Source organism: Triticum aestivum, chromosome 7A (assembly GCF_018294505.1).
Source record: "Triticum aestivum cultivar Chinese Spring chromosome 7A, IWGSC CS RefSeq v2.1, whole genome shotgun sequence".
Classification (NCBI taxonomy): domain Eukaryota; kingdom Viridiplantae; phylum Streptophyta; class Magnoliopsida; order Poales; family Poaceae; genus Triticum; species Triticum aestivum.
Genome location: NC_057812.1, coordinates 190317441 through 190389529, shown reverse-complemented (window position 1 = coordinate 190389529; position 72089 = coordinate 190317441). Strand labels below are relative to the sequence as shown.

The window sequence follows — 72089 nt, the reverse complement described above, 5'->3', positions numbered from 1 at the left end:
ATGGTGCGTACCATGATGTCTCTTATCGAATTACCACTATCGTTCATGGGTTAGGCATTAGAGACAACCACATTCACTTTAAATAGGGCACCACGTAATTCCGTTGAGACGACACCGTTTGAATTATGGTTTAGAGAAACCTAAGTTGTCGTTTCTTAAAAGTTTGGGGCTGCGATGCTTATATGAAAAAGTTTCAGGTTGATAAGCTCGAACCCAAAGCGGATAAAATGCATCTTCATAGGAAACCCAAAACAGTTGGGTATACCTCCTAATTCAGATCTGAAAGCAATATGGATTGTTTCTAGAATCGGGTCCTTTCTCAAGGAAAAGTTTCTCTCGAAAGAATTGAGTGGGAGGATGGTGGAAACTTGATGAGGTTATTGAACCGTCTCTTCAACTAGTGTGTGGCAGGGCACAGGAAGTTGTTCCTGTGGCACCTACACCAATTGAAGTGGAAGCTTATGATATTGATCATGAAACTTCGGATCAAGTCACTACCAAACCTCGTGGGATGACAAGGATGCGTACTACTTCAGAGTGGTACGTAATCCTGTCTTGGAAGTCATGTTGCTGGACAACAATGAACCTACGAGCTATGGAGAAGCGATGGTGGGCCCGGATTCCGATAAATGGCTTGAGGCCATAAAATCCGAGAGAGGATCCATGTATGAGTACAGATGGATTTCAAAAGGAAGACAGACAATGATGGTAAATGTCACCATTAAGAAAGCTCGACTTGTCGTTAAGATGTTTTCCGACAAGTTCAAGGAGTCGACTACGATGAGATTTTCTCACTCGTAGGGATGCTTAAAGTTCGTCGGAATCATGTTAGCATTAGCTGCATTTATGAAATCTGGCAGATGGATGTCAAGACAAGTTTCCTTACCAGTTTTCGTAAGGAAAGGTTGTATGCAATACAATCAGAAAAGTTTTGTCGATCCTAAGGATGCTAAAAGGTATGCTAGCTCCAGCGATCCTTCTAAGGACTGGAGTAAGCATCTCGGAGTTGGAATGTACGCTTTGATGAGATGATCAAAGACTTTGGATTTATACAAAGTTTATGAGAAACTTGTATTTCCAAAGAAGTGAGTGGGAGCACTATAGAATTTCTGATGAGTATATGTTGTTGACATATATGTTGATCAGAAATGATGTAGAATTTCTAGAAAGCATATAGGGTTATTTGAAAGGTGTTTTTCAATGGAAAGCCTGGATTAAGCTACTTGAACATTGAGCATCAAGATCTATAAGGATAGATCAAAATGCTTAATAATACTTTCAAATGAGCACATACCTTGACATGATCTTGAAGGTGTTCAAGATGGATCAGTCAAAGAAGAAGTTCTTGCCTGAATTGTAAGGTACGAAGTTAAGACTTAAAGCTCGACCACGGCAGAATAGAGAGAAAGGACGAAGGTCGTCCCCTATGCTTGAGACGTGGGCTCTTCAGTATGCCATGCTGTGTACCGCACCTGAAGTGTGCCTTGCCATGAGTTAGTCAAGGGGTACAAGAGTGATCCAAGAATGGATCATAGGACAGCGGTCAAAGTTATCCTTAGTAACTAGTGGACTAAGGAATTTTCTCGATTATGGAGGTGGTAAAAGAGTTCGTCGTAAAGGTTACGTCGATGCAAGCTTAACACCTATCCGGATAGCTCTGAGTAGAGATACCGGATACGTATAATGGAGCAATAATTTATGATAGCTCCAAGTAGAACAGTTGTTTGGAATAGCTCCAAATAGAGCGTGGTAGCTGCATCTAGGAGATGACATAGAGATTTGTAAAGCACACACGGATCTGAAAGGTTCAGACCCGTTGACTAAAACCTCTCTCACAAGCAACATGATCAAACATAAAACTCATTGAGTGTTAATCACATAGTGATGTGAACTAGACTACTGACTCTAGTAAACTCTTGGGTATTAGTCACATGGCGATGTGACCTGTGAGTGTTAATCACATGACAATGTGAACTAGATTATTGACTCTAGTGCAAGTGGGAGACTGTTGGAAATATGCCCTAGAGGCAATAATAAAAGTATTATTATTATATTTCCTTGTTCATGATAATTGTCTTTTATTCATGCTATAACTGTATTATCCGGAAATCGTAATACACGTGTGAATACATAGACCACAATATGTCCCTAGTGAGCCTCTAGTTGACTAGCTCGTTGTGATCAACAGATAGTCATGGTTTCCTGGCTATGGACATTGGATGTCGTTGATAACGGGATCACATCATTAGGAGAATGATGTGATGGACAAGACCCAATCCTAAGACTAGCACAAAGATCGTGTAGTTCGTTTGCTAGAACTTTGCCAATGTCAAGTATCTCTTCCTTTGACCATGAGATCGTGTAACTCCTGGATACCGTAGGAGTGCTTTGGGTGTATCAAACGTCACAACGTAACTGGGTGACTATAAAGGTGCACTACAGGTATCTCCGAAAGTATCTATTGTTTTATGCGGATCGAGACTGGGATTTGTCACTCCGTGTAAACGGAGAGGTATCTCTGGGCCCACTCGGTAGGACATCATCATTTGCGCAAATGTGACCAAGGAGTTGATCACGGGATGATGTGTTACGGAACGAGTAAAGAGACTTGCCGGTAACGAGATTGAACAAGGTATCGGTATACCGACGATCGAATCTCGGGCAAGTAAAATACCGCTAGACAAAGGGAATTGTATACGGGATCGATTGAGTCCTTGACATCGTGGTTCATCCGATGAGATCATCGTGGAACATGTGGGAGCCAACATGGGTATCCAGATCCCGCTGTTGGTTATTGACCGGAGAACGTCTCGGTCATGTCTGCATGTCTCCCGAACCCGTAGGGTCTACACACTTAAGGTTCGATGACGCTAGGGTTATAAAGGAAGCTTGTATGTGGTTACCGAATGTTGTTCGGAGTCCCGGATGAGATCCCGGACGTCACGAGGAGTTCCGGAATGGTCCGGAGGTAAAGATTTATATATAGGAAGTCCTGTTTCGGCCATCGGGACAAGTTTCGGGGTCATCGGTATTGTACCGGGACCACCGGAAGGGTCCCGGGGGCCCACCGGGTGGGGCCACCTGCCCCGGGGGGCCACATGGGCTGTAGGGGGTGCGCCTTGGCCTACATGGGCCAAGGGCACCAGCCCCAAGAGGCCCATGCGCAAGGAAACTTGGAGAGGGAAGAGTCCTAAAGGGGGAAGGCACCTCCGAGGTGCCTTGGGGAGGATGGACTCCTCCCCCCCTCTTAGCCGCACCCCTTCCTTGGAGGAGGGGGCAAGGCTGCGCCTCCCCCCTCTCCCCTGCCCCTATATATAGTGGAGGGGAGGGAGGGCATCCATACCTGAGCCCTTGGCGCCTCCCTCCCTCCCGTGACACCTCCTCCTCTCCCGTAGGTGCTTGGCGAAGCCCTGCAGGATTGCCACGCTCCTCCACCACCACCACGCCGTTGTGCTGCTGTTGGATGGAGTCTTCCTCAACCTCTCCCTCTCCCCTTGCTGGATCAAGGCGTGGGAGACGTCACCGGGCTGTACGTGTGTTGAACGCGGAGGTGCCGTCCGTTCGGCACTAGGATCATCGGTGATCTGAATCACGACGAGTACGACTCCATCAACCCCGTTCACTTGAACGCTTCCGCTTAGCGATCTACAAGGGTATGTAGATGCACTCTCCCTCCTACTCATTGCTGGTCTCTCCATAGATAGATCTTGGTGTTTCGTAGGAAAATTTTTGAATTTCTGCTACGTTCCCCAACACTTGGGCCACTGGAGGCTGGGCCTAGGAGGTTGCGGGAGACCTTAGAGGAGGCCAGCCTGGGTCGGGTCAGAGAGGCCCAGTTGGGCTAGCTCTCCCCTCTCCATCTTATTTTCTTTAACAGAAAACAAGAGAAGAAAAAAAAGAGGGGGTTAGGGAACGAAGTTGGACTCGCGGATAAATTCCCGGACTCACAAAAATGAGTTTGACCCAAGAAAAATAGAAATGGCAAGATAGAAAGATACAAATTCAAACTCATTTGAATTTAATTCAAATGGGTTTGAACTAGGACTTGGTTATAGAAGTGTCCAAAAATGTTGAGGTTTTTGGTGGAACTCCGGAAAGTGAAGAAAGAATATATGGCAAGGTTTGAGGAGCAACTCGAAGCAGAAAAGACTTGAGAGTTTTAAATTGCAAGTGTGTATGCGGTAAATCCAAATAATTGGAATATTTACTATAGCTCTCTAAATATCGAGAGGATATGTTGTAAAGAGAATCACCATGTGAATTCCCTCGGTTTAAATGGATCAAAGATCCATGCCATTTATTTAGTAGAGTTGCAAAAGAATTATGAGATGATGGCATGATGACATGATGCAATGCAAAAATAAAAGGGCAGGCACAAAAGAAACACACGGCGAACCCGGAACATATGGAAGTCTTCTAGAGCAACGGTCTCGGGGCGTCACAGGTAGTTAGGGTTACGGTTGAGGGGGTTATGGAGGGGCGGCTGGGCCTGTTTTAGTTAGGTGGGCCAAATGGCCCAGTAGGTTAGGTCCTCCGTTTTCTTTTCCTGTTATTGTTTTGTTTTATTTTTACCTTTTCTTTTCTGCTTTCTTTTATTTATTTAATAATTTATAGTTTTACAAAAAGTAAAACCCGTACCTAAAATAGAGTTACAGTTCCATCTACTTTCATAGAAGTTTTACCCCTGATCAAAATAGTTTAGCATTTTATAATATTCAAAAGGCATTTATTTAATAGTTTTACCTATTGTTTTAATCACTTAAGTGCATTTAAACCTTTTATAAAAATGTGGTTTCTCCACAATAATTACCTATGCATTATTTGTCACAACCCGAACAATTTAGTTTTAATATTTGAAAACTTTTGTTGTTTGCTTGATTTTGGATTTGAATTATAATCGGTTTCTAACTAACGCGAGATTAGCAATAGTAACCGAGGTGATGTGGCGACATTAACATGGGATTACTGTAGCCTAATTATCCGGGCGTCACAATTCTCCTCCACTACAAGAAATCTCGTCCCGAGATTTAAGAGGGGAGTAAGGGGGAAGAACAGGTTACGAAATTCTAACATTCTTCTCGGTCTTAGTTGCTCTTCTCGAAGAGGTCGATCCATTACGTTGATGTCTTCATTTCTCTGCTTAAGGTCATCATGATGAAGTCGGCATCCTTTCTTCGGGAACTCCATCATACTTACAAAAGAATAAAGGTTGGGCATTCTGGGAGAACGAACCTTTGTAAGGTTGTCTATCTGGTAGATAACATCGGGGAAGGTGGAGGAAAGTAACTCTCGAATTGAAAATTAATAAAAATATCGAGAGCAAAGTATGAAGGTAGCATGAGAAGTTTCGAGCGGGCATGCAATCGTTCGTTGCGTGAAACGGAGTGTGAAAAGGGGTTCAAAGCAACAAGAATAAGTATTGCGTCTGGTACCAGAATAGGTCACTAGGAAGGTGGCTCGTGAATTACATACGAGGCCACGTGCGAGGAATAATTATGGAAACAGGGGGTGTACAGGAGAGTCAGGTTTCGATCCTGTGGAACTGTGGGTTATGGACCCACCATGTGGGTTAAAAGTAGAAAGGGCGGTGATATTTTGCACAGTCATGATAATAAGGCATGTCAGAGGATAGTTTGTTAGTTACGTCAGCAACAACGTCGATACCAAGGGCGAGGGACGAAGAGAACCATTTCCCTGCTAGTAGAACGAGGCGGGCCAATAGGCAAAGTTCTCGTCCATCGGTGGTTACTGGAATGTCATCAACCGTAGTAACAGGTTCTTACTGACAGAGTTGTACACCGAGGTGCTTACAAAAGCAGTGACTTATTGCTGCTTAGATCATATAAACCTCAAGAAGGTTAAACAAAACAATGGAAAGGAAAATACAATTATCAGATTAAACAGAACAATGGAAAGGGAAATGTGTTTAAACACATATTCCAGGGGTATATCTTTCCCAAGGACAAGCAGAGCATGATATCCATGACATGATAGAAAGCAGAAAACCCTTTAGGTAAGGGGAGAGAAATTTCATGACATTACCCATACAACAGTGTTTGGATAATTGATAAAGAGAATTTAGCATTGTGCTTCAAATGCTCTTATTGAAAATCGGAGTACACAAACATGCTTCGGGATAGCATTGACATGGTCTTCAAGCAAAGATCGGACTTTGGATACACAAAGGATCCATCAGGATACACTTATTAAATAAGGCATTCAATTTCCTCATGGAAAAAAGATTAACCTTGTTAAAAAGGAAACTATAACACTAGGTCCTTTGGTCAGGTGTGCTAGGCATGACATCACCTTACCGGGGCATATAGGGACCAATGTTATAACTCTTGAAAATATGTTCCAACCATCATATCTGACCGAGATTCGGATCTGGTTGGTGTCAAGATACCTTAGACTCAGGATGCCCAAGAAGAAAGGTGAAACACAGATTGTTGAGGTGAGATTGTAAGATTCTCGGGAATTAAACCATGGAAGCGAGTTCCGAAACAAAAGTTCATCATTAAATCAAGGAGAGGTGAAGAGGTGACTGATTGACTCAGCGACAATCCATTAACATTCCCAAAAAGGATGGATTTCCACAACTATGTGAACAAGGAGATAACATTAGCCAGATCAAATGACTTAATGATGTATGCTGGAGGAAAACATACACATTAAACATGGGTTGAAAGGTGCACCCAAAATATGGGCTAGGTTGCACGCCCAACGTCGGAATGGCGATTGAGCAACCAACACACCAAATTGGAATTATTGTCCAATAACTCTGAAGCAATAGGGTTGCTAGAGATATTAAATTTGCACAACAGAGTTCACTCAACACGGGGACCAAGAAAAGAATGGTGATGGTGAGAAGCATCACTGTATCACGAATTCTTAAGAGGTGGTGTAATTCTCACAACATTGATGACATAAGAGATGGTAATGTTCCAAGATAAAGAAGAACAATTGCTGGATAGCAAGGAACTCAAGGTATAACACCAAACACGAACAAGCTTGTGTTGGTGGGAAAGCAATAAAGTGGTCGATGATAGTAAAATTCATCGAGGGCAAGGATGGTATTTCTAATCATGAATTCAATTGATATCCTAGAAGATCTCAGAATACTGATGAGGATCACGACACATTTGTTGAGAGATTTCATGAAGATGTAATCGATCACGATGACATCAAGTCAAAGGAATGATGAAGCGCAAGGTATTGGAACCACGGGTAAGACACAAACTCAAAATCAAGCTTGATGTTCAAGGCGAAACAATAGGACGAGGAAAATCGACGTAAGCTTAGCTCACCATTGAAAGTTATGCTTCGGGAATAATCACCAAGTAGCATAGTTAAAATTACCACGATAATGATGTAGCCAATCAGGCTGGAAATGACGTGATGGAGTATTGAACTTCTCAACAACAAAGTACTAGGGGTACTGAATCAAAGTGTTGATTCGATTCACTAATCGGTGTTCTCTGTTGACGATAACCCAGAACCTAGGGGAAATCTGAGGTCGGTGAGAAGCAATACTAGATGAAGACTCGCAGGAAGCAACACAGTTCTCGAGATACCAGAGGTTAATACTCGAGGAAGATCAAAATAGAGGTTGCGAAGATGTATCGTTCAACAGAAGACAAGTGCTTTAACTTGTCTGAGAAATGGAATCAAGAAGAAAATGTGGTCGGGACCACGATTGCAAAGGATCAGTATGTAGATACCAGATGATATCATATCAAGGAAATAGTTATTATTACAAGAAGCTTCTATGATAGGATCTATATCGTGTCCATGGGCATGAACACAAGTTCAAGGTCGACTCCCATTTCTTCAATGTATATCCTTCCATTCACCTCTCACTTTTCAAAAATGACATTAGTTGTTTAAAGTTTTACCTGGTGCAATACCAAATAAGTATGACCCGTGAAATCTTTCGGGTTCACACAGATTAAGGAAGGCATAGGTTCAACCCATCGGGGCATCTTAGGAACATATACCACAAACTTCAGAGTAATTAATACAAGCTCGAAAGTAGAGCATGGTTTAGAAAGCAGGGGATACAATTTACCAAAGGCATTATGTATCCAAGGACATGCTCACAAGGTTATCGAATAAGAAGGACAGTGTCGGATACAATCCAACAAAGGATCTGATAGTCCATAACGGAGCTAATGTGAGCATCGGCACACAACCAGAGGAAGAAACAATGCAAAGGCATTGGTTTATAGAAACAACTGACTAATTCAAAGCTCAAATGTAAAGGTATTATGATTTCCGATTCAAGGGATCAGAAGCAAACGCTCTGATTAAGGATGGTTAAGCTGAATAGACTTAGGGGTACAATCGACAATAATTTGATTGGTCGAAATCCGGCTCATGTTGAAAATGACGTCTGAGCCAGAAGGAGGAATTCTAGGAGCTGATTGAGGATTGCGAGCATTCACGTCATATCGAATCAAGGGACTCAAAATGATAATGACAAAGGATGCCAATAACATTACCATACTTATGGGATTAACCATAATGCAAGCAAGTAAGAATTTCAAGAGCAATAGGCTGCTGAGGACTTTCGGAAGATCGAATGGTATTTCAAAGACTTATGTGAAATACAAGAATCAACTGGGATGAGCGGATACTCAGTAAGCGTGAGAAATTGTCCGTAGAGGTATTCAGGTGGCAAAGAACTGCAAGGCAGTGGCACGAAGTATTCTCGGAACAATAGAGAATTTTCAGGGTATCTTGTAATAACAAGATCAACTGGGAATAAAACTAAGAACCACAGGTGTATGTATTTATCCATGGGGATATATCGATGGTGGGGAATTTCAAAAGCGACGGGCACAAAGTCTCAAGAGGACATCATAGAGTAACTTTGGAATCTTCTGGTGCAGTAGGCGATCATCTATAAAAGGGGCTCTCCGGGTGAATGTGTCACATCCCTAGTTCTGGTATGATCTAGGCTTGCTTTGTGCATCATGTTTAAGTTTCAAATGAAATTGAAATGGGGAATGTTTCAAACCCTAGCACCAAAGCAAATTCAAATAGATTCAAATTACAAATGGAATTTCAATGAACCCAAAATGCTCTTCAAAAATGTTCATGGTCTTTGGAAAATGTTGGAAACAACAACCAGAGGTGATGCACATTTTTGCTAAACATTTTGGATTTTTGAATGAACCCATATGTATTTGAATTGGAGTTGTTTAAATAATATAAATATTTTAAAGGCTCCAAAAAATGTTGGAAATTGGTGAGGGCCTCTCGTATATTATAACTAGTGGTCACAAGGAATCTCAACATTTTTAGAATTGTGTTAGTATTTATTTTAAGACAAAAACAAATGTCAGAAATAGAAAAGAAAACAAAAAATGGGAAAACTTACCTGGGCCACTTCCTGTGCGGCCCAGCTGGCCCTGCCAGTCGTCGTCTCCACCGCGCCAAGAGGACGCCGAGCACGCGCTCGCCGCACACGGCCACGCGCCCGACCACCTCCTGCCTCCCTGCTTGCTCCGCGACCCCCTGCAGCGTCGCCACGCACCCCCCAGGCCTCTCTCCCTCTCCCTCGCCCTCATCCTCTCCTCTGTCACCCTCTCCCACGACAGCCGAAGCACTGCCGTCGCCGCAGCTCACCGCCGACACGCTCCCCGCCGTCCCCTTGCCCCTCCATCGTGTCCACGCGCTCCGCCGCTGTGGGCTACGCCTCCTCGTCGAGACACGTGGCGCCAGACGCCCTGGAATGCCGTCATCGCCATCGTCTTCCACCTCGGGCTCCGCCATCCACCACCGTCGATTCGCCGTCACCAGGTCTCCCCCGAGCCCGCTTTGCTGCTTTCGTGACCGCTGTGAGCTCTCCTCCGTTTCCCCTCCTTCCCCACACTCTTTTTTGTGTTGTAGCCCTGCTAACCATCGAACCCGCAAGCGCCAGCCGCCGGCCATGTCGTCGTCGTGGCCAGGGCCACCGCAGCTTGCAACCGAGCTCGCCATTGCACTCAGTGCACTCTGGCGAGTCGAGCGGACCCGCTCGCAGCTCCTGTTGTGCCCCGCAACACCCCGCGCGCACCTGGCCGAACTCCGGCCGCCGCACTCGTCGTCGCCGGTGCCATTCCGGCCACTCCCCGACCGCGCCACCACCACGGTTGGATGCGGACGAGCGTCCGCATCCCGTAGGTGTGCTCCGCGCGCCAAACGGTGCTCTGTAGGTGATTTCCGCAGCGGACCGCCACGTCTGGACTCGCCGGCGGCTAAACACAGGCGACCGCTGACCCGTTGACCGGCGTGGGTTGACCCCACTGCCCAGTTTGACCTCCCCCTCTCTCTATCACTGACTTGCGGGCCCCGCCTGACTAATTACTCCAGTTAGCACTAATTAACTAGTTAGGTTAGTTATTTCAGTCACTGACTAGTGGGCCCTGCCCAGTTAGTTAGGACTAACTAAGTTAGTTAGTTGACTGGGTCACTGACCAGTGGGACCCACTGGTCAGGTTTGACCTGGTCAGCCCCGTTTGACTTGCTGACGTCATACCACTGTCATGCTGATGCAGTTATTCATTTTCTGGTATTAAAATAAATTAGGAAAATCCAAAAAATGATATAAACTTCTAAAATTCATAGAAATTCAACCGTAGCTCAGAATGAAATAATTTATATATGAAAAAATATGAGAAAAATGCAAGGAATCCATTTATGCCAGTTCCATGCATGAAAAACCAACTTATACATGATGTATAAGTGAAAACATAATATGGGCATTTTAAATGCTTCATTTTGAATTGCATTTGAATCTTTGATTCAAATGGGCTTCAACCAACTTGGTAGCATCTTGCATTAGCCCAAACACTAGCATTTGCATATGTCATGTTCATGCATCATATTGTTGCATTTGTTTGTGTATTGATTGCCGGCACCATTTCTTCTCGATAGGTTCCACTCCGGAAGGTGTTCCCGATACCTGTCAGAGGAGCAGTGCCCCTTCGTTGATCTATTAGGCAAGCAACCCCCTTGAGCATTTCGATAAATCCCACTCTCTCGCTCCTGCTCCTTATACTGCATTAGGACAACAACAATTCAACTGCTACTTTTCTGCTGCGGTAGTTGAACCCATTCCTCTGCATGACCTGTCATTGCCACAGTAAATAGTTGAAACCCACTAGCATGAGTAGCAGTTGCTTGAGCCTTGATGTGCCTACTCATCCATGCTTGTTTTCTTTATGCCAGCTATGCTTAGAGTTGTGTCAGGTCTGATTCATCGGGAATGAATCAGAGTGGTGAACAAGTCCTACTGATAAAGGCTAAGTGTGTGAACACGTTTTGGTAAAGGTAGCGATGAGAGGCCATGTAGGAGTACATGGTGGGTTGTCTCATTGGAACCGTCCCTAAGCACTGAATTCTGTGTATGTTATCCAAGTCCAGTTACTACCACACATTGGGTTCCGGTTATCCGGCCCCTCTCGGCTTATTAATCTACTTAATCTCTGTCCAGGAGTTGCAACTAGTTTCTGGCGTTTGTAGGTAGTGCTAGTTGTCTACCAGGTGGTGTACGACGGGACGGTCTTGGGACAGACTAGGCACCGTGGCACGGTGTACCAAGTGGCACCCGGATGGTGGGCTTGGGAACCCTGCACACATCATTTGGGGCCGTACTGGAGACTTCGGCCGGAACTCCTTGTGGATGGAACTCGAATAGGCGATAAACCTGGACGAGAGACTTGTGTGGTTAGTCAGGTCGTGGCCGACACCCTCGCCCGGCTTCCGCTTGAAGGTTGCCGAGGTACATGACGTGTACAGGGCGATAAGTGGCGAGAGCGTGTGTAAAGAAGTACACCCCTGCAGGGTTAACATTATCTATTCGAATAGCCGTTTTCCTCGGATATGGAAACTTGGAGGAATTATGTAGTACATAGACAACTTGAAGTGGATACTCTAAAATATGCAAGATAAGCGTGAGTGCTATAGATGGCCTTCTCGTAGGGAGACGGGAACGGATCCATAGTGGAGTTTTGATATGGTGAATATGTGGACTCGTGTGCGTCTTCTCACCTCAAAGAAGTTTCTGATACTCGTAGTATAGGTTAGCCACTAAGTCAAAGTTGGCTTGCTCCTGTTAACACTCCACCCCCCCCCCTTTGTTGATAATGTTGCATATGTAGATAATTCTGATGTAAGACTTGTTGAGTACCTTCGTACTCATGTTTGCTTATTTATGTTTTGCAGTTGGTTACACTAGTGACTTCGACGAGTAGCTTGTATCCCAGCTACGATCTTGTACCCTTGGGAGGGTCTTGTAGATAGCCAGGCTTCTCAGCCTTTTTCTTTTGTAGTTGTCTGTACTCAGACATGTAATGCTTTCGTTGCTTGTATGCTCTGAATGATGGGTCATGAGACCCCTGTTTGAATTGAATGCTCTGTGACTCTTCTGGGCCTTTATCCATATGAGTTTGAGTTATGTTGTGATGCCATGTTGTACATCACATACTTGCATGTTATGTGTACATGTGACGTGTATTGTTATGTGTGGGATCCGACAATCTAGTTGTTTATCCTTGGTAGTCTCTCTTATGGGGAAATGTAGTCTAGTGCTTCCACTGAGCCTTGGTAGTCCGCTACAGCCCGATTTACCGGAGTCCTGCTAGCCTAGCACTACTGCTCTGAAACACTTAGACTAGCCGGCATGTGATTCACTTCGTTCCTGTGTCTATCCCTTCGAGGAAATGTCACGCAGAGACATCCGGAGTCCTGTTAGCCTGCTACAGCCCGGGTTCCCGGAGTCCTGTTAGCCCAGTTGCTACAGCCCGGATTCATACGCTGTTGACCGACATGCTCGAGGTTGATTCATATATGCCTGTCCTTGTAAGTTAGTGCCACTTCGGGTTCACGACTAGTCATGTCGGTCCGTGTTCTCTGTCATATGGATGCTAGCGACACTATCATATACATGAGCCAAAAGGCGCAAACGGTCCCGGGCCAGGTAAGGTGGCACCCATGGGGATACCGTGCGTGAGGCCGCAAAGTGATATGATGTGTTACATGCTAGATCGGTGTGACTTAGGATCGGGGTCCCGACAGAATGTGATCACGATATCCTAATGTCAGAGTTAGTAAATTCGTTTAACCCGAGTAGAAGATAGTTCAAAGTCCCGGAGTAAAGATCGAGGAGTAAAAGATTCTAATACCACCCAATGGCGACGTGGGCCCGTAAGACACACAACCATGTTAGTAAAAGTTTTGCAATGTCTAGACTCGACTTCGGCCAAAGAGTGTGAATGAGGGATTCCTACAGGAAGTCGGCTCTGATACCAACTTGTGACGCCCCCAATTTGATCGTACATTAATCATACACGCAAACGTGTACGATCAAGATCAGGGACTCACCGGAAGATATCACAACACAACTCTACAAATAAAATAAGTCATACAAGCATCATATTACAAGCCAGGGGCCTCGAGGGCTCGAATACAAGAGCTCGATCATAGACGAGTCAGCGGAAGCAACAATATCTGAGTACAGACATAAGTAAACAAATTTGCCTTAAGAAGGCTAGCACAAACTGGGATACATATCGAATTAGGCATGGGCCTCCTGCCTGGGATCCTCCTAAACTACTCCTGGCCGTCGTCAGCGGCCTGCATGTAGTAGTAGGCACCTCCAGTGTAGTAGGAGTCATCATCGACGGTGGTGTCTGGCTCCTAGGCTCCATCGTCTAGTCGCAACAATCGGGTATAGGAAGGGGGAAAAGGGGGAGCAAAGCAACCGTGAGTACTCATCCAAAGTACTCGCAAGCAAGGAACTACACTACATAGATATGCATTGGTATCAAATGGAGAGGGGGTAACATATGTGGACTGAACTGCAGAATGCCAGAATAAGAGGGGGGTAGCTAGTCCTATCGAAGACTACGCTTCTGGTAACCTCCATCTTGCAGCAGAAGAAGAGAGTAGATGGTAAGTTCACCAAGTAACATCGCATAGCATAATCCTAACCGATGATCCTCCCCTCGTCGCCCTGTGAGAGAGCGATCACCGGTTGTATCTGGCACTTGGAAGCGTGTGTTTTATTAAGTATTCGGTTCTAGTTGTCATAAGGTCAAGGTACAACTCCAAGTCGTCATGTTACCGAAGATCACGGCTATTCGAATAGATTAACTTCCCTGCAGGGGTGCACCACATTTCCCAACACACTCGATCCCCTTTTTTCGGACACACTTTTCTGGGTCATGCCCGGCCTCGGAAGATCAGCATGTCGCAACCCTACCTAGGCACAATAGAGAGGTCAGCACGCCGGCCTAAATCCTATGGCGCAGGGGTCTGGGCCCTTCGCCCATTTCACACCTGCACGTTGCGTACGCGACCGGTGAGCAGACCTAGCCTCCCTTATACAAGAGCAGGCGTTCCAGTCCAACCCGGCGCGCGCCGCTCAGTCGCTGACGTCATGAAGGCTTCGGCTGATACCACGACGTCGAGTGCCCATAACTGTTCCTGCGTAGTTGGTTAGTGCATATAGGCCAGTAGCCAGACTCAGATCAAATACCCAGATCTCATTAAGCGTGTTATTTTGAAGTAACCGTGAACGCCGACCAGGGCCAGGCCCACCTCTCACCTAGGTGGTCTCTGCCTGCCCTGTCGCTCTGCCTCAAAGTAACAGTTAGGGGCCGTCGGGAACCCAGGCTCACCACTACCTGGGTGGAACCACCTGCCCCTTCAGCCCCCAACATCGAAATCACTTGCGGGTACTCAACGAGTCGACCCGACTTTAGTCACAGTATGTAATATGTATAAAGTATATAGTATATACCCGTGATCAACACCCGATGTGATCACGGCCCGATAGTATAGCATGGCAGACTGACAAGAATATAGGGCCACTGATGATAAACTAGCATCCTATACCAAGCATTTAGGATTGCAGGTAAGGTATCAACAACTGTAACAACAATGACAGGCTATGCATCAGAATAGGATTAACGGAAAGCGGTAACATGCTACACTACTCTAATGCAAGCAGTAGAGAAGAATATGCGATATCTGGTGATCAAGGGGGAGGGCTTGCCTGGTTGCTCTGGCAAGAGAGAGGGGTCGTCAACACCGTAGTCGTACTGGGTAGCAGCGGCGTCGATCTCGGTGTCTAGCGAGAGAAGAGGGGGAAGAAACAATAAATATTAAGCAAACATATGCGCGATGATGCATGACATGTCAAGTAACGGTGCTAGGGGTGCCCTAACGTGGTTAGAGGTGATACCGGTGAAGGGGGGAAACATCCGGGAAAATATCCCCGATGTTTCGCGTTTTCGGACAGATGAATCGGAGGGGGAAAGTTGCGTGTTCGTTATGCTAGGTATGCGTGGCGGACGAATGGGCTGCGTATCCGGATTCGTCTCGTCATTCTGAGCAACTTTCATGTACAAAGTTTTTCCATCCGAGCTACGGTTTATTTTATATTAATTTTAAAAGTTTTAATTTAATTTTAGCATTTATTTAATTATTTTAATCCAACATTATCCAGAACGGTGCACGCTGACGTCAGCATGACGTCAGTAGTCAACGTTGACCGTTGACCTGGTCAAACTGACATGTGGGTCCCACTATCATACACTATACTTAGTTTAATTAGTTATTTGGTTAATCTAATTATGTTTAATTAGTTTAATTAATTGTTTAGTTTAATTAATCAAGATTAATTAAGCTAATTAATTAATGTTATTTATTATTTCTTTTTGTTGTAAACGTTCTGGGGGCGTGGGGCCCCCATGTCATAGGCTCCAGGGGCCAACCGGGCGGGTTTGCTAGCGAGCGCGGGCGTGGGCGCCTGTTTGCGTGCACCCCGGCACCCAGAGGGGCGCCGGCCGGGGTAGGGCGAGGCCGGGCCGAGGCACCAGAGGCAGTGGGCATCCGCCGGCGAAGCTGCAGGTGGGCAGGCCAGGGGGAGTGCAAGGCCGGCGCGTGGGTGCACGGCCGGGAGGTCGGCCATGGCCCGGCGCACCAGGGGATCGGGGAGAGCGCGTGCCGGAGCGAACCACCAGCGCGCCCATGGCGAGCGGTTGCAGGCGGCAGTGGCGGGTGATGGGGAGCAGTGAGGAGGAGGGGCGCGACCATGGAAGGGATGGCGCGCGCGAGCGCTTGAGCGCAGCCGGCGCAGCGAGCTGCAAGCTGTGGGGAGGTGCGGGCGAGCGCTCTGGACGGCGGTTGCAGCAACGGGGAGGTGATTGGCCGGAGCGGGGAGGGCACGGCCCGGGGCGGAGGCCTCAGCAGCGAGCGAAGGCGCGGGGGCCGGCGGGGATGCGGGCCGCGGTAAGCGAGCAGGGACAAGGGGCGCGCGTGCGAAGGAAAGAAGAGGAGAGGGTGAGCTCATGGGGCCGTAGGGATTTAGGCAGCGGGGCGTGGGGTGGACGATGAGGACGAGGCGACGACGAAAAGGACATCGAGGCAGCGACGTGGTCGACGATGAGGTGGCCGTGGCGGAGGCGTTCCGCGCGGCGTCGAGGCGGCGAGGATGGTCGACGGGGTCGGGGTGCCATGGGAAGGTTCGTTTCCCCGACCCCCCCGATCTGGATCGGGGATGGGTAGAGAGACGTGGGGATTGTGGGGAGGAGGAGTGGGGCGACTGGTAGTTAGGGTTACGGTTGAGGGGGTTATGGAGGGGCGGTTGCGCCTGTTTTAGTTAGGTGGGCCAAATGGCCCAGTAGGTTAGGTCCTCCGTTTTCTTTTCCTGTTATTGTTTTGTTTTATTTTTACTTTTTCTTTTCTGCTTTCTTTTATTTATTTAATAATTTTAATTTATAGTTTTATAAAAAGTAAAACTCATACCTAAAATAGAGTTACAATTCCATCTACTTTCACAGAAGTTTTACCCCTGATCAAAACAGTTTAGCATTTTATAATATTCAAAAGGCATTTATTTAATAGTTTTACCTACTGTTTTAATCACTTAAGTGCATTTAAACCTTTTATAAAAATGTGTTTTCTCCACAATAATTACCTATGTATTATTTGTCACAACCCGAACAATTTAGTTTTAATATTTGAAAACTTTTGTTGTTTGCTTGATTTTGGATTTGAATTAGAATTGGTTTCTAACTAACGCGAGATTAGCAATAGTAATCGAGGTGACGTGGCGACATTAACGTGGGATTACTGTAGCCTAATTATCCGGGCATCACTGTAGAAGACAGGAAAACCATCAACAAAGGCAACACGCAAATCAAAGAGGCAACATAACAAACATATATGGAAGTGAACCTAAAAGACACATGGAAATAGAATCCACCAAACCCATACCAAACACTCTTCTCAATCAGTGACACGAGCCATACAACCTTGAACAGGCCGAACACAAACGACAATGACATAAAAGCAAGGCAGGACCAAGCCATACCAACCCCAAATCAATGATATGAGCTATACAATCATGAACAGGGCTAAACATAAACAACAATGAACTAAACAACCCTCAGTAAGGCTCAACATAAACAACAATGAATTCAAACAAGGCAGGACCAAGTCATATTAACCCAGCCAGACCACACTGCCCAACATGCTTCTCCATTTTTCAGAAGGCCATTGGACGAATCCAGACACAGCAGGTTGATCCACATGGGACACATTGCAGCAGACAAACCCAAAAGGCACATGCCAGCATGAACCTATGCCTAGACAAACCCAAAAGGCAAATGCCAACATGCATCCATGGCTTCCTAAACACAACCCCACATACAAAACAACAAACTCTTTAGTTATCTAGCTAGACGTGGCCAAATCCATGGACATGAAACAAACAAAAATCCCATACAGAGAAACTAACCAAGGGACCCAGCAAAGCTAAAGATAAGTAAATCTAAAGCAGATCTTCCCCCAACCCCCTAATAAGTAAAAGGGCAGGTACCTGACAAAATTCGAAAGGAAACAAAAGTTGGTAGAAAACCACCAACAAACAAATCCTATGAACCCAGACAAAGCCAAGCACCTAATGGAGTGGTAAAAACAAACATCCATTCACCAGGAACCTATCCAGAGTAGCAAGATCCAAAAAAGCTGTAAAAGACACACACCTGTCACCTATCACCAAGCAAACAAGACAAAAGCAAGAACAACTAAAATCCACTCAGAGACAAGGACATGCGCTGGTTTGCCACAACAGCACAAGAATACCATGATCTGTCACCGTGCACACCTACCCTAACGCCAGGCATACCACAACAAGCAAAACAGCACACGAACACACCCGACCGACAGGCGTACCACAACGAGCCAACCAGCACACGCACACATGTGCACACGAGTCAAACAAGACACAAAAAGGCCTATCAACAAAGAGAAAGGGAAAGTGCAATGGACCTGCAGATCCTTGGAGCAAGACGCGAAGGCCAACACGCACGCGAGGACGAGCAGGTTCGCTGACCAAGCAGGAGCAACTACAAAGAACATAGCAGCCGTCAGAAACGTCAAAAGCCCATCTTGGCTGAAGAAGACCACATGGGTCGGGACAAAAACAAAATTTACCGCAGATCGAAGAACGGTGCAACGGATCCAGGCCCAGCGAAGAGGAGAACAACGGATCTGCAACCAACACACACCCCAGATCCCAAACTGGTCACACATGATAGATCGAGCAGAGAAAAGAGGAGATAACCGAGAGGAGAACCACCTTAACCGGCATCACCGCAGCGCGCCACCATCGGAGCCCATCGGCGACCAACCCTAGCGACGACTCGCAGACCAGATCGTAGGAGCACGGAGAGGAGTTAGCACCGAGTCGAAACGAAACAAAACGAGGACAGGAGGAGAAGAGGCAGGCGACGACGCAGGATAAGGGAGACGACCCACCCACCACGCCCCACGTCACCGAACAGTGCCGAACCGCTCGAACGAATCACAAACGGCCAACTCGACCGGCGGGGCACACCCTGTACCTGCCGACGAACGACGGTCGAGCACGTCGACGAGCCCCCTCCCCCCCTCCCCCCGCGGCTCCCTCCCCCCGACGCGTGAAGCGCCCGCACCCACCCACACCCAAACATGCACCCAGAGAGAGGAGAGCCACCCACGTTGGCGCTTCTGGTCCCACCTGTAAACGAGAGGGGCGAACGGGAGGAGCACGACACCGCGTCTCTCCCCCCCCCGACGCGTGAGGCGCCCGCACCCACCCACACCCAAACATGCACCCAGCGAGAGGAGAGGCACCCATGTTGGCGCTTCTGGTCCCACCTGTAAACGAGAGGGGCGAACGGGAGGAGCACCACACCGAATCATAATTGGAGCCAACGAACGGACAGGATCACGATGCGTCAGCTTGGACCCACAGATCGGACGGTCAGCATTCAGATCGATCTGGGAAGCCTCCTATTCCGGCACAAATCAAGAATTGAGATGTATGGTTGATTTGTTCTATCAGAACTTTAATGAATATCGGCCGGTTTGCATGAGTTTCTTGCAGTTAGTTCAAATGCGGGTTGAAATGTATGTGAACAACGTTGAAGCGGCCTCCCACATTTGTGTCCATGGACTGCCCCCGTTCGTGGATAGATGCGGAAGGATGCTCTTTCATCATTTTAAGAAAAATGCAAAATTTGTAAAGTTTGTCATAAATAAGTTTGACGACAAACCTCCCCAACTATACGTATATGACTAGTTGTAATGGAAGTATTATAGTTAGTATCATGCATGCCATAGGCAATTTTGATGAGGTGTCATAAAATTAAATGAAAAAAGAAAAGGTTGAGTATCATATCATGATACCGTATCATAATAAATGCTACACTGTTACTCCATATCATAACTTTAGAGTATATATCATGCATGACAATAAATAAAATACTACATATACTAATATACTCCCTCGTTTCTAAATATAAGTCCTTTTAAAGATTTTAATATGAACTATGTATGGATGTATATAGACGTAGTTTAGAGTGTATATTCATTCATTTTGCTTCGTATGCAGTTCATATTATAGAATCTTTTAAAAGATTTATATTCAGGAACCCTTGCATTAATGATGTAGTATCAGTATTATACGCATGATATGTAGTATATATATACTCCCATTACAACCAACGATACTAGCTTTTGCAAAAGTCCAAATTGTATAAAAACATGCACATGCCTTTATTGCGTGATGTGACCGTTCGTATAGCCCCGCTGCAGCGTGCGAGAGTCCCGGGCTAATGAATGAATTTTTTCCTAACTAAAGTCACATAGCTTCGGAGCGACTGATATGTAGGTCCGCCAACAGGCTGGTCTACATGTCAGCCAGGCGACTGAACGCCCCAGACGGAGAGATAAGTCCCGTGCAGCCACGCGTCCTGCATGCGGTTTCTGTTGGATCCTTTGCGCTATGCTCGCACCCTTCCCCACCATATCCCGCTCCCCAGTGTCGTCGGCTGCGGTTCCTCCCCACCTCCTTCTGCGCTACGTGCTCTGCGCTCGGAATCCAGAATGGGAGGCCTCCCTGTAGCTTGTGGGTACGATCCGGTTCATCTCGATTCATCCGCCGGGCTGTTTCTCTCGATCTATTCCAGTACCACTGTTCTTGGTCGCTTTTTTTCCCGGAGTTCGTGGCCGTTTCTTTTCCGGGGGTCGTTTCTTAGCGTCTAAGCGAAGTCAAATGCGGCGATTTTAGTTCTTGGCGACCAATGTGGGTGGCGGTTCCTCCTGATCTGTACCAGTACCACCTTCTCGAGCACTGTTCTTGGTCGTTTTTTTGCGGTCTTGGTCGTTTCTTGGGGTCTTTGCGAAGTCAAACTGCGGCGATTTTGGTTGTTAGCGGCTGCCTTCTGTCCAAGCGTGTTATTAGTCAGATCTGTTCTAATTTTTGATGGTTTTCTTCGAAGAAGACGCTTATCTTGGCGGGATCATCTTGCGAAGTCTGGATATTTCTTCTCGAAACGTGTTCTGGGATTCCTAGGGCCTGTTCTCGCACTTTCTGCTATTTTTTATCTTGCAAAATATTACTAGATGTGAATGGATTTTTTAGTAACCGCTAAGGGGCTTACGGTTCGTTTCATCTCTCGTATAAAGTTTAGAACAGAATTTCCTGACTTCACAGTTCAGGATGACTGGATCCTCTGACTTGGAGGAGGCAGTGCCCCCTCTGTGTAAAACGGGGAAGGGAAGTCAGAGGAACAGGATCCCTGTGGATAACTGCTGTTCATAAATCATCGTATTAGATTGCAGTTTAGGAAAATCAAGCGAAGGGAAGTCAGAGGAACAGGATTCACTGTATATTTATTACTGTTCATAGATCCCTGTAGATAACTGCTGTTCATAAATCATCGTATTAGATTGCAGTTTAGGAAAATCAAGCGAAGGGAAGTCAGGGGGTACTGTAGCTTCCCTCCCTTTGTTAGAGGATCTGGATCCTCACTGGAGGGGAAAACCCCCTGGATTCTGATGCGTCAGGAAAAAGAAACTGCCATGCTCTTTCTCCGGCCAAGGGATTACCATGTGAATAATCAACTCTTGGACCATATGAATGCTGGCGCTTCTCGGAGTGGGGTTAAAGGGATTACCCCTTCGGTAGTTTGTGATTTCCCTAAACAAAAGAGAAAAGCAAAACAGGGACTCGTCTTGACTGCCTGTGCTGATTGGTCACGCAATCGACAATGGAGCTTCATCTTCGGCGAGCAGATTGATGTTGCCGCCTGACGCCTGTTGCCTGCCAATACCATAAATATTAGTTTCCCCACGATGATGCCAGAGCTCGTCCATCTCATTATTCTTGCTGTGTCGGAGCCAATCACCATGAGTGTGTGCTTGTGCTCGCCGATCCCCGTTGATGAGACGGACAGCTTCAGCGGGTTCGCTCAGCTTGATTCACTAGGAATGGATCGCGCCATGTGGTCAACTGTTCATCAATGTGGTCAACTGCGTCAGCGGCCATGTGGTCAACTGCTCGTCAATGTCAGCGTATTCTTCTGCGTCTCAGCGAAACGGGATGGCATGGAGCCATGGAGGGCAGCTGCGGACGCAACAAGAGCGGCGGCACGAGGTGGGGTGGAGTGATGGAGCCCATGCCCAGAGTTGGCGTTGGAGGGAGCGAGAGACACGCGAGAATTTGTCCACGAGTCGGGAGGCGTTTATTTCTGGCTCGGGGATATGAGAGGGACCGGGCCAAATTTCTCCTCTCCCCTGATCCGATTCTAACCAAATACACAGGCAGATAACCCTGATGCAAGTTTCCATGGGTGGGAGCTACCCATGGATTTGCTAGGGTCCTGCCCTTTCCCCTGAACACCAAACAATCCCTTACTGGTTTCCACAGTTCCCCAGCATTCATATGGCCCAAGAGTTGATCATTCATTTTCTACTATACTCAGATCTGTCCTCACTCCTTACCGTTTTAATAAAAAGATGGTTTCCTTCCTTTTCTGGTTTGTGGTTTGCTTTGCATTGGTATTATGTTCTAAGGTTAATTTGTGACTTATCATTGATTTACTTCTGTGTTTCCAGTGACTCCAGTGAGACTCAGATTTGTCTCTGCTAGAATCTTGCAATGACAATTTTTGACGACGATGATGATGCGGAGCCACAACTGAAGGTCGTTGACAACTACTATTTTGTGAAAGCCAAGAACGAGTTTGTTTGTTTCAGCACCTTGCCCCTTAAGTTTGATGAAAATGATAAAGTCTCCGGGAAGGGTATCTACTTGCGTCGATATTCCACAGATGGCGCCCCTGCGGTATACAAGCAGGTTGTAGCTTGGACAGTAGCACTTAACCGTGAGCAGCCAAAGATCTCAGTGCTTTCAAGTGAGGGCTATTGGATAGAATTGGATCTATTGAAACCACGAAAAATCTATTGGAAGTTTGCTCGATCAGCATTAACGACAGTTCAAATGCTCCACTTTGTCAAAAGGCAACCCAGAAAACCGATGATAAGTCTTTCTGTTCACCTTCGTGAAGTATTCAGGTATTTTGTCCACATAAATTTTTTTCTTGGCTAACGCTAGCTATGGGCTCATAAGTTTTGCATTTTGGATGCTCATTTGTAGTAAATTTGAAACGGAAGAGATGGAGAATGCTTTAGGGAAACACCATCACATAATCAAGCGATGTGCAGAGAGGGATCCTGCTTTAATGAGGTCAAAGGTGTGGATATCAAACTTTCCTGTATCGAATGTAGTTGTTCAGTTTGTAAACTCTGTTGAGCTCGCTCTATTTTCATATGATTCCTTTTTTTGACACCACACTTTGTCGAGCTGAGCTCTAAACTACTCGAACTTTGGCAAGCTAGTATTACTTGGACTTACTATTTTTGTATGTTTAAAATATTTGTCAAGCTAAGTTCTAAGTCCTCTTGAGCCGTTGTTGCTGATTTAATGGTCAGCAATAAAAAAGACATTTTTCTATAAACAACTGGATGTACTCTTTGGAAAGATAGTCACATTCTAATTGTCAATTTTGCCTCATGCTCCGTTCCCGCTTGTGTTTCTGGCTCCTGAGGTTCTCGGCTCTAGTGAGTTGTGTGATGATTTAAGTTGTTGATGTTTCTGTAGAACAGTAGAAGAAAGCTACACTTAGGTGTATATCTTGTTTCTGTAGAACAGTAGAAGAAAGCCCATTGGGCCCATGTAGCTGCATGTATATCTTCTTCAAAGGAATAGAGAAGAAGTGATTTTGCCAATTCCAGTTTTGTTAACATGGTAACAGAGCTATGCCATCTCCACCGTAGACCTAGGTTCCCGTACGTCGCGGTCGCCGGCGAGTTGCTGGCAGCCGTCCCCATCGCGTTCGTGCGAGTCCAGGTCTGACTCGGGTGAGTCAGAGTGTGCAGCAACGCCATCCTCTGCCGCCCCAGCTGCGCTATTCCAGGTCAGACTTGGGCGTCGCCGCTGCCATCATCCGTCACCCCAGCCACGCGAGTCCAGGCCGAGCTCTGCCGCCGCAGCAATTTGTTGCTGTCTGCTTTCTAGTCATTGTGCTGCAGCTGGTATCATCTGAATTATACTCTTAAACATCCCCCTTCAAACTCAGGGATGGTCAGAAATACAAGCCTTTGTCAAGAAAAAACTTAGCGAGCAATGCAAGATGTGGCCATACTGAGGAGGGTTACTATTTCTCTCAGCATCGCTACACTCAAGATTTGGTTTCCCGCTCAGCTCTTTCTGATACGCGCACTGCTCCTACCCCAATGGAGCTCCACTTGCAGTTGCGTCCTAGTGATGAAATTCGCCTTGAGGATCCTTCTCACTATCGTCATCTTGTGGGCAGTCTTGGCTATCTCACTGTGACAAGACCTGACATTGTACACGCTGTCCACATTTTGGGTCAGTTTGTCAGTGCTCCTACCTCAATTCATTAGTCACTTCATGTGCTTTGATACTTGAGGGGGACATCTTCTTGTCAGTTGTTCTATGCTTGCTCCAATCAGCTCCAATCTTCTTGTCAGTTGTTCTATGCTTGCTCCAATCAGCTCCAGCTTCATGCCTACTCTGACTCCACTTGGGCGAGTGATCCTGTTGATCGTTGCAATGTCACCGGCTACTGTCTCTTTCTTGGCACTTCTCTCATTGCAAACAGACTGCAGTTTCCCATTCCACTGCTGAGGCTGAACTTTGATCCCTAGACACTACCACATCAGAGATTGTTTGGCTTCGTTGGCTCCTTGCTGATCTTGGTGTGTCATGTAATGCTATGAAGCACCCATACAGTGACACTGATACGTGGATATGGGTACGGGGATACAGGATACGACAATTTCTAGGAACAACAATACGACGATACTGCGAGTATATATAAATAATTAATAAAATAACATGCAATAAAGACAAAAATACTAATTGACTGCATGGGATGGGATCATAATACTGCCCCACTGGTTGTCTCCATGCCTCTTTTAAGTCGGAAATGATCAATCTTCGTGGTGCATGCAAAATACGTCATATGATAGTATTAGCATTTTTTTCAATTTGGCACATAACACTCAGCAAGCATGCCTTTAACTCTCTAGCGCCAGCAACAACTACAGGTTAGCAGCAACCTTTTTTTACGAGCATTGGTCAGCAGCAACTCAGGAACTGTATGAAAAAACATGGCTAGCGTTGGCGGCGACTCCAGGCAGCCGCGGCGGCGCGTGCACAGGACCTCGTCGCGGGACTAGATCGAGTCGCTGGTCTTTCGATCGAGGAGATGAGGACCGGTGGGTACCTGTGTAGTGTTAGGAGTGGGCTTCTACTGGGCTCGGGCTGTGCTCCTGTCATTCTGTATCTCCGACGTGTTGACGGCGTATCGGATTTATTTTCTTTTCTTTTTAAATCGGAAATCACGTTATCACTGAGATACTCGTATCGGTGCCGTATAATGTGTATTGGCGCCGTCCCGTACGGGGACACACCAGTTTTTGACGTATCGGTGCTTCATAGATGTGATGCACCCACCTCGCTCCTTTGTAACGGCACCGCTGCTATTCAGATTGCCAATGATCCAGTTAAGCATCAGCTAACCAAGCACATTGGCGTGGATGCATTGTTCATGTGTTCTCACTGCCAATAGTCAACTATTCTTCTCCAGTATGTTCTATCGGAGCTTCAAATGCCAGATTTCTTCACCAAGGCTCAGACTGGAGAACAACATAGACTTAATGTTCTCAAACTATGTTTCTAACCCATGTGTATAACTTAGATGTATATCTTGTTTCTGTATAACAGTACAAGAGAGCCCATTGGGCCCATGTAGCTGCATGTGTATATCTTCTTCAGAGGAATAGAGAAGTGATTTTAGCAATACCAATTTCGGTAACAGTTGGTGTTTAAAGTTCGGTCTAGCAGCGAGTTCAGAGGAGGGCATTGAATGTCGGAGGTTGTTTTTGTGATGATGCGGACTATATCAAGTTATGTTTTGGTATGTTAGCCGTTAGGCAGTCAATGTCGGCACCGGCTAGAGCTGTTGATGCCTGAGGGAGAGGTTGACGGTGCCAGGCTGCTATTATCACAATATCCCTCCTTTTTCGGTTAGTGCTATCAATGCAAGAGCAGGCACGTTGCTTGCCAACACTATTCAGATGATGGAGGAATTGAACCAAGTGCTAGAAATCCGCTCGTTTTTTAAAACAAAATTGCTGCCTGCCCTATATGTGCTCTATAGATAATCATCTTCTCTCATAGTGGCGATGCTGAGGCTCTATGGTGGGTAGCTAGGTTATACTCCCCCCTTTTCCGTAACAGTTGTCTGTTTGAACATTGACACAATATCCAAAATATAAATCTTATCAGTAATTTGTATCTTAACATACTATAAGATCTAATACAGTTAATATTGTGGAGTGGTTTCTGAGACAAATTTATGCATATGATTGTCTAGTGCATAAGCCAAATGTTTCTGAAGATATTTATAGTCAATGACTGGAAGGTTTGACTTTACCAATGTCTAGAGCTGTCAACTTGATCAGGTTGTTACAGAATTGATCCAACAGCTAGGAGTTAAACTGACCTTTTGAAACAAATCTGACTGTACCTGTTGGGCTGGCGTGTTACAAATTGTTGCCGTCACGTTGACTGACACAACCAAAGTGGAACTGCACAGCACTAGTCATTGAAACAGTTAGCTTTAATGAAAAAGTAGTATTGCAACATCCTTTCATATACAGGTATGGGCTATGCATTGCCGTTTGTTTTAGTGTCCATTTGTATGCTGCTTGCCGTGTCTGCATTCCCATTTACAAAATTCCACTATGCTTCAATTGATACATGATTTTTTTTCCTTTCTGCACATACAGGTTCTGCAAAGCTTTATCAATGACACTTCTGGGAAATACTTTGAGGTATCTAAGTTCATAGTTTGGAGCTTTCTTTGGATGCGTAGTGTTTTTGGCATGCAGGCTAAATACACATTATTTCAAACCTTCTTAAGCTTTATTATCACACCATTGTTTACATGGTGTTTCGAAATTTCTCATGTCTTGTCTAAATGTTGTTACTTTTCATATGAAAATTAGTGCATATTAAGGAGTCTGAGCACCAAGGAGTCATTCATTGTTGTTGCTGAGCCTCTTGCAAGTGGGGGTAAAGGCAATTGCGATACAGATAGTGATGGTAACATAATCGGCGATGATGGTGATGGTACTGAGCCAATATGTGCAATATGTGACGAAGGAGGAGAATTACTTAGGTATATATGTGTTTTTTTATACTTACGAGATATCTTTTTAATGCCTCTCACAACATTGTGGGTTAGCATATGCTCCATATCTCACTTGACATCATTATAGTTATTCTAATAGTGTTGTAGTGTCCTATTTAACATGCATTTGTGCGAGTCGTTATTGAAGCTATCCTTGCAAGCATATGTTTGATAGTTAGTTTAGATTATACCTTCATGTTTGTTGGTACGAGAATACTAATCTGTACTATATTTGCTCTCGTTCTGAGCCCTTCTTTGTTTCTTTGGATCCTAATGATCTCAAGAACAGCAAACTTTGGCGCTATGTTTTTCTGAAGACTTTGCATCTGGTGTAGGTTATGTGTGTTCAAACTTTATTATAATTTAATCTGGTGCATTATGCTTTCTGTAGCTAATTATTTCCTGTGTGTTCATGCTTTTTGTTGCTTCTTAAACCTAAGTCTCTTGTTGCTTCTTCTTATCTTAAGAATGTACTCCCTCCGTTCCAAATTACTCGTCGCAGAAATGGATGTATCTAGAACTAAAATGCATCTAGATACATCCATATCCGCGACAAGTAATTTGGAACGGAGGGAGTATTGAGCAGGTTTCTTCGCCCTCCCTATCTGTTCTTTTATGTTTTCTGTTTCTAATGTTGGAGAAGAATGTGTAAACTTGTCAAGGGGTTGATCCTCATACCATTTGATGTTACCTTGTTACCATCCACCATTTCATGGATAATTCATTTTGTGTGAAGTGACCTACATAATCTATTATGTCGAATTATCATGGTATTTTAGCTGACATAAATCTCGTAACTCCACCTGACGCTTAACACAATGCTTTGATGCAGCTGTAAAGGTCGATGCAAGAGAGCCTTCCATCCTACAATAGAAGCTGGCAGAAAGTCTAAATGTGTAACACTTGGTTACACTGCTGTACAAGTAAAGGTGGCTTTCTGAAGTTTTTACTGACTGATACTTCAGCTTTATCACTTCATTTTGTTGTCACATATTAGTTACGCTCATTTTTACATATTTACAGGAAATGAATAAGTTCATATGCGAAAACTGTAGATATGAACAACACCAATGTTTCAAATGTGGAGAACTCGACTCGTCTCATGAGCCTAATGCCAAGGTGACATATTGTTTCTTCCTTAGAAGACTACCTGTGGTAGAGGATATCGGTTTTTGGTTTCCTGATTTCTTTTCCTGTGCCCTTTCTTCTTGTCTTGGGAATGGCAAAATGCTGCTTGTGTAGTTATTCATCTTTGTTACATCCTGTGCCCTACTGATCATTAAAACCATAATAATGCGCTTCAAGTATCTTTGCCTCTTCTAGTCCTAAGTTTGGAAACTGTATGTTGTCAGGTCTTTCAATGTTGTAAACTGTTTTGTGGCCACTTCTACCACCCCAAGTGTGCTGCAGAATTACTTCAGTCTGACAGTAATGGAGCCTGTGAGTTGGAGAACAAGATTGCAGCTGGGATGCCATTTCCATGTCCTGTACATTGGTGCTCCAGACCTGATTGTAAAAAAATGGAGGAAGGGACTGAAAGAGCAATGTGGCTTGCTGGCTGCAGACGTTGTCCAAAGTCATATCACTTAGATTGTTTGCCAAGGTATGGTGCAGTATTCATCTGGGATGATTTTCCTTTCCTTAATTTGTGGATTCTTGGTTCTGCATGGTTGAATTCTTCTCATCACGTATATTTATGTTTCACAGGGAGATATGCTTTAAGTATGGTAACAGGGGTATACGTGCTTGGTTTCTATCGGAAAGAAACCTATCTAAAAGACTCATCATTTACTGCACGTAAGTTAATTCTTTACCCGTTTCCCTACTTCCTCCACACCGGCTACTAACTTCTGTTCATACCATGCAGAGACCATGAGATAGACCCAGCTATGGGAACACCTTGCAGGGATCATATAAAGTTCCCTGCTCTTGTAGAAAACAAAGGTCATGGTTCAACAGAATCCACAAAGTTTCAGCACTCTGAGGTACTTAAATATTAAAGTTGCTAGCATGTGAACACACATAATATAAAGGTTGCTAGCATGTCAACATACATAAAACCATAACCTAAGGAAGTGAAACTCCGACTAGTGAAATGTGCTTGTGATTGCCACATTGTTGGCCTTATAAGCTACCCCCTTTGATCCAAAATAAGTGTTCAAATTTGAACTAAAACCACGACACCTATTTTTGAACTAAAACCGCGACACCTATTTTGGATTATGGGGGGGGGGGAGTATTTTGCATGATTCTGTAAACTAGTAATCAAGTATAATGCACAAAAATAACCTCATGGCACTCACCATGTTGCTTTCGTCAATTATAAGTAAATAAATGGAATCAAATGTAGGCTTCTTGATTTATGAGTATCACTTTGTAAAGGTTGTTTCTTGAGCTTCTATAATGACTCGAATGGTAGCTTGCTTTTCTGTAGCACCCTCCCAAGGGCCTTGATACTTTTGGTAGGGGTTTGACTAATGTCATAAAATGTAGAACTAAGATGTCAGTTTTGGTCATCAGACCATAATGTTCACAAGCCCATATAAATAGTTTATACTGATTTATCGGTAAATTAGTGGCATAAAGTGTTAAGGATATGCATGTGTTAGTTGGGACTATTACTCATAGTTACCAAATTCACTGCTCCCTTGATTCGCAATTTGGGTTTTTATTGGGGAGAAAAGCCACATAAGTTTTACTGGAAAGGACTAGGACCATGATCTGGAAAAAAGAAGACTGACGGATAAAGATTTGGTGTACTCACATGGCATGATAAACACGAACGAGCAACGAATGTGGTGAACCCAGCAAAAAAGAGAAAGCAGAAGCTAGGAAGCACTCACGAGAGAATGATGTAGGGGCCCATTGTGTTTGTAGGGGGATCATGAAGGAAGCCATGCAGGTGGGATGTAAAAAGAGTAGTGTTGAATGGCAACTAATGGATGGACACCCACTTGATGGAAGGTGCATGTGTGAGACGGAGTTGGCAAAATGGTCAATGTCAAGAATCAGCGGACAATAAGAGAAACGATGTCGGGCATCGAAGACATGGGACTCAATAAAATAAATATGCCTTGAAAGAGCACCTATCAACGCTGGCATCAAAACACGGGCAACTGTAGTAGGAGAGTGGCATGCTAATAGCAGCACAGAGAGCCACATATGGGGTAGTAGGCATGTAGCAGCTAGCCACTAGCTAGCCAGCGGAGGCAATGACCAGCGAGGACCGGCCTCCTTGAGATGGGGAGGGGCTGCTTGTAGACCGGAGGGTGTCTTCAGGAGTTTTGAGCGAAGCTAGCTGGGGACGAGCAGTGGGAACAATAGAGGGCATTGGCTGCCCAAGAAGTCGCAATAATGTCTTAGGAGATCAAGGCGCAGCATGTATTTGGGGCCAACAACCAATCTACTTGGTGGTGGATTGGTGCGGCAAGCGGGGAAGCTATTGGGCTAGGTGTAGTGAACCGTGGAGGCATGGCCTATGGCATGGGGACCGGCCTCCTTGAGATGGCGAGGTGGTGCTTGTAGACCAGAGGGTGTCTTGAGGAGTTTTGAGTGGAGCTAGCTGGGGACGAGCAGTGGGAACAATAGAGGGCATTGGCTGCCCAAGAAGTTGCAACAATGTCTTAGGAGATCAGGGCGCAACATGTATTTGGGGCCAACAACCAGTCTACTTGGTGGTGGGTTGGTGTGGCAAGCGGAGAAGCTGTTGGGCTGGGCCCAGTGAACCGTGGAGGCATGGCCTATGGCATGGGATTGGCGAAGCTTCGACTGCAGACGACAGTCGTCGATTTAAAGCTTAGAGATGACGCATCAATTGGAGGTTGCAAGGATGGAGTGAGGAAGTTGGCGACCTTTATTCGGGAACAAGAGCTGCCGAGACGGCTTGATCTGGTTGGCAACGCATCGTGAGTTGTGACGCGCATGAGAGGGTGCCTGATGCAATCATGGTATCTGTAAATGCCTAAGCAACAACAAAAGTAGATGAGTCTAGAGGAAGAATCAATCTGAGAAGATAGGGAGTTTGAGAGGCAAACTCGATCGAGAAGTGGAGATAAAAAACAAAATGCATCTATCTGGATTGAGGGCATGAGTTGTGTGTGACCCCCCCCCCCCCTAAAAATGGGCCCCTTGATACCATGTTAGAGGATGCAACTTGAATTATTGCATACCCCAAGGGACAAGTATATAGTACATGAGACTTGTACTCATCTAGACTTGGGAGTACTCTACTAATACTCCTTGTGAAAATCTTGATTATAGTTTGAAGCCATTCGCACTGAATCTCGTAACTATGCTATTACCATATTGATCTGGTTCTTTTTCTTAGAATGGTAGCTTATATGTGGTCCATTGATAGGTAGCATGATCATGGATGATGCAACACCATCTCGTGTTTGCTAGGCCATGGACTTGGGAGTTGGGATGAGGGTTGCAAGTCTTCTTTCCACCATGATGATTACAAACCTGAGTAGTATGAGCATTTTTGTTGGAGGCGCTATGAGCATGACGGGTTGGTCAAAGGCATAAGGATGATTATCCCCACAAGGTGCATGAGCCTAGAGTGCGAAGGAAGGAAAAGTAGAGATCTCTGAGGGAGGGGCTTATCATGCCCGTGAAATAAGTGTGAAATTAGCCGAGGTTAGATTATAGCCACGAGGTGGCCTCTAAATGTTGTGGAGGGTGCCTTGTCATACAGAGGGTTGTTTGAAGCCTGATCAACCATTTGTATTCAATAGCCAATAGCCATGTAAGTCATGCAGTAGCATGAAGTTTCTCATATCGTCAAGTCAAGTAGAGTCGCATGCCTTCATAGCAATTTATAGCCAAGCAGCCCCAACTAGTCATAAGGGATTTATAACAGCGAATGAGAGGATGTCTTGGTACATGGGAGGTCAGAGGGTAGAGTTGCAGTAGTGGAGCCTACTAGGTGGTATTTTCATGAAAAAACTTTAACCTCTAGAGTAGCTCAAATCCAGAAAGAGGGAACAACTAAAATAGAAAGGCATGTGAAGTTTGCTAGTAAGACTCAATCAAGGCAACATACATGAGGCAACCAGGTTCGAACTCAAGGAGAGGCCACGATAGAGAAAAATCTCTAGGCAAGGTCATGGATGTTCAAGTTGAGCGAAGGTGATGATAAGGGTTCGGCGTCCCTAGCCCATGAAATGAGTTGTGATATTAATGCACTTTGACTTCTTAAGAATAACAATTTATCTGCACCTTCCTTTCTCTATTGATGTAGGATTATGTATGTTCACCTGGTCCTTCACAAAGGAAGGCAAACACTACAAAAGTAGAGGAAATTAAAGAAAGGCTTGAAAAGAAGAGAAGGCTTCAGCACAACAAAGAGATGGGTTCGAGATTGTCTATAGAAGGAAATAAAAACATCAAGAGAGATTCAACATATGTTTTGTTGGGATCATCTCACAAGGCATCTAGGTAATTTGCTAAAGCTCTATTGATTTTGAATATACTTGTATCCTAACTCCTATCTCCCTGTTATGGCTTTGTTGCCTGAGGTCTGGGAACTTGCACCCGAAGTCCACTATAACTTGCTCCAAGTGTTGTCAATCTTGCTATTCATGGAAAACTAAACCAGGGACTGGGTTTCAACCCAAGTGCCGAAATTAGAATCTTTTGAAGATACCCTAAGGATTCCAATAGGTGCTCCTCTTCCTTCTACCTTGATAACCTAGTCTCTTTTAAGAAAATATCTTGTTCTTTTTAACACTCTCTCGCGTCCAATCCAATAGCATCAGATGCCATGGCAGTTTTGCTCAATCTGACTTGTGCTAGCCCTTCTCCTTTGCCCTCTCATTTCTAGCGAGTTGGGAACCCTCACAATCCTCTTCCTTGGTTCTTTCCTCCTTCGGCTATAGCAGCCCAATCCCCAAACATCCTTCTTGTTGCTTCCTCTCTTGCCTAGAGCAACCTAAATCTACACTTTGGGTGCGCGATCTAGCGTCACCGCACCAATGGCCAATCTGGGAAGCAGACCAACATGGCCTCTACTTCGCTTGAAGTCAACCGCGTCGGTGTCCCGCACCTCCGTCACGTCATTTGTGTTACCCTTCTCCCTCTTCCTCTTTCTCATGCATGTATGCTCTGCCAATACATGCCGCGAGCATCCTTGGCCCACTAGCTTAATTAGCCCTGTGTGTGTTTCTCAACTCGATGTTCACAATAATCCACTTTGCTTCTGCCGCGGGCACCCTAGCCGTGCGCAACTTCCCCACTCCCTTCTACATCTGCTTGGAACTATGTCCAACACTTTCGCCTTTGTGCCCCCCCCTCCCCCACCCACACACACACGAGTTGCCTATCCTACCACTCAACCTCGTTGAATGTGCATCCCGAATTCCTCCACTGCACCCATGGACCATGCCATGTGTACTGGCTGAACATCTATACATTTGGTGAATTAACCCAGTCTGACAAAGTTCTCGTCGGCTCTAGTTTGAAATCCATGATCCCTTCGACCCCTCGCTTCCTGGTCATTGCCCTCATTGTTTTACTTCATCGGTTATGAGAAAGATAGCTCATTGACGAGCCCATGTTTGACCTTGCCACCTAATTGTTGTAATGCTCCATGTCGTGACCCCAACCATCACTAGTCGGTGTGGAGCCTTTTTTGACGACATGCTTGCTCCCGTAGCCTAGCTTGTCATCATTCAACCACCAGGTAGAACTTTGATGAGCTCTTCTCTACCACCATCACACTTATTACTAACGGGTCCTACTTTCAACGAGCTTGTGTAATGGTTTAAATCTGATCGGTGGAACCTACTAGTAGGTTTAGATCGTTACTAAAAGTGTACCCCCTTTGAAATACTTTCCCTTTTTGAAAAAGTGTAACATTTGTTTAGTTCCATGTGTCATCATGTCATTGTTTATAGTAATATAAATTGTGTCATCGTTTATAGTAATATAGAGGGTTTAACTTAAGCCTACATGGTGGTTGTTCATCGATTAACGCATATAATTTTTTACTCAAGAACGAAAACAGAAGAACATTAATATCTCCCATATTTAAGCCAATTTAGTGATTTATTATTTGTACATTCATAGAATTCATAACTCAACCCAATAATACCAATTTTTTTTGCATTATTTTGGGATTAGTTTATTCATTATTTCTAAAATTTGTTCTCTTATCTGCAATTAGAGGAAACCATTGTGTAGAATTTTGATGATGGTCCTGAGGACTTTGAAGATTCTGCCAAACCAGGTAAGAACCTCGTCTGATCATGTTGATCCCATGGCTGAACCACTATTATTTTTATTGTTACATTACTTAATTCCCTAGAAATGTTATTTTCTATGCCCTATTGTACCTTAACGCAAAAAACATGGGAATTGATAATAATAATCCTTGCCACTTAGCTATTGACACCCACCCACTGTTCATACCCAAATAGGTGGGATTTAGAGACTAATAGTAACAAGTTTGGATATGGTTGGCACATAAAATCATAGGACATGTGAGAATCACTAATTAAGACTCGCATGATTTTACTACTCTTGGGGGCCATTTAGTGCCCAAGGTTTCTAGAAAGGAGGTTTTTAAAGTGTAGAATGAATCAGAGGATGTTCTTTTACAAAACCTTAAGTCTCGGTCCTACCCAAACCATACATGTGCGACCACGTTACCCCAATATGGGTTAGTACCTCGTTTGGCCAAGCATAGGACCCTTGGTAGAGTAGGGAACCGTGCAGGAGATTCTATGTTGGCTCTTGGATAGGACCTTCATGATTGATGATATGGTTATCTGGACACAGTGATGGGTCTCATTGAAAATGTATCGACAATAGCAACCCCTTCTTTAGGAGTGGCGTGTGTTCTGGTTGGTTGCTAAATATTTGTGTCGAGCCTAGTGTTGGAGGGCAGTACCCCATTAAGCAGGTTCTGTGTTAACATTGAGTAGGGGATAAGTTATGTATTGTTCTTGCATACACCTATGGCACGACATGGCTGGCATTCTTGTCGATAGTCGTGTCCATGATCAAGGGTAACTAGTGAGGTCACACTAGACTTGTGGATGTCTTTGATTTCAAAATAGGAAACTTGGGACGGTACCATAGTGGTGTGTATTGAACACCTGGAGTTGGAGATGTGTCACTTATATGCTAGACATGGACTGAAAGACTTGTATTCCATTCCATGAATAGAGATTGAAACGATTATTACTTGGTTAATGATGACATAGAATGTTGTAAGAAATGTCGTTTTAACCATAATCGAGAAAAGTATATTTTTCGTCTCTCAACTCTTTGCGAAGTATGAATTTGGTCCCTCAACTTTAAAACCAGACATCTTGCACCCTTAACTTTTCAGACTGGACAAGTTCGGTCCTCCGACTTGTTCTAAGTGGTATCTATGATGACATGGTGTGTGTTGACCCCAAATGTACACATCCCCATCGCGACATTTTCTTGAATACCCAGTGTGCGCTCGAGATCCTCCTTTCCCATCTTGCTCCCATTGCTCGCCCACATTGCCGCCTCTACTCGACTCACCACCCCACTATTGTGAACGCTGGTGCCGTTTTGCCCTGGCCTGCCCAAGAGCAGCATTGACGTGTTGTGCGCGCGGGAGGAGATGATACTGCCACTAAAGCCGCCGCCTTGGCGCATGGCCCCTCGAGGACAAATGGTGCTATAGCAAAGCGAGCGAGGTGAGCAATGACGACGGCGCGCTGAACAAGTGGGAGTTATGCGTGCTCATGTTGCCTAACATGAGGATGAGGACATCTCATGTTGGTTGCATTGCGTCTCGACGAGAATGCTTACACGGGTATGCCTTCGAGCCAGCTTTGGTGCTGATGCCGCCACGACGGCTTGTGGATAGGGTAGATGGTGAGGAGGTGCATAGGGAGTGAAGGCGGTTGCTGCAGGGCATCGTGAAGCTGTCGCGGGAGCACGAGTGCCGCTTCCAAGCCTGCCGAGGGATGTTGGCACTTCACGGTAAGTGTCGCTGCACTAGGTGGACATGAAGACAATGGCGGCGCGGGTGTAGAGGAAGGGTCACGCGTGGGAGTTGACGAAGCGGGAGTTCGGGGTACGAGCGTGTTGTGGTGTGGCGGACATGAAGCATGCCGCAGTTAGTCGCTATCCGAACATCCTTCGCCTCCTTGTTGCATCGCTCTCACTGGCCATCGCCGCAGAAGATGTCAGGCACTGTCTGGAAATGTTGCAGGCGCGTGCACGGTGCCTAGTAAAATGACAAACAGAGTTTGGACGAGAAAGAAAGAAGAAATGTGATTAGCAGGAGAGATACTATTTCCATGTGGAAGAAGACCAGGAAAAACATGTGTCCGCAACAATACTGGGTTTGCTGAGCCGAGGAACCAAATTTGTCTTGTTTGAGAAGTTAAGGGTGCAAGGTCTTTGGTTTTACATTTGAAGGACGAAATGTTTACTTTACAAAGAGTAGTAGGACAAAAGATATACTTCTCTTTACAATCTAGTGTTTTGCAACAGGAATCCATCTTCCTGCAACAAATGGAAAATAGTATAGTGACCCCTCCTTTTTACTTTGTCTTCTCGTATACATTTCGTATAGCATCCTTGTTGGTTGCTTGTGAGTACATTCAGTGTACTCATCTGGCTTTTAATAATTGATGACCAGACATGAAGGAGAGACCAATACCAGAAGGAGTTTACAACGTCCATGCAAGCTAAGGTGCCCTTGTCAACTACCTATAGGGTTAAGACATGTTGGTTAGCATTCGAAGACAACTTTGAAGTTTTGATTCAGACTTGCTTGATATTTCGTCCTCGAGCTATGTTTATGTTTAAGACTTTGCCATAACGGCCCTACTTATGTAGAAGTATTTGGTATGTATGGATGTAACTTGTGATACCAATTTGGTTGTAATCATCGACAAACTCGCTATTGTATGCAAATGGGCAGTCCAGTCAGCTAGGTCGGGTCCCTATACATGCCTACTAAACCAGTTTGGTTTGACTGAATGATCATGTCGGTTTCAAGCGGTTGTTTGGTGGCATGATTTGTTTTGCTAGTGTGTCGATTTTGTCGTTGGCGATTAGCAACAATAAACATGCTAACGAATAAGGCAATTTTTGTGGCTAAATGCCATTTTTATTCTGAGCTACATGCAAGGATTTGTTCCATGGTTGCTCCGTATGTCGGCTCATGATTGCTACGACATAGATGATGTTGGGACTTGTATTTAACAATGTTGTGCAACTAAGGGTCATCACCCGTAGCGTTCTTCTAAAATTTATGTGCATTCTGTGGCCGCGCAGAGATGCGAGGTACTGGGCACGACAGTGTTGCAGTCCATAGTGGCTGGTGAGGTATACCATTTATATTAATTTATGGTATAACAAGTTGGCAATTAACTTAGCAAACAACCCAGTTCAACATGATTGACAAATTCTTTATCAAAGAAAAATTGGATGTTCGATTATCAAGAGTGAGTATGTGAGTTCAGGGCAACAAATTGCAGATTGCTTGACTAAGGACAAGAACAGTGAATTCAGCTTGGCGTGTGACAAGATGGGAATGATAGATATCGATCACCCCTCTTAAGGTTAGTGTTGCTTGTGAGCCCATATCTAGGCTGGCACATAAGGCCCAGGCCCATGTACTTGACCTTGAAGAGGAGGTCGTGCATGTTTGAGGCATAGCGCCGCCAAAGTTGTATAAGTGAAAGGTTAGTATCCAACCTGATCGCTTCGCTCCCTTCCTCCTAGCTTAGCCTAACCCAACCCCCGCCCACTAGCCTCGCTGCTGACATATTCTTGCCGCTAGCCCTCCATTCCCAGCCCTCCCCGCCCATGCAGCCCCTTGCGATAGCTCTGGCGACCTCAACCTTAGCCCTGCCAGCGCGCACAACTAGATGGTCCTTTGCTCAGTCCTACAACGATGTCGCCCGCTGCCCCCCTCTCCCGAGCCAGGCACAGTTGTGGCTCCTCGGCGCGTTCCCACCTTCGCTTGCCTGGGAACTCGCTCTGTGGTGCATCGCGTCAATGGAGGCGCAAAGATCGACACGGGTGGCTTTCAGCTCTCGCGGTGCAAAAACCTGTTAGCTCCGCTCCGCCCCCTCCCTCCTAGCTTAGCCTAACCCAACCCTCGCCCACCAGCCTCCCTATTGACATATTCGCGCCGGTAGCCCTCCACTCCCTGCCCTCCCCACCCATGTAGCCCCATGGCATCCCTTCGCAACAGCTCTGGCGACCTCAACCTCAGCCCCGTCGGTGCGCACAACAAGATGGACTTTGAGGTAGTCCTTTCCTCGGTCCTACAACGACGTCGCCCCCCCTGAGCCAGGCATAGTTGCAGCTCCTCGGTGCGTTCCCGCCCCAGCTCGCCCGGGACCTCGCTCTAAGGTGCACCGCATCAATGGAGGCACAGAGGTCGACACAGGTAGCTTTCAGCTCTTGCGGTGCAAAAAGCAATGCCCGCGAGTGCAACGCGAGGCCGCCCCCAGCCCCCGCTCCAGCAGTGTCGTCGGAGCCCGTCCCAAGAGAAGATTGCCGGCCTCTGCTTTCGTTGCCTTGACCCCTGGCTTCACTCTGTCGCTCCACCCATTGAACAAGCTAGCTCCTTCGAGCACAATATCCAGGTGGAGCTTCATGGAATCCCAACGCAGGCGTGGCACCTTCTTGGCAGTAGCTGCTGGGTCGAGCGGCTGCACCTGAGCACGTGGTCGCACGCTGACCTTGCCATATTCCAGTTGATAGTGTGCATGCATGATTCGGCTTGCATCCGTCGCAAGACCATCCTAGAGATTGTGGAGTCTGTCCTCGCCCGCAATCGTGCCCTACCGTCGACCATCCGCACCCGCACCAGAGCTGTGGCTGGCCGCCCTGCTTCGGCCAATGCTGGCAATGGCGGAGGCCCGAGCAATGAGGCGCCTGGAGGTGATGATGGCGCGGCTGAATGCGGGCATGGCGCAGGGCGCAACACAGCCACCGCCACAGCCGCAAGCGATGCCGCATGTATGGCGCTCCCGACGGCCGCGCAGATGGCAGGGTCGTTGATTCTGCTGGCTAGAGAGCTACTAACCACCGTACACATGCTAATGGTGTCACCGCCTCCTTATCACGCCTCAAGACGTACGATGGAGCACTGGTCTGCCACACGTGGTCCTTGGCGTTCTCGTCGCATTTCCAAAATGAGTAAGTGCGGTGGAAAGAAGAGGCGTGCTACAGAAGCTGCTTCTTTGTTTGCTGGCCTGCTCGCACGGCCTAGGTGCATTGTTCGGCACCAGATGGCCACCGCCCATTGGTGGAAAAGCCTTGCTGTTTTCGCCATGATTCCAGAAGGGGAAAGTGCAGTGGAAAGAAGAGGCGTGCTACAAAAGCTGCCTCTTTGTTCGCTGGCCCGCTTACACGGCCTAGGTGCATGATCCTGCACCAGATGGCCATCGCCCATCGGTGAACCCCTCGTGCCTTGCCTTGGACCCGCCGCCCTTGTCGTCGAGCGCACGTGATCACGGCCACATAGACATTGTGCCATACTTGGTCAATCCTAGCGAGCATGGGGACAAGGATGGCTCCATGGGCCACCCGTGGTTAGGCAGCGAGGTTCCTGATTCGCCAGCCATGGTCCGCGAGGCCGATTCATTGTCGTGGCAAAGCAACGCTTCGACTCTGTGAACCCTTGATGTGTTGCATGCCTGGCTGCTCTTTTTCATGGGATGGCACGATAGAGATTCAAAAAGCGAAGCCCACCTTGTCGTCTGGCCAGGACGAGGAGCTTCTGGATGCTTCCACTGTAGAAGAGCTGAGCTAGGGCCTTTCTCCAGCAGCCCATCACGGGCACATGCTGCACCTAAAGTCCAGCAAGAGTAACAACCCTCCATGGAAAGCCCATAAGCTTGCACGGACTAGGTTCCTCTCCATACAGAATCACCATGTGTTTCGCTTCGCCCCCGATCATCATGTGTCGCTCTCACCCGCATGCTGCTGTGACGACAACCTGGACCCTCGGTGACTTCCTTGCTGTTGCTACCAAGGAGATTGTCTTCGCCCTCCTGACTCTTGGCAAGTGACACAGGAGGTACCCACCTAACTTCGCGCCATGACAAGCAAGGCTGTTGCCTCGCCCATGGATAAGAGGCGCACTCAAATCCGCATCTAGCGCACACTAGGAGTCGTCGGGGTCAAACAACAAAGCCCACCTTGTCGTCTGGCCAGGACGAGGAGCTTCTGGATGCTTCCACTGTAGAAGAGCTGAGCCAGGGCCTTTCTCCAGCAGCCCATCACGGGCACATGCTGCACCTGAAGTCCAGCAAGAGCAACAACCCTCCATGGAAAGCCCATAAGCTTGCACGGACTAGGTTCCTCTCCATAGAGAATCACCATGTGTTTCGCTTCACCCTCGATCATCGTGTGTCGCTCTCACCCGCATGCTGCTGTGACGACAACCTGGACCCTCGGTGACTTCCTTGCTGTTGCTACCAAGGAGATTGTCTTCGCCCTCCTGACTCTTGGCAAGTGACACAGGAGGTACCCACCTAACTTCGCGCCATGACAAGCAAGGCTGTTGCCTCGCCCATGGCTAAGAGGCGCACTCAAATCCGCATCTAGCGCACACTAGGAGTCGTCGGGGTCAACCAGAAAATCACCACCGTCGAGATGCAAGCGTACGATGGCCTCTTCATGACGCCCATCTACATGTTCGTCCTCTCGACCATCGCCGCACTGGTTAATCGTGAGCTCCCCTTTGATCCTACCATAGCGTTGATCATCACGGTGATCGTGGGTAGCTCGATCGAGGTCTAGCTGCGCTCTTGTGCCCACCTGTCGACCTCTCCTACATGGATTACGGCCCTAAGATCCTTGAATGTAATGTGCGCGGCCTCAACGCCGTGCTCGTCATACCGCCATCCGATCACTAATTGTAGCTACTAGTGCTCGATCGTTTGTTTCAAAGAAACAAAGATGGAATTGATCTGCTCACCGATTGTCCTCGAAGCCCTAGGCTTGGAATTCGACGATTATGTATACCTGTCCGCGTTGGGGACCCGTGGCGGCATCTTTGTTGGCCTGGAAAAGTAGAGAGGAGACCATCATTGATCCTCTCTTCACCTCCAACACCTTGTCTGCTAAGGTCTCTACCCTGTCCGGTGTCGGCACACTGTGGTCTACAGACCATAGCATATGCCGCCAAGGTCGTCTTCTTGCAGACCTTCACGACATCCGCATCATGTGCCTTGGATCATGGATGTTGTGGTAATTTCAACCTCATCTACCGCAATGAAGACAAAAACAATGGGCATATCAATCGCTGATCCTCGTCAGCTTTGGGTCACTTCCGGCACGTGCTTAACGACCTCGCGCTGAAGAAGGTTTACCTCAAAAGACGCCGCTACACTTGGTCGAACGAGCAATCGCCCCCGATCCTCATCCACCTTGATCGCGTCCTCTGCACCACGGATTGGGAGGAGCTGCATGGTGAGTGCCACCTCCGTTGCTTAACCTTCGTCATCTCCAACCGACACTTCTCCTTTGTGGACTTCTAGACGCGCTCCGATGGTTTTCAAGATATCGGCACAGAAGCATGGCACTATGTCGATCACGCTGACCCCCTTCTAATGCTTCATGCTAGGCATGCAAGCCACAATGTGCAAGCTCACGGACCGTCAACAAGTGCGACTCACTCTTGATCTCTTGGGAGCTTGTCCTTAGGCTCTGTCCCCGCACGAGGACTGGCTCCGGCGACAAATCAAGGCCTCCTATCTTGGTCTTGCATCCCTGGAGCGCACCATCGCTCGTCAACGTGCCCGCCTCGCGTCCCTCAAGGACAGCGCGCCAACACGTCCTCCCATCAGCAATGCATGTATCGGCAACAAAAGAACTGAGTACACAACATAACATCGGAAAAGGATGTGATCACGGATACATGCAACATGGTTGCGGCGGCCTATGCGCACTTTGATGCCCTTGGCTCCGCGGTGCCTTGAGAGTGCACCCTGGACCTCTCGGCGCTCATCACGCCCGCCAACCTTGACGACCTTGATGCACCCTTTGATGCAGCGGAAATCTGGCAAGTTGTGGAACAACTATGCCTGCGCAAGGCTTCGGGCCCCAACGGCTTCACCACTAAATTCCTTCGCACTTGCTGGCCCACCGTCCAACAAGACCTCGTTGACGCTTCCCAACAACTTTTTGCACTGCGGGGCCAAGGATTCAGCTGCTTGAATCAGACGCTCCTCACGCTGCAACACAAGCGTGCCGATGCTCCTGGCCTAGGCAATTACAGGCCCATAAGCCTGACCCACCTCGTCGTCAAGATCTTCGTGAAGGTACTGTTGTTGCGCCTCGCACCCAAGCTCAATGCCCTCGTCAGCACGAACTAGAACACGTTCATCCTGGGGCGTAGCTTGCATGACAATTTCGTCCTTATGCGGCACAAACCTTCGACGCGGGGACCTAGTCGTTTCTCTTCGATGTCTTGTGCCAATATGGCTTTGGATTCCTGGACTGACTGGCCATTATCCTCTCGTCGGCCAGCACCAAGGTGCTCCTAAATGGCGCGCCCGGCCCGGCCATTTTGGCATCTTTGCTGGCTTCGACAGGGCGACCCTATGTTGCCCCAGCTTTTTGTCCTCGCAACGGGCATGCTAGGTCGTCTATTGTGTCGTGCCATCGAGCTGGGCATGCTGCAACAGCTCCACCCTTGGCGCCCTATCTCTGTCTTCTCGCTATATGCGGACAACGTGATCCTCTTTTTCCACCCTTCACAGGGAGATATTTTGGCAGTAAGCATCTTGCAGCTTTTTGGGCGTGCTTCGGGCCTTCAGGTTAATTTCAAGCTTCGCGCTCATTACAACCCTGACGATGTAGCACCCGTTGTCGACCTTCTAGGTTGCCTCATTATTGATTTGCCCATCACCTACCCGGGCATCTAGTATTGATAACGCGCCCCCACCATGGCTCAGCTACAACCCGTCGTCGACAGGACCGCCGTTATGCTCCCAGGGTGGAAGGCACGGCTCATGAACAAGGCCGGTCGCCTCGCGTTCGCCATGGCCGTGCTGGGCGCGATCAATATACACCAGCTACTCATGTTAGCGCTCCCAAAGAAGAAGACAATCAAGTCGCTCAAGAAAATCCAGAGAGTATTTCTCTAGGCGGGACGCGCGATAGCAAATGGTGGCAATTGCCACGTTAATTGGCGGTGCGTCTCGCAGCCAATCTTGCTTGGTGGCCTCGACGACCATGACCTAGAGCGCATTGTCGTTGCGCTTCGCACGTGCTTCACATGCGTTGGCTTTGGTTCAGCCTCCCGGACAGCGCCAAGGCATGGGGTGGCCTTAACCTGCAGTTTACCTTCGAGGAACACACCTTCGCTTCCATCACCATGTAGATTGGCAACGGCCAACAAGCCCTATTTTGGGAGGACCACTGGATTGGCCAGTGTTCTGTCTGCGAGATCACACCGCTCAAGTGAGCCTGCATCCTAAAGCGCTGCAAGCTGCAGACGACCTATAGGCTAACCGTTGGGCGCATGGCATGCACGACACCATCGGCCTCCACGGTATAGGCCAATACCTTTGGCTATGGCACATGATCGAGCAAAAGACGCTCTCCATCGAGGCAGATTGCCTACTCTAGAATTTGAACTTGAGCGGCTCCGCATAATCTGCCCACATGGCCACATTCCATGACTCCACCACCTGCAATGCTTGGAAGCTTACCTGGAAGTGTTGGGCTCCGTTGCGTCTCAGGTTCTTCCATTGGCTCGCCCGTCTTGATTGGTGTTGGACCACGGATCGCCTCTCCGCCATGGCATGCAGCACCCCACAAGCTGCCCCTATGTGACCAAGGACCAGAGACCACGCACCACCTCCTCTTAGCGTGCCCCTTCTCTTGCCAAGTTTGGTACGAGGTCCTGAGCTAGCTGAGGATACCCCGCCACTCGCCCCACGGCGATCGATCTCTCAATGCTTGGTGGCTCAAACCCTTATTGACTTTTGCGTTTTCTCGAAAAAGAAGAGGTTAGTATCCACGACCACACTCCACCTTGCAACTAAGTTGTCAATGGCCACCATTACAACAAGGCTACTACTTTACATATGTCATCTACCCTCATTGGGCCACAATTTTGAAGACAATTCGACACTCGGAGGGCATTTAGAGATCTCATTTTGCAATGTGCTAAGAAGCTACGAGAAAGGACGTTGAGAGAGCTTTTGTGGTGCTACAAAATCACCTTGCTATTGTTCGTGGCCCTATTGAGTACTAGGACAACATGTTTGATCTTGCACAAAATGATCATCGAGGATGAGAGAGGTCAACCAGAGAGCTTTGACTATGACTTCAATGGGTTGCACGTCCAACTATTGATATGGAGCAAATATGAACCAAAGACTTCTACAAGCGCATCGCAGGATCGAGCACTGAGAAGCCATGACCAACTATTGATATGGAGCAAATATGAACCAAAGACTTCTACAAGCGCATCGCAGGATCGAGCACTGAGAAGCCATGACCAACTATTGATATGGAGCAAATATGAACCAAAGACTTCTACAAGCGCATCGCAGGATCGAGCACTGAGAAGCCATGACCAACTCTGAGATAATCTTGTGGAGCACTTGAGGGAACTTCACAGTTCTTGATTATTATGCTTTTATTATGTTTCATTTGGATTATTTACTTCCTTTGGACTGTGTTGTGTTTGAATTTGAATGTGTAAATTTTCAAACAATGAATTTGACTTGTTGTTAGAATGTGTGCGTTAGAAGTATGAAGGTTTCATTTAATATGTTTGTGCAAATGTAATTCAGATGGGGTTTATGCATGGAAAGATTGATGGAATAGTAAAGAAAAAGTATAGAGTTTAGGGTAAGGACTAGGTTCAAGGTTTAAGCACTCAAATTTTAGAAGGGGGGGATGGAGATGCTCTAACTCTTTAATGTTTACAGATGATTTCGATGTTCATGGATCTGCTGCCAATCATGGCACCCAAGCCATAGGCCAGGTGCTTCCTCAGTTTTCCACTTTCTCAGGTCGGACCCCTAACTGGAACAAATATGCTATCTTAGTACAACTATAGTTTAATCTGCCACATTCCACTAAATATTATTTTACCGAAAAAGGCTTTCGCCCCGCTTTATATATAAAGCACCAACCACTTACAACGAGCGATACAACACACAACACGACACGCACCCAAGGCAAGATACATAGGTGCTAAGACGCAACCAACACTCCCCCAACAATTCCAAGACAACAAAGATACACACTAGGCACACTAGGAAGTCGAGGGAGAACTCAACCGGGAACAAGCCACAGAAGAGACCAAGCTGCAAGCCGTCTATCCATGAACCCCAAGGCGGTGCCTTCAAGAAGGATACGCCACCGGAGTGCCGCCACCACCCGATCCAGAGGATCAAGATTTTCATCCGGGGTACCTTGGAGGACATGGAGCAACCGCAACGGAGTCTTCAAGAAGATGCCGACGTCCTCGGGCGCCGCCTCCGTCGGCCTGGACATGCCAGGTAGGATTTTCATCCAGGTCAACAACTCCGCCTCCGAACAGGTTACGGACAGTCCTGGGGACAGAGCCGCATCACCGCCACCGATCGACAAGCACCAGCCGCCATGCCGCCCACGCGACCATGGAGACTAGCCCGCACCTGAGCCGCGAGCTCCGCCCACGAGCACGCCGCTCCCACCACCAAGGCCGCCGCCCTGCATCCCGACACTCTGGAGACCGACAAAGGAACATGCTTGGAAACGACCGACCGATCCCTATCACGAACAGAGCTGCCGGTGACCAGCCTGCCCCGAACACAACGAACCCGGAAGCACTAGGCAGGGGAAATGGGGAGGAGAGCAGCGGAGCATGTCCGGACCGGCACCCCCTGCACCGGTGACGGGTAGAGAGCCCACCTGTCCCTCCTGCAACCTTCCCAGACGTCACCCCTGACGCCTTGCCATGGCCTCCAGCCCGACGCGGCGCAGCAGCGGCCACCCCGTCCACCGCGGCGAGGGTCGTCGGACCGTCCGAATCCTGCAGCCAAAGAGGGCCTCCAAAGCGCCCAGCCACCGATGACCCACACCGCCGCACCGCCGCAGGAGCAGGCCGCACGTCGCCGCGGACCACGCCCCGAGCCACGACCTCGCGAGGTCATGGCCAGCCCCCCGCGCCGCCTGCCAGGAAGGAGCCGCCAGATCTGAAGGCCGATTTGGAGCCCCGTTGCAGTCAGGTCCACGCCGCCTCGGCCGCCATGACGAGCAACACCGCCGGCAACACACGCAGCCCTCCACGCCGTAGCAAAAGCCACCAGCGCCGTTGCGCCCCACAAAGCGCCGCGTCCCGGAACGAAGGGGCCGTCCCGCGCCGCCCACCACCGCTCGGAGAGGAGAGGAGGCCCCGCCGCCGCCGCTGCCGGCCGGGCTTTGCCCTCCTGCGAGCTCCGGCAGCGGCGAGGATAGAGGAGGAGGAATTGAAGGTAGGGGCGGCGGCGGCTCGGGTTTCCCCCCGTCGCTCGCGGGAGCGACGCGGGGGGAGGGAGATCTTTTCAGTTCGAGCTTTTCCAGCCCCTGATATGGGTCTTTCTATTACTCATCTAATGTTCTTCCAGGGAAAAGCTAATCATCTGCTAATACCTTCTTATTGACAAACTTAAAGTAGTGTTAAATGGATACAAGGCTAATAGATTGTTTTATGCAGGTAGGTTTACCTAAATCAAATATGTGTTTTGTTCTATTCTTTTTTACCACATGTCAAACATTTGCTCAGTAAGAAAATCATATCGAACTTCTATTGTTAGAAAGTTCTGGTTGACAGCAGAAAAACCATTCATCTAAACCTTCATATCAGTGATCTTCAAATTGGCACATTTGAAAAAAAAATTCTCTACCCAAGTCTGCCTTCTGTGTTCTGTGCCTCTGTTCTTAAAGTTTTAGAATTTTTTTCAAAACTATGTTATTTTTTGTAGCAATTTCGGAAACTATAGCGTAGAATGAAAAAAACGCAAAACTAGTAGCCCGTCGGCCAGGAGTGGGCCGAAGTAGTACTTTTCGGCCACAACTAGGCCGAAATAGTACTTTTCGGCCATAGCTAGGCCGAAGTAGCACTTTTCGGCCACGCTTAGGCCGAAGTAGCACTTTTCGGCCACGCTTAGGCCGAAGTAGTACTTTTCGGCCACGCTTAGACCGAAATAGACTTTTTGGTCAAGTTTAGGCCGAAAAGTCACTTTTTGGTCAACCCTAGGCCGAAGTTGCATGGCTCATGCTGAATTGTATTGTGTCGCCACCCGTTTCCCGCCCACCCGTTTCCCGCCACCCGTTTCCCGCCAACCCCTTCCCGTCATATGTTTCCGCCACCCGTTTCTCGCCAACCCCTCCCCGGCAATCCCTTCCCATCTTATTTTCCCGCCAATCCGTTCCCGCCTTATTTTCCCGCCAATCCCTTCCCGCCTTATTTGCCCGCCAATCCCTTCCCGCCAACCCTTTCCCGCCATACCGCAGTTATTCTTTCCCGCCATTTTCTCCTCTGTATCTATAAAACCCCCTTCAGGCGGAGGTGGATAAGCATTCCAGTGTAGTGTAGTCGAGATGTCCCATTATCCATTCGATCGTAGTTTTCACCCTAAGATGAGCAGCACTCTGCTGAGTCTAGCTACCGATTTCAGGATGGACAATAGGATAGTTCCATGGGACGAACTCACCAGTAGTGACACCATAATGAATGAGTTGGCTCACCAACTACGTAGGTCTGGGTGGCCTGAAAGGACCTATGAGGAGGTACGTCAAGAACTTCTTAGGTTGCATGAAAGGTGGAAGAAGGTGGTGGAGCCGAAGAGTGAAACTTTCAGAAGGACTGCAGAAAAGCATCCATTTTTATGGACTGAGGAGAGCGAGGACGACGATGATATCTTCATGTCGCCGCTTCCGGGTTCTGCATCCGCGAAGGGCAAGAGTTCTGTATCGACCAAGGGCAAGAGTTCTGCATCGACGAAAGGCAAGAAGAGCGCATCGTCGAAGGGCAAGAGGGCTGCATCAACGGAGGATGACGATGATGACTTCATGTAGTATGTAAGATGTATTCCAGTTGTACCGTTTCATTCAGATGTATTTGCATTATTAGTTTGTCTTGTATTATTGTAGGGCATTATGTTCTATCTGAATTTCATTTTGTAGTATGTAAGATGTATTGCACAAGTTCAGCCGCACCGTTTAATTCAGATGTACTTGTATCTTAATTATCGGTTGTAGTCTATTTGGAAGTGTAACTGAAATAAGAATGCGAATTAATAGTAATATGTGTCTCGCATACATAAAACAATATATGTCTCCTGATCACATAGAAGCAAGTGCGATAGTAACACATACATGAAGCATGTCTCATACATAAATACTGACACACAGCTGCGAATAGTCTGAAACTAACATAGATAATGAGTCATACATAGATAGATAAGCATATCACTGCGGGGGACGACGACGAGTCTGGGTCTTCCTCGGGCGAGGACCCGAAGGCGATAAGCGCTGAGGCGGTGGACGAGGCTCGCGATAACCACGACCATAGTTAACCTCGTCTGTCACGGTCTGTGTCTCCTGTGTCGGTGGTGGTGGTGGAGTGTGAAACACTGTCTGCGAGAAGCCATAAATGTTTGTAGCTTGGTCATCATCCTCGCGGTCGCCCTCAAAGTACGAAGCACCACCACTAAGGATCGGTGACTGCTCTGAATGCATGAACGGTTGCGACTGGTTGCCGCCTGCGGTAAAGTAAAATTGATACAAATGCATGAACGAAGCACCACCAGTAAGCATCAGTGACTGCTGAGAATGCAAGAACGATTACTACACTGTTCAAAAGAATGTAGTGAGTAGTGTTACCTAGATTCATCTGCTGATGCCAGTAAGCGCTCCCTAGCTGTGAAGGAGGTGGCTCATGCCAGGAAGAGCTCCCTGGCTGTGAAGGAGGTGGCTCATGCCAGGAAGAGCTCCCTGGCTGTGAAGGAGGTGGCTCATGCCAGGAAGAGCTCCCTGGCTGTGAAGGAGGTGGCTCATGGCAGGAAGATCTCCCTGGCTGTGAAGGAGGTGGCTCATGCCAGGAAGATCTCCCTGGCTGTGAAGGATGAGGTTCTGCACGATGCACAGAGGGTCGTGGTTCTGAACGGTGCACAGAGGGTCGTGGTTCTGAATGTTGTACAGAGGGACGTGGCGGACGATGTGCTGGAGGAGGAAGTGCAACATCCGAAGTCCGTCTACACGTGACAGCTGCGTAAATCCCGCGTAGCTTGTCATCAAGACGCCTCAACCATGAGACGCCCTCTCGCGGTGGGATAGTTTCTCCCCTCTGAAAGCGCCGCATTAAAGCGGAAACCTCCTCTCGCGCCTGTACTGTCAAGTCACCCTGTACACAAAGAATGAACCAATTATATGCTCGTTGTATGATAGACACCACGAATAGACAACCAAGCGAATATGTCCAGATTAACAAAAGACTTAACATATGAGAACCAAGGCATTTACCGCGTGGTGTCTGGTTCCCACAACAGAGGCAGTTGGGTACATATCGCTGGTGAGAGGGGCTTCGATCTGATCAGTAGCAGCTGATGGAACCAAGTAGATCCTCGTTGTATGCCGGTAACGCTGCAGATACAACCCAAACATTTCCCAGTTAAAGGGCCGAACCTCACCCCAGATATTTGTCGCAGCGGTAGTCCATTCGTCAACGTAAGGGGTAATGCTCTCAAGCCAATAAGTCATGGACTTGTTTCCTCCTAGGCGACTGTCCCTGAGATTGACATGCGCGATACATGGTTAGGTATATTATGAATGCAGAGCTGCCAACTAAAATAGTATTAGTACTTACTTGTGCACGTGGTCTGGCAAGTGTGGAATATCTGGAATCGCAGGCTCTTGATATAGACCGAACTGTCTCATCACCCTATGAAGAGACATCTCCTCAACCGTCACGTCGAACACCAACTTGGCCTTGGTCATCCAAAAGTGCCGATCTCTAGTGCACAATCCAGAAATCCCAACTGGGTACCTCGATGATATAGCCTGAGGCGAGTATGGCTCCCAAATAACTTGATCCTCGTGCAAACTATCAAACTGCGCCATGAAGGACGGGTAGCATCCCCTAACCTGAGTATGCGCAAACTGTCTCTGTGCATGACAACAAATAAGCATTAGTAATACTATTGAATGGCAAGAAATAATTGAATTAATTGTTACTTAATATAAAAGTACCTCTCGCCGTGTCCAAACAGATCCCATAGTAGGTAAGTCGCCGATAGCAGGCACATAAGTCCCAGCTAAGTCCTCCAAACCAAAAGGTTTATCAATGTAGACATAGGGTCGTCCAATAGGGAACCTCTCGTATGACCAAAGCTGCAACAATAATGGACATCCAACAAGACTAGATTTTCTAGACTTCAACAAGCAAGCTTTGCACAGGCCTCTGTACGTAGCCGCCAACACAGCAGAACCAAAACTCCTCTGTAGAATATCCGCAGGGCAACGTGCGTCAGCTATCTCTCGTGCAATACCGATGAGTCGTGCATCGACAGTGGTCACGTGGTTCTCCGTAAACATTGTCTTGCCGAATAGCCAAAGAATATATGCCTCTAGGGACCGGTCAATCTGAGCCTCCGACAACTGAACGTCGGGATGTCCTAACGAGACAATCTACATAGAAACGTAATAATTGTATGAACATCAGACAACTAAAAAACAACATTTGTTTAAGTGGCCGTGATGGTTACCTGAAACTGGCTCAACCATCTAAAAAGAGGTCCATGAGGATCGTTGTCTATAGCCCTAGCAGTCGGGACTGCAGCCAAAAAACGGGTCTGCATCGCTGCTTGCCACCCAGATTCTGCCTCTAAGGGACCTATGGCAGCACCGGCCAGAGGTAATCCCAACAAGTAAGACACATCCTGTAAAGTAGGCGCCATCTCTCCCCAAGGAAAGTGAAACGTATGTGTTTCTGGTCTCCATCTATCTACTAAGCAGGTAAGGAGTGACTTGTCGTAAGAGAAACGTCTCACTTGCCTCTTGTGTAACTGCAATGGTTCACCTGCCTCATCTAAGTCCGGACCATCAATCCACTCATCCAATGTACCCTCAACCAGCCGTGCCAAGGGTAGAAGTCCAGCCCAACTTAACCTACAAAATAAAGAGATTGTTAGCGGTTATGAAAAGTATGTCAAACATAGTAAGTCATTATATGGTCTCCATTATATGCACACATACCTATCAACCCATGAATCGTGTATCAGCCAGTTAGTCTTTGGGGTACGAGTGACCAACACGTCTAAGTTGTTGCCCGCTTCCGTAAGAGCGCCCCGGTGCTTTCTATCGATGTTACCATTAAGCAACGGATACGAAGACATATCTGCAATTCAAATTATCCGCACAAATTAAAACATAGTCCTGACATATTACAAATTAAAACATAGTCCTGACATATTACATATTAAAACATAGTCCTCACATATTACAAATTAAAACATAGTCCTCACATATTACAAATTAAAACATAGTCCTGACATATTACGTATTAAAACCCACTACGGCACATTATATAGCTTGTGAGTTATTTCTTCCTCGTCCGCCCCTTCGGCCTCGACTGCCACGACCACGTCCGCCTCTTGCTCCTGTTGTCGCAGCCGTCGATGTGGAAGCACTCGTCGATGCGGAAGCACCATCTTTGTTCAGGTCGGGACAATATTTCATCCTATGCCCATAAGCCGCGCATAACAAACATTGTCTGGTTGCTCCACCAGCTTCAGACTGGTCCATATCGTTCCGGATGCGACGGGCCTTTCGTCTGCCCCTACTTGTTCGCCGAAGGTCTGGATGCGGGATGTATACTCTCTCACCGTCGTTTACCTTGTTGAAATTGCCGACGACTCTAAACCCTGTCATCTCGCCTGTCCAGGTGTTGAGCACTGCCTCTTTTAAATAGTATGGGGACACGAAGGATATAGCATCCAACTGAATCTGGCCACAGGCAGCCAACACATGAGAGCAAGGTAGGTGCAGCAACTTCGGTTTGTTGCATGTACACTCACACGTTGGATAAAATTCCGTTCCAATTTTAACCTCGTGTGTCTTCACCTCATTTCCAGAACCAAAACCATCGGTAGGAAGCTGAACCTCATACCTCCTTTCTTGATTCCCTATGAGTCTGACACTGTGCTTCTTTGCTTTCTCTATCTTCTTTGCCATGTATTCCATGACACGGCTACAATAAGGTGTGTTCTGATTATCTTCAATATGCTTCTTTGCTAACTCGTGCCTTTCTCTGAAATATCTCAAAGTGCCATGGAATACAGCCTCCACAATAGCTGTGAGTGGCAATGCTCTATTCCCTCTCAGCACAAAGTTATACACCTCTGCAAGATTGGTTGTCATGTGGCCATACCTAGCTCCATGTGTGTCATGCAGCAAAGACCAATTCATTGGAGGCTCTTTCTCTATCCACTCAGAAAAATTCTTTATTGCCCTTCCCTTCTTTCTCTTAGTATTAGGAGGGTCAATTGCTGGCAAGTCGCAAAGACCAACTGGCTCCTCTAGCTCCGCGATGAGTGCTGCTAATTTAACCTGATCTTCTTCCATTTTCTTCCTTGCACGGACCTGCTTCTTAGTAAACTCATCTAGTTTTGACCAAATAAATTCGTATTTCCGCTGCTGGCTCTGCTTGCATAATTTTTTGAACAAGTTCATCAACCGCTTGTTCTTGAACTGTGAGAAAAAATTAGCCCCAAGATGGCGCATGCACCACCGGCTCTGCAAGTCCCTCCAAGGTGTTGGTTCGTCATCTGCTGGATTCCGAAGTGTCTTCACGGCCTTCAATATACCAGCATGTCTGTCATGAATGACACACACGTTTGGTCGGTCCTTCACGATGGCAATTTTCACTTGGCGGAAGAACCAAACCCAGCTGAGAAAGTTCTCACCCTCCACAAATGCCATGGCAAGTGGGATGATTTGATTGTTCCCGTCCACACCAATAGCAGTAAGGATTTGCCCTCTATACTGACCGGTCAGGAATGTACCATCCACAAACATAACAGGAGGACAATGCCGGAAAGCTTCGATGCACATAGCAAATGAGAAGAACACTCGTTTCAACACCTTGAAATCTGGTATACTCAGCAACCTCATGTGTTGTACGTTCACATAAGTGCCCGGATTCCTTTCCTTCAGTATGCCCAGGAGACGGACAACATTATCATATGAGTCGAAGAACGTCCCAAACCTTTCCTCCATAGCCTTCTGCTTAGCCCTCCAAGCCTTCCCATAAGCAATGACATAATTCCATCTGACCTTCACTGCTGTCTGGATGTGTTTTGCTTCCATATCTTTCTTCTCTACTATCTCAGTATACATGAGTTGCGCAATGAGACTTGAAGTCAGGTTCGGATGCTTCACCAGCAGGTTCGTCCTCACACAATTATGTGGGACGACAATGGTGACAACCCAGTGGATGTCATACTTCGGCACGTGACCGTGCACCTTCCCAGGACAACCTGTTACAACACATTTCACGGTATAGTTTGTTGGACTTGATATGTGTGTCTTGAAAACCCTCTGCGTAGACATAGCCCACTTTATCACCGCATACTTCAATTTTTTCTTTGTATCAAACATAGCCCCTATTTGTACTTGGTTCAGATTATACTGCCATGGAGTCTCATGGCCATCGTTCACCGTAAGGCCGGTGGATATGTCCTGCTCCCATGCAGAAGGAATCGGTACCTCAACTTCATCCTCAGAATTTTCAGAATCCAGTTCCTCCACCAATCCATCCTCGTCCTCTTCCTCCATCACCCTCTGCATTTCATCCCCTTCCTCATCCCCATCAGCAAAACCAGAAACAGCTAATATTATCGACTGGCTACTCTGCCCAGTATCAGGACCACAAACATTGTGTGGCACGTAGTCTGACTCTTTCTCCGGTTGGCTAGCATCCACATCTTGTGGCTGTGACCCGGATAAAACAATCTCGTTAGCCACTTCACTGCCTTGGCCGGGTTCATACCCCCTGTGGAGTTGTACGGTATTCTCCTCCTTCGGCACAGGTTGCACAAGTGCATATGGGTGGATTCTTCGGTCTCGGCAGCGTCTTAACAGGGACAACCAATGCTGGCTCCTATCTACCGGCATCAACTCCCACTTGACATTTTTACAAGATTTGGTCCACAATGCATGAATACTGACGGAACATACTTCAGGATCCAGACCGAAACTAGTTGTCAACCAGTACTTCAACTGTCTAATGTCCAGTCTGTCCGGGTCAGCTAGTGTCATAACGCCATTTTTAAACTCGCTAAGATCAACCCCCAACTCATTATATCGAACATTACCAGCGCCGTAGTAAACATTCAGATTTACTGATTCAGACATTTTCACCTGTCAGACATTGCCATCTTCTCATTAATCACAACGAACTATGCGCTAAAATGCCTCCAAAAATATATTAACACTAAAATTCATAATATGACTTATATACACTAACTAAACTATATTAATCACAATATACACTAATTTTATCCGCTACACGAACTATGCGTTAAAATGCCTCCAGAAATATATTAACACTAAAATTCACAATATACACTAATATTATCCGCTACACGAACTATGCGCTAAAATGCCTCCAAAAATATAATAACACTAAAATTCATGATATACACTAATATTATCCGCTACACGAACTATGCGCTAAAATGCCTCCTAAATTAAATTAACACTGAAATTCACAACGAACACTAATATTATCCGCTACACGAACTATGCGCTAATATTTACATAATATTTGTGACGACGTGATTATACCTTCGAAGTGTGTGTCCGCTTCTCCTCTGCAGCTGCTGCTACTACTCACCTCCTCCTCCTCACCACCTCCTCCTCTGCAGCTGCTGCTACTAGTCACCACCACCTACTACCCGTCCTCCTCTCCACCATGGCTCCTCCTCCCCACCATGGCTGCTCCTCTACACATCAAAAACTATCCCATAGCAAAAAATAACACCGTAGGCCGGTGGAGATTGCTATGATCTACCGATTCTGTGGGTTGGATTTGCAAATGAGTGGCAAATGGAGGAGATCGGCGCGGGGGGAGTTCTACAGAGAAGAACTGAGAGAGAGAGAAAGGGAAACGAAGAAGGATCCAACGAAGAACAGCAGCGCAGGGGCGAACGGTGCTTATCCGCACCTTTTCGGCCTACGCCTGGCCGAAAAGATCTTCGGTCGAAGCCTGGCCGAAAAGGCCAGCTTCGGTCACCGGTGGGCCGAAAACGGCCCAGTTCGGCCTCCTGGCACCCGAAGCTACTATTTTCGGCCGCGCCCCCGCCAACAACGTGTTTTCGGCCCAACCGCGGCCGAAAAGCCTACTTCGGCCACAGCCTGGCCGAAAACTTCCTTTTCGGCCCACTCCTGGCCGACGGGCTACTAGTTTTGCGTTTTCTTCATTCTACGCTATAGTTTCCGAAATTGCTACAAAAAATAACATAGTTTTGAAAAAAATTCAAAGTTTTACCCGGCATTATTGAATCTTCAGGAATGCAAATTGCTGATGGAAAGTGAAGCTTATGTCAACATCATTGTGTCCTGGTTGCCCTAGCACTACAAAATATCTACGGTTTGATGGTTCTAGAAGTTGGGGTATCGATAAAATTTCTAATTCTGCTTATTAATAAGTTATGCAGATACCTATTAATCTATTATTAATGCTAACTTTGATGATGAAATGTGCTGGAAACATACTCCTTATGCTCAATGCTCCTCAAAAAGTGCATACAAAACATCTGTGCAGGAGCCATGGCTGGAATCCGCGCATCTACTTGTGGTCCTTTGGATCAAGAAAATCATACTCCTAATGCATCTTGGAAGGATAAAACCATCCCTCAAGCCCTTCTGCATGGAGACTTATAAGGTGGGGTTTAGCAACTGGTAAGAGAGCATCTAAACATATTTTGAAAGGATGCATCCTATCCAATGCCTCCGTGAATCAGATGCTCATATGTTCCATTGCCCCTTTGCTAGATCAGTCTAGTTCTCTTATTTAGGCTTTAGATCAGATGTTTTTGCTCCTGGCGCCTCTATATTTCCTCCATGCTTAATTCTAATCATCCTGGTATCTCCGTTGCTAAATCATTTCCATGCTCTCATTTTTGGAAAGCCAGGAGTGATTTGCTTCTTAATTAAACAAGCTGGTCCATTGTGCAGGTTCTTCATGCTTCCTCGGCCATTCTCTCCTGTAGCTTTGATATTGCTGATTCTTGTCGGTCCTGTTGGCTTTAATCTTGATTCCATGTATCTGCATTTTAGTTTGATTTCTTACATGCATGTAGTCTAGATGGTCTAGGGCATTGTATCCAGGTTGAACTTCACTTGAGCGTACAGGAGGTGGGATGCGGAGCTAGCCGTGCGATGCGGCCGGAGTGCAAGGCGTGATGCCATGCAACAGTGTCGTGTGAAGCGACATGTTACGAGGAGGTGGAGCGTGACAACCTGTGTGATCCAGTACTAGAGCCAATGTCCTGCAGTGTTCCCATACGAGTGAATCGTTGATGCGTCAGTTAGTTTGTGGAGCTTGTTATCCAGTCATGTGCATGTGCATGTTGGTCATTGTGTCGTTGTGTTGGAGTATGGCATGCGTTTAGGAGGTAGTGGTCTGAGATGGGCTGCTATATATTCTGTAATCATCATATTTATTTGAAGAGGCAGAAAGGAAAAGGTTGAGCTGTGAGAGGCAGCACGACGCCAAAACAATTGTCTCCATTTTTCTTGAGTGTGTTGTGAGATGCAAAGTGAGGTGGAAGGGGTGCTGCGTGTGGCAGCTCCAACACCTTTCTGGAGACAAACTCTAATGCGCTACTCTATTTGTGTTAATCTTGCCATGATATTTGCCTGCAGGTCCACAAGCATACTGCGATGCAACTTTTAATCCTTCTGTTGCAGGAATAGTAGCAGGGCTGGGAGTGTTGCTCCACAACCCATCCACTTATGGTGCAAGATTTGTTCAAGCTACCACCTTCCATATTGGCTCCGCTCTTCAGGGTGAAGCTCCAGCGTTGGGTTTGGCCGTTACGTTGCAAATGCCCTCACCTTTCTAGCCAATATTGGTTCAAGGATCAGAGAAGTTTCGAAGATCCATCAACAAGGTTTTCCATGCTCTAGCAAGGAGTCCAATGTGACTTCCGTAGAAGTGCTCTCTCTGGCGTGCCCAATATGCAAAGCCCTTGAAATACTTGAAATGCAAAACGCGGCCCTTTCTGGCGTGCCGAATATGCAAAGTCCTTGAAATATTGGAAATGCAAAATGCGGCCTGGGCTCACATGCTATCTTTATCTGCGTCACCCAGTTGCATCGGGATTGCTAGACCCAGGTAATGCAAGATGTAAACTATGTACGTTTTCCACATTTGAGCTCGCATCTTTATTTGCGCAACCCAGCATCGGGATTGCTAGACACAGGTAATGCAAGATATAAACTATGTGCATTTTCCACATTTTCTCTTTCCACTTGTCAGAACAAAGAACTGACATAGCTAGGCACTGAACATGCGGCTCTGTGTCAGAACTAGCACAGTAGCCTGTGCATTGGCGGGTATTCGTTTTGGCTCCCAGGTCCATATGATGCTAAAGTCTGTGCCGACCATGCTCGTCCTGATATGTGTTGGCTGCTGTATTCCAGGATCGTTCGTTAGGGTGGGTTCCTGGGGGCAAACGAATTTGTTCGCTGGGTTGTTGCATCCAGCGCGAACTAATGGTTCGCCAGGACCACCTCCCCTGGGGAACGAATGTCATATATTGGTGTCCTTTATTTAGCGCCTCTAGGGCATATTTCCACTATATTCCGCTTAGATGAGGCACTCACCATCTAATCTGTTGACATGTATCCATGATCTCAAGTGTCAGCACATATTATCTGTGGTATTTGGAATGGCGCCGTCATGAGAACCCACTTGGTCTATAGATAGACGTCATCATGCTCACTTAGTCAGTTCCTTCCTCTCTTGCCTTGAGCTCTATCTCGCGCAGGAACCCTATCCAGTGTTGAATCACCTTTGCCTCGTGTTAGATGGAAAAGGACATGATTCACGACCGCTAGTTCTAAGTCCGACACATGGATCATCTTCCACCGCTGTCACCATAGCCGGTGGTTCTCGCCAAGTTAGGGCAAGATGAACGATCCGTCTGCTCCTCGTCTTAGTAGCATTTCATTAGTTCATCTCGCGGTAAATTTTCTTTTGTTTTCTTTTTTTTTGAGCAATGAAAACAGCAGGAGACTCCTACTGCTGCTTTTATAAATATGTTATCCAAACGGAAGACCACGTGCGAGGTGCAAACCCGACTAGGGACTAAAAAAAGCAGGCGGGAGAGGATGGAGGCGCTGGCGTCTGGCGACTGCCCGGGCGGCGCCCCTGGCGACGCGGGCGATGCGGCTGCCCCGCCGCCGCCCTGCCCCCCGTCCCCTCCCTCGAGCGCCGCCCCCTCGCCGGCGTCCGCCGCCCCTGTCCCTTCGCCGACCCCTCCCCCCTCTGGCTCTCCGCGGATTGTGTGGGCTGACGTCGCCGAGGCCGACGACGTCGCCGCTGGCTGCCCCGTCGTGTGCCGGGACCGTGTCCCTCCCAAGGCACCGCCGCGGCTGCTGCCCGACCACGCCGGTGGCCCTACTCCCAGGGGTGGGAGTTCGGCCGCCCGTGGGTTGGGCCGGCGCCGGCGTCTCCCTCCTGCCGCCTCTCCGGCGCGGGGGATGCAAGGTCTGGCCTTGGGTTCCGGGATGTCTTCCCGGCGGCGTCGCGTTGGCAGCTGGGGTGTTGCCGGACGCGCGGATCGCGGCCCTGCTCGCGCCTCCTGGAAACCCTCGACTCTGGCCATGCCCTCCTCTGCTCCGGCCTGTCCGGCTCCGGCGAGCCCGCCCGAGCTCGCCCCGGTCCTCTCCCGACGTGCTCCCTTCCGGCCCTTCTTCCCATATCGCGGTTCCTCCGGGCCCCTCCCTCCGGGTCGCGTCCCCGCCCGGCCTTCCCCTCGCCGTCCCCGTACGCCCCCGGCGGCGGCCACCGTGGCGGCGCTCGAGGAAACCCTAGATCCCCGCTTGGCCACTCCGGGGCGCTCATACCGGGTTGCGGTGCTCTTGGGCCGGCCTATGGGCCTGGCTGCTGGGCCCCTCCCCAGGGTGGTGGACACGGCTACGGCCCAAGGGATGCGGGTCTCTGCGGCTGGGGTGGGCCTGCTCGACGTGCCGGTTCCGCCCCGCACGGCCTAGGTTCGCCCTCTGGCGGCCTCGGGCCCAAGCAGGCGGTCGATATGGCCCCCAGTAGGGTTCCCTCGTCCCCCGCTTCCCCCCACCCGCGCCGCCAGTTCTAGCCGCCCCGCCCCGATCCCTGCTCGCCGGCGCCGCCATCCTCCCCACGCCCCCTCTCTCCCCACGTCGTCCATGACTCAGGAATGGGGGGACGACGCGGGCCGCCCCAAGCGCCGGGCCGACGAGCGCCGTGACCCGCCCCGCCCCTTCCCCGATGTCCATCGGCGTGAGGCCGACCTGCGGCAGCAGCTCTTCTCCCGGTCGGCTCGACACTCCCCGACGCGCGGCTCCCGCCACTCCCCCCCGCCCCTCGCACCGCTCGCCGGTCCGCGATGATCGCCGCTCGCGCTCCCCGGCACGCCGCTCCTCTCCTCGGGCGGCGTCGCGGGACCGTGGTAGGTCACCGGCCGGTGAGTCAAGGCCGTCCTCGCGGCGGCGGTCCCCCTCGCCTGCCCGTCGCCGGGACCGGTCCCCCTCCCCGCCCCGCCCGCTGCCCGTCGCCAACCCCAACAGCGCCCTGGCCACCCGTCGCTACCGGCCTCCCCACTTCCAGGCTGCGTTCCCGCCGTCTAACGGCGGTAATGGCAATCGGGGGCGCCAGGGTCCCAAGAAGGAGAAGAAGAAGAAGGGCCCTTCGCACCCTCAGGCTGCCGCCTCCACCGCCGCCGCGGTTCCCCCTCCGGGCACCAAGGCCTCTTCCAACGGCCCGCCGTGCTTCAACTGCGGCTTGATCGGCCACTTCCAGGAGGCTTGTCCCAACCCCCCGATGTGCTACCTGTGCAAGGATGCCGGGCACACCGCGATTCTCTGTCCGGATCGCCCGGTGACGGAGGAGATCATGATGTACGGCCACGGCATTGAGGACATGGCCTTCTTCCACATCGAGGTTCCAGAGATCCTCCCTCCCTTCCCCTCGCTGCTGGCGATTGTGACGGTCGTGGGCGAGGCCGTCGCCACCCCGGAGCTGCTTGAGGCAGAGCTCAACCACTTGTACAGGTGCACGTGGGATTGGCAGGTGACCCCCACCGCTTCCAATGCCTTCTCGGTGATCTTCCCCGACCCTATGAGTATGGGATTCTGTACCCGCAGCAACAACATCACCCTGGCACTCAACGACATTGTGGTGGACATATCTGAGCCGCGGTGGGATCCCAAGGCTGTCGCTGTCCTGGACACTGCTTGGCTCCTCATCGCCAGCCTGCCAGATGTGGCCCGGTCTGAGCGAGTCATCCGCAGTATGTCCAAGATCCTAGGCAAGGTGGTGGTGGTTGACGAGCTCTCCTTACGCAAGGAGGAGGAGGTTCGGGTCAAGGTGAAGTGCCTGGACTCCTTCAAGCTCATGTCACGATCCGGGTCTTCTTCAATGACGACGGCTACGACCTCAAGATCTTCCCCGAGCCTCCGAACCACGTCGGCTGCCCCCGCTTCTCTGATGATAGTCACCTGGGGGGTGGCCCAGCTGATGCCGATGACTCCCACCGCAGGCGCTCGCGCCACTCCCGCCTTGACGATCCAGGAGATGACGAGGATGGCTCGGAGCACTCCCGCTCCCCCTCCCGGGAGCCCTCCAACCCACCAGCGGGTCGTGGCGGTTCCGGGGCGGGGCACACTCGAGTGTCGGCCGCTGACCTCGCGGTGGCCCTCTGCTTGGCCAACCCGCCAGTCATACCTTCTCAGTCTCCGTCGGAGTTGGCCAGTGACATCTCCAGTGTGGGCCTCCTCGTCGCCCCGCCATCGTCGCCTCGCTCCTCCTGCATCGTCTCCGCCCTTTGCTCCTCGCCGTCGGGGCCGGACCCCCCGTCCCCTGCCGGCTCGGCCTCCCCAGTCTCCACAGGTGGAGGCGGGTGTGAGGTTCCCGTCGCACCTGCCCCGTCACCTCCACCCGCGGGGGTTGCGGTCGGTATCACCCTGGAGCTCGCCGGCCCGCTCCCCCCGCCGGTGCCCTTCGATGTCCGCCTCTCCTCGCCGATCGCCCCGTCCGCCTCGGTGGCTGTGGACGTCTCCTCGCCGACCTACGTGCACCCCCCCTCCGACGGTGGCGTACGCCAGGCGGCCCCGCTCCACCTCGACACCGGTGACGTCCTCCCGCCGCAGTGCCCGTCTCGATGCGGCGCGGCCGGCTGACTCTCCGGCACCATCCATCGTCGAGCGCGCGGAGCTCCGCGCGGCGGTCCGGAACCTCAAGTTAGGTGCGGACCCCGACCTCCCCAGTTCTTCCTGTTGCTCATTTTCCGCTCTTGAGGCTGCTCCGCTTGGCCATCTCGCCAAGGTGGCCAATGACTCGGCCATTGTTTTCAGGGGGGAGGGCGGTCCCCCCTTAGAACAGATCGCGACCATTAGGGCCCGGGAGATTCTAGATGGCAAGCTGGCTGAGACCTGCGCTCGCCTGCTTCGGCCTCCCGAGAGGTCGACCACCACCCCCGCGGTTCAGGCCCCTCTGGTGGTCGACGGGGTAATCCGTGGCCGCACCCGTTCGCGCACTGCCGCCCTCCGTGCTCAAAGCGCTTCCCGTGTCTTGGGGTCAAGCAGCCCCCCGATGGGGGCTTAGATGCGGGCCCTTTTCTGAAACATCCGCGGCTTCGGCCATGATGGTCGTCGTCGCCAACTCATTGAGTACATTCCTGATGAACGCATTGACATCATTGCCATCCAGGAAACCTTGCGTACTGAGTTCACCCTTCAGGAGCTTGAACGCCTTAGCTCCCACCTCTTCGCTTGGCACTGGCTCCTTTCTAGTGGGACCTCAGGCCACTCTGGCGGCATCCTCTTAGGGGTAAAGGATGCCACCTTTGAGGTGGGTGGCATGGACCGGGGCGAATTCTTCGTTAATATGGAGATCTTCGAGCGCGCCCTAAATTTCAAATGGGAGGTCATTATTGTGTACGGACCGGCGGACCACCGCCGCTCCCCGGCCTTCCTAGCAGAGCTGCAGCTGAAGATCTCTAACTCCCTCCTCCCAGTTCTCGTGGGCGAAGACTTTAATCTCATCCGATCCCCGGATGAGAAAAATAATGATCGGATTAACTTCCTCCGGATGCAATTATTCAACGATTGGATCGCGGAGCTGGGGCTCCGCGAACTTGATCGGACGGGTGCCAGGTTCACCTGGACGAACCGGCAGATTGTCCCGACACAATTCGTCCTGGATCGTGTCCTAGTTTCCCCTGAATGGGAATTACGCTGCCCACTAGCATTGCTCCGGGCTGTCACCCGGATCGGGTCTGACCATGTCCCCCTCCTCCTCTTCACCGCCGATGAGCGGCCCTCCACTCCGCCGCGATTCTGGTTCGAGCCCTTATGGCTCAATCAGGCTGGCTTCCGGGAGGCTGTCGTCGCTCACTGGATTTTTGCTCGCTCTGCTCCCCGTCGCTCCATGTCCGCTGTCGACTCGTGGCACTTCTGTGCCAAGCTAGCCCGCCAATTCATGAAGGGTTGGGGGGCCAACCTGGGCCGGGACCTTAGAGAGCGCAAAAGGCCCTCCTGATGGCTATCCAAGCCATGGACACCCGCGCCGACTCGACCGGGATCTCCCTTGATGAGTGGATGCTGCGATATGATCTGGAAGACCAACTCTCCACCATTTACACAGATGAAGAGGCCTACTGGCGCCTACGTGGTACCCAGAGGTGGGTACTTCGGGGAGATGCCAACACCGCCTATTTTCAGGCGGTGGCGAACGGCCGGCGTCGTCGCAATTCCATCCACTGCCTTTGAGATGGAGACACGCTGATCGTTCTCCCATCGGCCATCCGTACCCACATAGACGACTTCTATAAAGCCTTATTTACTCCCACCCCGCGGGGTGGGGCTAGTCTCGCCCCGACATTTGGTCGGGTGCGCAATTGGTCTCGGCAGAGGCCAATGCGGCATTAGTTGCCCCTTTTGACGAGGACGAGGTCCTCGCAGCCATTAAGGGGATGAGCCCCTCCTCGGCCCCGGGTCCTGATGGCCTGCCCGTGACGTTCTTTAAAACGTTCTGGCCTACCATCAAGCCGGAGGTCATGGCTCTGTTCGAAGAATTTTATTCGGGCTCCATGGACCTTGGGCGCCTCAATTACGGGATTGTGACCCTCATCCCCAAGGTCTCGGGCGCCTCGGACATCCGCCAGTTCTGCCCAATCACAGTGATTAATGTGATTTTCCGGATCTTGGCCAAAGGGTACGCCAATAGGGTGACCCTCCTCGCTGACACGATTACCCATCCGAACCAATCCGCCTTCATACAAGGTCGATTTATTCTCGATGGAGTGTTAGTATTCCATGAGGTCCTCCACGAGGTCCGTCTAAAACGCCTTCGCGCGGTCTTCCTAAAGCTAGACTTTCACAAAGCCTACGACACGGTACACTGGCCATTCCTGCGTGAAGTGTTGCTTCGCAAGGGCTTCGACGACCGTTGGGTGACCCGCGTCATGCAGCTTGTCTCTTGTGGCCGGACCGCGGTGAACATCAACGGTGACATTGGGCCCTACTTCCCCACCCTTTGTGGGGTCTGTCAGGGTGACCCCTTTTCACCGTTCTTGTTCAACATGGTGGTCGATGCCCTGGCATCCATCTTGGATAAGGCCAAGGCTGCTGGTCATATCCGCGGCTTAGTCCCCCACCTAGTCGGAGGGGGAGGGGTCTCCCTCCTTCAATATGCGGATGATACCATTATAATGGTCGAGGGATCCGCCCTAGATATCACTAACTTGAAGTTCTTCCTCCTGTGCTTCCAACAAATGTCGGGCCTAACCATCAACTTTGATAAGAGCGAAGTGATGGTCCTCGGGTACCCCTTGGATGAAACACAGGCTATTGCTGACCGACTAAACTGTCGGTTGGGTTCTTTCCCCATGACCTATCTGGGGATCCCCATTAGTGACTCGCGCCTCACCGTGGCTGATCTTCGCCCCACGGTGACCCGTATGCAACATCGCTGTGAGCCCTGGAAAGGGCGCTGGCTATCGAAGGCTGCTCGCGTGATCCTTATCAACTCTTCGCTTGCTAGCCTCCTTTGGTTCCTCATGAGCTTTTATAGCCTACATGAGACCCTGCACCAGGAGATCGCCAAATACCAATCCAGATTCTTCTGGGCTGGGGAGGGGGGTAAGCAGAAGTACCACATGGTCAGCTGGTCAGATGTATGCAAACCCAAGGACCAGGGCGGTCTTGGGATTTTGTCCTCCCGGCGCATGAACATTGCCCTCCTGACTCGTTGGCTCTGGCGCATTGCCAATGGAGATGAGGTCTCTGGCTTACTATCATCCAGAACAAGTACCTACGTGGGCAGCCTCTCGCATTTTGTCAGCGCTCAGGCGGCTCCCAGTTTTGGCAGGCCGTCGTCCAGCTGCTGCCTGTTCTGCGCATTAGCACATCCATTTCGGTGGGTACTGGGTCCTCGACCCTGTTCTGGCTTGATAGGTGGCTTGGTGACACCCCCCTAGCCGCGCGCTTCCCAGTTCTCTTCGACATAGTTGTTGACCCTCGGGTCTCTGTCGAGACGGCCCTTATTGACTTAGGGCGCCTCGCTTTCCGCCGCCCCTTTGGCCCCCTTGAGGTTGCAGCTTGGGATGCCCTCCTCCAGGACATCGCACTCCTTCCTATAGACGTTGCCGACTCCCCGGACGTCATCTCTTGGCGACTGGAACCCTCCGGCTATTTCTCCACCAAATCTCTCTACGCGGCTATCGCCCCATTGACGGCCCCCGAGCCCTTCAGTTTGATTTCGGACATCCTCCTGCCCCTGAAGATCAGGATCTTCCTGTGGCAATGGATCCGCGGCCGCCTCCCGTCCGGAGTTGAGGTCCTTAAGCGTCATGGACCTAGAGATGGGATGTGCCCCATGTGCGGCACGGTAGAGGATGCCAACCACATCTTCTTCTCGTGCTACACGGCACAGTTCCTCTGGTCCTGTTTCCGCGAAACAGTTGGGGGCCAGTGGTGCAACACCAACTTCCCTGACCTGCTTGCGGAAATTCAGGGCTCACCCCCTCGCTACAGGCATATTAGATGGCTGTGCGTGGGGGTCCTCACCTGGACGATGTGGACTGTTCGCAATAAGCTTGTCATACAAAAGGTGCCTCTTCGGCGTGCTACTGACTCCATTTTTAAAATGTGTGGTTACTTGCAGCTCTGGCGGCAACTTAGCCGCCCTCAGGACCGGGACGTCATCAACACCCTCCTCGCCGACCTTCGATCGACGGCCTTCCGCTTGGCGCCCCTGCTCCCCCCGCCACCCCCGGAGCCCGACTAGATGTTGTGTCACTCCCGACGCATGTGCCTTTTTGTTTTTCAGGGCTTGTTGAGCTGTGCCCTCAGCATTAACCCTTCCACTACTTATCTGTCTGCGTGTGTGTGTGTGTGTGTGTCTGTGTGCTTGAACCTTGTTGGATGTTGGCTTGGGCATTTGCTTTATAATATAAAGCGGGGCGAAAGCCTTTTTCGGTAAATATGTTATCCGAAGGTTAACAAATCAACATGGGGTTTTACATGGATATTACAGGAAATGAGACAAGCCCCTTTGGGCAGTCCCTCTCAGAGTAACTACAAAGCCTACTGAGAGGAGTGTGTTTATGTTGTAAGAGAGTTCCTGAATCCTTCTAAAAAGGTCAGGTTTTGAGAGTTGATTCTATAGCCCAAAATCACAAAGTCTTCCTTGAGCCAGTCAAAATGGGTGGCCGTCTCACCATCAGACACCACTTTATTTCTCTGCTTCCAGATATTCCAGGATGCCAAGATGGTCACTTCTTTGAATAGTGGCCTTTGCCAGCTTGCCCTAGCTTGATCATATTTTTGTTGCATTTCCAGCTGATTGTTCCAGCTGATACCAATTATCTCCCAACATCTAATGGCAAAGGGACAATCGTAGAATAGATGTTCATTAGTTTCTAGGACCCCCATGTTGCAAAGAGGGCAATCATGATCATCACCAATGTTAAAGTGTCTTCTCAAAAGCATATGTATTGACTTTGTCGAGTAGCATCAGCCAGGCAAAAACCTTGTCTCATGATGCATTTTGTCTTCCAAATCGAGGTGAGGAACTGTGGCGCTAACACATTTTTGAACATGAAGTTATAGAACTTTTTTGGTTTGTATTTTGTGTCCCCCCAACACATGATCCATTCATCAGTGGCCATAGGTTCCAAGCTGATTTCTGCCATCATAGCCTGCAAATCATCTAGTTCGGTCCGGGCTTCCATTGATAATGACAACATAAAGTTCTCCGCAGGTGTGCTGTTGTTGTAGAATTGGGCCAATGAAATATCCTCATTGTTTGTGTAGGAGAACAAATGCTCGTGTGTGTTCATCAGCGCTAGGTCTTCCAGCCAAACATCTTTCCACAAAAGTAAAGTATCACACGCTACTGGAATACAAGAAGTAATCCCATGATAGATATCCATCAATGAGAACACATCTCGCCACCAGAATGAACCACAGCTAGGTTTTGCATGGGGAGGAGTGTCGTCATAATAGGCATCCTAGACTATCATCACCCATGGTGTATCTTGTTTGTGCATGAACTTATGTATTTGAGAAATAGGACCTTATTTTGAATTTGTAAATTTAGGACACCAAGCTCTCCTATTTTCTTAGGGCGGCAGACCATATTCCACGTAGCGAGAGAATGAGTTAGCATCTCTATCAATTTCTTTCCTCCATAAGCAGTGTCTTCTTGCTCTATCAAAGATCTCTATTAACTTCAGAGGGAGTTTCAGTACGCACATGGCAAAGGAGAGTAGCGAGGAGAGAGCAGAATTGATTAACTGCACTTGTTCCCCATATGATAGCCAGATACTCCCTCCTTTTCGGTTTATAGGGCTTATCTCAAAATATTAGTTTTTCCATTTTATAAGGCTCAATTTTGTTCTTTTCCATCACATGTTCAGATTCCAAGGTAAATTAAATCATTGCATGCAAGTATTAAGAGAAAATTGACCAATGCATGTAATTTATGCATGCATGCATTGCAATTAATGCATTGGTAAACATATTTTTTTGAGAAAAACAAGAGCATTAATTGGGTGCTTTTGCAAACTACAAAAAGTATTCCACCACTCACCATCTACCTTGGTTGGTGAGATTTTTGAATTGAGCCTTATAAACCGGAAAGGAGGGAGTAGCAGTTCCCTTCTACCTCGGTTCGATTCTATCCACTAGCGGCATCAAATCTTTCACTGTGGGTCTGGTAGTCCTGAGTGGTAAGCCAAGATACATGAACGACATTTTGCCAACTTGGCAGCCTAACACGTTGGCCAGATCTGTAGCTTTTTGAGCTGCCACATTAATTGGCATTAACTGAGATTTGGCATAATTAAATTTCAGACCAGTAGCTCGGGCGAAGGAGTCCAGTATCGCCTTAATTGTTTTGAGCTCATCATGATTGGCTGGAAGGACAATTAACGCATCATCGGCATATTGGATAACTGGGAAGTTTTTCGATGCGGGTTGGTTGATTGGGAGTGTAATGAGCCCTTTCGACCAGGCCTTGTTAATTAAAGACTGTAGAAGATCTGCTACCAACTTGAATAGTAAGGCTGGTCATAGTGGGGAGTAACTTAGACTAGTGTCATATAAATGACACTAGTCTAAGTTACTACCTTCATAGTGCAAAGTAACATAGTATTAGTGTCATATGTGGCCTTATTTAATAGCTTGTAGACTCATGTTGTCTTGGAAAGCGCTATGTTACAGTAACATATTATGTTACTACTTCTCATTAACTACTTGCCACATAAGCAAAAAATTCTCGAGGTGCGCTATGTTACTACCTACGTTACTCCCACTATGACTAGCCTAAGACTAGCTACAATGGATAGTAACATACACTAGTAACATAGACATATCCCTAGACTATGTTACTACCTTCATAGTGGGTAGTAACTTAAGGGTGGTAACATGTAAAGATTCATTTATTAGGTTATAGACTCATATTGCATTGGGACATGTGATGTTACAGTAACTAGCTAAGTTACTACAACTACCTTTCTCCTCAGACTAGCCATAGTGGGAGTAACTTCAGCAGTAACTTCGAGTCCAACTCAGCAAACTTGCTTATGTGGTAATGAGTTAATGAGGAGAGAGGTAGTTGTAGTAACTTAGCTAGTTACTGTAACATCACATGTCCCAATGCAATATGAGTCTATAACCTAATAAATGAATCTTTGCATGTTACCACCCTTAAGTTACTACCAACTATGAAGGTAGTAACATAGTCTAGGGATATGTGTATGTTACTAGTGTATGTTACTATCCATTGTGGCTAGTCTCATTAATGCATTGCCACATAAGCAAATTTGCTGAGTTGGACTCGACTTACTACTGAAATTACTCCCACTGTGGCTAGTCTAATGGTGATATCGGGTCCCTTTGTCTCATCCCCCGCTTGCATTTTAATTCCGTGCCAGGTATCCCATTGAGAAGTATTGAAGAAGATCCCAAGTCAAGCAACATTTTAATCCACGTGCACCATCTGTCATCAAACCCCTTGCACTTGAGCATGTTTAAAATGAACGAGTGTTCCATAGTGTCGAAACCCTTTTCAAAGTCAAGTTTTAAAATGACTATTACCCTGCCAGAGTGCTTGCATTGATGCAAGTACCCGAAAGCCCAGCCTAGATAATCTTGTATTGTCTGAGATTTAATAAAGCCATATTGATTGCGATGTACCACTTTAAGTATCCATCTTTGAAGCCTTTCTGCTAGAATCTTTGTAATGACCTTGAGTACACAGTTTAATAAAGATATCGGTCTATAATCATTAACCGTTTCTGGTGTCAATTTCTTTTGTTTTCTTACCACGCGTTTGATCTTTTCTTAACTCAATCCTAGACAAATTGTTGTTTTTAGGCGAGATCTAAAGCACTTGCCCATTTTTGATCTACTCCTTTCTTCCGTAATTATTCACTGAGCGCACTTGACTCTCTGATGCCTCATTTGCACAACATTTTTTTATATCAAAAAAGGCTTTCGCCCCTCTTTATATATAAAGCACGATCCACAATAACATGGTTCAAACTCACGCCACGATAACACATGCACACACCCAAAACATGATACAATGATGCCGTACGCAACAACACCTCCCCTAGCATGCACTACAATATGTTGGGGAACGTAGCATAAACTCAAAATTTTCCTACGTGTCACCAAGATCTATCTATGGAGTCATCTAGCAACGAGGGAGGAGTGGATCTACATACCCTTGTAGATCGCGCGCGGAAGCGTTCAAGAGAACGGGGATGGAGTTGTACTCGTCGTGATCCAAATCACCGATGATCCTAGCGTCGAACGGACGGCACCTCCGCGTTCAACACACGTACGGAGCAGCGATGTCTTCTCCTTCTTGATCCAGCAGGGGGGAGGAGAGGTTGATGGAGGATGGCTCCAACAGCAGCACGACGGCGTGGTGGTGGTGAAGCTGCAGTACTCCGGCAGGGCTTCGCTAAGCACTATGGAGGAGGAGGAGGTGTTGGAGAGGGAGAGGGAGGCACCAAAGGCCAAGGTCATAAGTCCTCCATCTCCCCCACTATATATAGAGGGGCCTAGGGGGGGGCGCCGGCCCTAGGAGATCCAATCTCCTAGGGGGGCGGCGGCCAAGGGAGGAATCCCTCCTCCCCAAGGCACCTAGGAGGTGCCTTCCCCTCTCAGGACTCTTCCTTAGGGTTTCCCCACCCTTAGGCGCATGGGCCCTAGGGGGAAGTGGCGCCCCAGCCCACTTTGGGCTGGATCCCTTCCCACTTCAGCCCATGGGGCCCTCCGGGATAGGTGGCCCCACCCGGTGGACCCCCCGGGACCCTTCCGGTGGTCCTGGTACAATACCGGTGACCCCGAAACTTGTCCCGATGGCCGAAACAACACTTCCTATATATAATTCTTTACCTACGGACCATTCCGGAACTCCTCGTGACGTCCGGGATCTCATCCGGGACTCCGAACAACATTTGGGTTACTGCATATACATATCCCTACAACCCTAGCGTCACCGAACCTTAAGTGTGTAGACCCTACGGGTTCGGGAACCATGCAGACATGACCGAGATGACTCTCCGGTCAATAACCATCAGCGGGATATGGATACCCATGTTGGCTCCCACATGTTCCACGATGATCTCATCGGATGAACCACGATGTCAAGGACTTAATCAATCCCGTATACAATTCCCTTTGTCTAGCGGTACGATACTTGTCCGAGATTCGATCATCGGTATCCCGATACCTTGTTTAATCTCGTTACCGGCAAGTCTCTTTTACTCGTTTCGTAACACATCATCCCGTGATCAATTCCTTGATCACATTGTGCACATTATGATGATGTCCTACCGAGTGGGCCCAGAGATACCTCTCCGTTTACACGGAGTGACAAATCCCAGTCTCGATTCGTGCCAACCCAACAGACACTTTCGGAGATACCTATAGTGTACCTTTATAGCCACCCAATTACGTTGTGACGTTTGGCACACCCAAAGCACTCCTACGGTATCCGGAAGTTGCACAATCTCATGGTCTAAGGAAATGATACTTGACATTAGAAAAGCTTTAACATACGAACTACATGATCTTGTGCTAGGCTTAGGATTGGGTCTTTGTCCATCACATCATTCTCCTAATGATGTGATCCCGTTATCAATGACATCCAATGTCCATGGTTAGGAAACCGTAACCATCTATTGATCTACGAGCTAGTCAACTAGAGGCTTACTAGGGACATGGTGTTGTCTATGTATCCACACATGTATCTGAGTTTCCTATCAATACAATTCTAGCATGGATAATAAACGATTATCATGAACAAGGAAATATAATAATAACTAATTTATTATTTCCTCTAGGGCATATTTCCAACAGTCTCCCACTTGCACTAGAGTCAATAATCCAGTTCACATCGATATGTGATTAACACTCAAGGTCACATCCCCATGTGACTAACACCCAAAGAGTTTACTAGAGTCAATATTCTAGTTCACATTACCATGTGATTAACACTCGATGAGTTCTGGGTTTGATCATGTTATGCTTGTGAGAGATGTTATAGTGAACGGGTCTGAATCTTTCAGATCCGTATGTACTTCGCAAATCTCTATGTCATCTTGTAGATGCAGCTACTACGCTATATTTGGAGCCATTTCAAATAACTGTTCTACTTGGAGCTATTCTAAATTGTTGCTCCATTATACGTATCCGGTATCTCTACTCAGAGCTATCCGGATAGGTGTTAAGCTTGCATCGACGTAACTCTTTACGTCGAACTCTTTATCACCTCCATAACCGAGAAACATATCCTTATTCCTCTAAGGATAATTTAGACCGCTATCTGGTGATCTACTCCTAGATTACCTTTGTACCCTCTTGCCAGATATGTGGCAAGGCACACATCAGGTGCAGTACTCAGCATGGCATACCGTATAGAGCCTATGACAAAAGCATAGGGGACGACATTCGTCCTTTCTCTTTCTTCTGCCGTGGTCGAGATTTAAGTCTTAACTTCATACCTTACAACTCAGGCAAGTACTCCTTCTTTGACTGATCCATCTTGAACCCCTTCAAGATCATGTCAAGGTATGTGCTCATTTGAAAGTACCATTAAGCGTTTTGATCTATCCTTATAGATCTTGATGCTCAATGTTCAAGTAGCTTAATCCAGGCTTTCCATTGAAAAACACTTTCCAAATAACCCTATATGCTTTCCAGAAATTCTACATCATTTCTGATCCATAATATGTCAACAACATATACTCATCAGAA

At 48.2% G+C, this 72089-nt stretch overlaps 1 protein-coding gene across 10 annotated transcripts; it reads left to right on the top strand.

Annotated features, from left to right (window-relative positions):
* Nucleotides 1–20312: 20312 nt before the first annotated feature.
* On the top strand, nucleotides 20313–56804 carry LOC123150325 (protein ENHANCED DOWNY MILDEW 2). 10 transcript variants are annotated; one of them, XR_006475053.1, is made up of 14 exons: nucleotides 20313–20450; nucleotides 22438–22896; nucleotides 22979–23075; nucleotides 26701–26745; nucleotides 26920–27092; nucleotides 27937–28033; nucleotides 28128–28223; nucleotides 28457–28707; nucleotides 28812–28901; nucleotides 28972–29089; nucleotides 32347–32543; nucleotides 34270–34332; nucleotides 45008–45091; nucleotides 55873–55989. XR_006475053.1 is itself a non-coding variant. In XM_044570184.1 (13 exons), the coding sequence occupies exons 2-13, from the start codon at nucleotides 22481–22483 to the stop codon at nucleotides 56358–56360; spliced, it is 1641 nt and encodes a 546-aa protein (XP_044426119.1). In that variant the 5' UTR covers nucleotides 20313–20450; nucleotides 22438–22480; the 3' UTR covers nucleotides 56361–56804. The 10 variants fall into 10 exon arrangements, 9 of the variants coding, with proteins under 9 accessions (XP_044426119.1, XP_044426118.1, XP_044426121.1 ...); XM_044570184.1 differs by lacking the exons at nucleotides 32347–32543; nucleotides 45008–45091 and adding an exon at nucleotides 56286–56804 and having other exon boundaries at nucleotides 55873–55992; XM_044570183.1 differs by lacking the exons at nucleotides 32347–32543; nucleotides 45008–45091 and adding an exon at nucleotides 56286–56804 and having other exon boundaries at nucleotides 55873–56009.
* The last annotated feature ends 15285 nt before the right edge of the window (nucleotides 56805–72089 follow it).

Excerpts from the sequence above, each read along its gene's own strand:
- LOC123150325 (XM_044570183.1), top strand. The coding sequence starts at position 22,481 with ATGACAATTTTTGACGACGATGATGATGCGGAGCCACAACTGAAGGTC. Across the intron at positions 29,090-34,269 it reads CAAAGTTTCAGCACTCTGAG|AGGAAACCATTGTGTAGAAT; the intron begins GTACTTAAATAT and ends ATCTGCAATTAG. Across the intron at positions 56,010-56,285 it reads AAGGTGGGGTTTAGCAACTG|GTTCTTCATGCTTCCTCGGC; the intron begins GTAAGAGAGCAT and ends TCCATTGTGCAG.